This window comes from Rhinatrema bivittatum, chromosome 2 (genome assembly GCF_901001135.1).
Source record: "Rhinatrema bivittatum chromosome 2, aRhiBiv1.1, whole genome shotgun sequence".
NCBI lineage: Eukaryota > Metazoa > Chordata > Amphibia > Gymnophiona > Rhinatrematidae > Rhinatrema > Rhinatrema bivittatum.
In genome coordinates this window covers 665,520,614-665,592,702 of record NC_042616.1, presented here as the reverse complement: position 1 = coordinate 665,592,702, position 72,089 = coordinate 665,520,614, and positions in this window count along the sequence as shown.

Below are 72,089 nucleotides of genomic sequence, written 5' to 3'. Positions count from 1 at the left end.
TGACATTTTCTGTTTTATTCACCATTCCCTTTCTAATAATTCCTAGCATTATGTTTGCTTTTTTGATTGCCGCAGCACACTGAACCGACGATTTCAATGTACTATCCACTATGATGCCTAGATCTCTTTCCTGGGTGTTAACTCCTAATATGGAACAGTCATATTTAATGAAAACATTGCAATGAAATTGCCCTCAACTTGCCTTAAAAGAGCAGTCCTTCTGGATGATGCTTTTTTCAAGCAATGGTGGTTCTTCGTTATTATTGCTGTAGATGGAAGAGTTGAATATCTAGGAGGTTATGGTGTCTTTTATTGGCTAAACAGAAAAAGAAAGGACCTTTTAGAAGTCTCTGCATCAGCTACATAATATAATAGATTTTTTTTTTCGAATGAGAAAAAATAAAGGAAGATCGCTTCCAGGTAAAAATGGATACGTTTCCTTGAATTAGAGTAGAAACTGCGAAAGATAGAAGCAGTACATAATGGGCCGGATTTTAAAAGGGTTACGCGCATAAGTTATGCGCGTAACCCTTAAAAAAGCCCCTTGTGTGTGCCGAGCCTATTTTGCATAGGATCGGTGGCGTGCACAAACCCCGGGACGAGCATAAGTCCCGGGGCTTCGGAAAGGGGGCGTGTCGGAGTCGTGTCGGGTGGGCGGCGTGAATTTGGGGGCGGGGCGGGTGGCATGTCGGGGGCGTGATGCCGGCCCGGGGCGTGGTTGAGGCCTCTGGACCAGCCCCTGGGTTGGGTGATGGCGCGCCAGCAGCCCGCTGGCGAGCACAGAGTTACACCTGCTTCGGGCAGGCGTAACTCTGCCAACAACGGTAGGGGGTGGTTTAGATAGGGCCGGGAGGGGAAGGTGTGGGTGGGTGGAAAGAAAGTTCCCTCCGAGGCCACTCCGATTTCGGAGCGGCCTCGGAGGGAACAGGCAGCGCGCGCCGGCCTTGGTGCGCGCAGGTTGCACAAATGTGCACCCCTTTGCACGCGCCGACCCCGGATTTTATAAGATATGCACGGCTACGCGCGTATCTTATAAAATCCAGCGTACTTTTGTTCGCGCGTGGTGCACGAACAAAAGTATGCGCGCGCTGTTTTTGAAAATGTACCCCAATATATTCAATGCCAGTGTTACCCTCCTCCCAGCACTCATGCATATTGTTACACTCAAGATTTGTCCCATTTACCCTTGGCATGTACACACAAGCAAGGCAGTTTTCAAATTATCTTTTCACTGAGTTATACCCAAGTTTAGAAATAACATATTGTTTTCAACAGAAATTATAGCAATGTGCAATTGCTAACATTTTTCACTGATTTTAAATGATATGTATGTAAAGCCCCTCTAGACTGGTCACTTCCTAAAGGAACTCATGTAAAAACCAAAGTTCCAGGAAGTAACTAATTACAAACTGAACTCACGCTGAAGAGCTCTTTATTTTCTGCCTCTTTCAACTGATCAGTGACAGGTATTCACTACCACTCCCATCCTCGACATAAATCCTGGTGTATAACCTTTGTATATAACCTTGTATATAGTCCCCTTGGGATATAACCACTGTATAAAAATTCCACCGTATTTTAAAACCAACACTTGAACTAACTTCCCTCTCCCTCTAAGTAACCAACTAAATATGGCCCTTAGAGACCTTGGGCAAGTCATTTTACCCTTCATTGCCTCAGGTACAAAACTTATTGTAAGCCCTCTGGGGATAGGAAAATACCCACAGTACCTGAATGTAAACCGATGTGATATCTCTGATCGAATGTCGGTATATAAAAATAATAAATAATAATAATAATAAAGGTACCCATTGTTGCGGTTCTGGCCGCGAGCACCGCAGCCAGGCCCTTACCTCCGGGTTCCCGGACCTGCTCCCAGAGGCCTGGTTTGCGCCTGGTTGGTGGCGTCCTCTCTGGGGCTGAGCCGCTGCGAGCTCTCCCATGGACTCCTGGCTCCTAGGCGCGCGGCGCGCCACTTGGGCGCTTTTCTAGGCTGTTTCCCACCAGTGGTGACTCCGCCCAACTCCTGACGTCAGACGCCGCAGCCTTGATAAGCCGGCCGCGGCCATCCAGTCTTTGCCTTGCAACGGGTTAGCCTCCCGGTTTCCTGTTGCGCTGTGCCCCAGAGTGACTCGCTTCGCTTCATTGCTCCGTTCCTGCTACAGTACGTGCCTGGTTCCTGCCTGCTTGCTACAGTACCTGCTGGTCCCTGCCTGCCTGCTACAGTACCTGCTTGGTTCCTGCTCACTTGCTACAGAACCTGGTTGGCCCCGGTCTGCCTGCTACAGTTCCTGCCTGGTTCCAGTACCCGAATCCAGCTACAGTTCCTGCCTGGTCCCAGTACCCGGAGCGTGTTACTGTTCCTGCCTGGTTCCAGTACCCGAGTCTTGCTACAGTTCCTGCCTGGTTCCAGTACCCACATTCTGCTACAGTTCCTGCCTGGTTCCAGTACCCGAATCCTGCTACAGTTCCTGTCTGGTTCCAGTACCCGAGTCTCGCTACAGTTCCTGTCTGGTTCCAGAACCCGAATCCTGCTACAGTTCCTGCCTGGTTCCAGTACCCGAGTCTCGCTACAGTTCCTGTCTGGTTCCAGAACCCGAACCCAGTTACAGTATTGCTACTGTCCTAGTCTGGTTCCAGTTACCTGTCCTGAGCCACAACCTGCCTAAGTCCCAGCGGCCGGGGGCCTACGGGCTCCTCCCGGGGGGGCTTCGGCTTCCAAGGGTGAAGCCACCTAAGTCCCAGCGGTTGGACTCCTCCCGGGGGAGTACCAGCTTCCAGGGTGAAGAGCATCTACGTCCTGCCTGAACATCTGCCTCCCGGCCTGCTATTCACCAGAGACATTGACCACCTTTCCCCGTCTCCAGCAGGTCGGCCCAAGGGTCCACTAAACAGAGACTCCCATAACACCCTTGACAGTAAGGATGCTCTCAGGATAGCATTATGCACTTCAGGTGCTCAGAGGAATTGTGGAGCCCAAAATATTTCTACAATAATAACAAAGCAGAAATGTTTTCAGTAATATAAGATAAAACAGAAATATGCCTGGTTACTTTTATTATTATGATGAAGTACACTGGGCATACTTGGGCAGGAAGGGTTCTAGAAAAACATCATAAGCTTTCTAGTAGAGACTCTCCAGTGGCAGTGACATAAAGACCAGTGCCCTTCGTGCAAACCAAATCACAGATTAAAAATGTCATGCTCTCTGCCTACTGATCACTAAACACAGCCCAGTCTGTACATAAAAGAAAACAGTGGTGAATCAGTGCTATGCATTACACTGTCAAAATAGTCAAGAGTTTGGGTTATCATATCTTTCAATGAGCTGCAATTGTAGCTGAAACATCAAAATGCATGCAGTCTTATAGTACTTCTGACAACTACCCCTTAGGACAAATAAGATTATCTCTTTTTAATGAATAACCTAGAAGATCATAACTTGAAAATACATCCACACAGATGTTCAGTGGCATACAATTAAGATTCTGTAAATGTCAAAATTCATAAGGCATCTGTTACCCACCTCTGTATTTTCTCTTTCTGTTTCTCTTTTGTACCTAAATTAAGTGGACTGTACCTAATGATAACTTGCCTCCTTTGGTCAAATTTATGTTTTGGGTGAAAGTGGGGCAAAATTAGTGCCAAAAGTTTTCAAGTGGATTTCCTTATACAGTTTGAAGGAGCGCATCTTTTGTCCAAAAAAATGGATGAGTCTGTTCATAAATAAGGAGAAACCTTAATGCATGGAAAACAAACCAAATCAAACCTTCTAAGCCAATAGAAATATTACTTTGACTTGTACTGAAATGCAGCTTTCCTTCCTAGATATCAGTAATAGCTAATAGCATACACAGCAATCACTGTATAACAGCATTATCTCAGGATAGATATGTGGCTTGTTGACGGAAAATCTTTGGTGTTATGGCTTCGTGGATGTATTTTGTATTTAGATTGATGTGTTTGTTTGTTATACGGTGTTATGGTCATTCTTTCTATTTGAAAATGTATGTTCTTCACAAATCCTTATATTTACTAAGTGAGATTATCCGTTTTTTGATTGAATTGTCAATAGCATTTACCCCCGTAAGTGCAATTTAAGTGGGTAAACGACTTTTTGAAAATTGCTACAGTAGTAGTTATATGTGTAAATCCTTTTGAAAATTACTTCCTAAGGGCCTGATTTTCAAAAGCATTTACATGCTTAAAAATGCGTTTACATGTGTAAATCCACTTTACCCGTGTAAAATTGCTACAATAGTAGTTACATTTACACATGTAAATCCTTCTGAAAATTCCCTCTACATTTATTGATGAATAATTACTAGACAGCTATTAATTTGGCTTCAGGGCAGCTTATAGCACTGAGACCTTACTTATCTCCCTTTCTGATGTAGTTCATCATGGTTTTCATCAACATAGCAGTTTCTTCTTACTAATACTTGATTTTTCCTCTACTTTCGATACGGTTGGTCATTCTATTCTGTTGCAATGACTACAACAATTTGACCTAGCTATTGTAGTGCTAAAGTGGTTTGATTCTTTCTTGTCTTCTAGTGTCCAAAGAGTTGTTTGTAGAGGTATGAAAGTCTTTGTTTTCCCTTTGGCTACAAGGATCCCAAAGGGATAGGCTTTATTTGCCACATTATTTAGCATTTACATTTTTCCTCTCTGCCAACTGATAGCTAATCTTGATGTTAAATATTACCTTTATGCTGACTATATAAAGTTTTTGGTCCAAGTTTCTTCGTCTGTCTCAGCTATATTAGACAGAATCATTCATTGTCTTGAAGTAGTTAAGAAACTAATGGTTGAGAACCATTTAGTTTCGAATGTTAATAAAACTGAGAAACTGTATTTAACAAGGCTTCGGGTCACCAATATTCTGAATTTTATCTCCTTTCATAGGTTACAGATTTCTATTATTTGACAAATTCTCAGCTTAGGTGTTATTATGGATTCCTCATTATCCTTAAATTCTTGAGTTTAGAAGGTTGTCATCTTTTTTCAAATTAAAGCCTTTTTTATCAGAAACTAATCTTAAAACTGCTGTTCAGGCACTAGTGATGTCTACTATTGATTATTGTAATGGTCTTTATATTGGTCTACCTCGGTTAATCATATGTGTGATGCAAATTATGCAAAATTCAGCAGCACAGGTGGTTTTTGGGACTCAGAATCAATCTGCAATGGCTACCCAATGATCAAACAATTATTTTTTAAATCTTGTTATCTGTATATATTGTCATGCATGGCATGACTCCTTGTTGTTTAAACACTGTTCTTAAGATCTACCAGGCCTATGGATAAGTTGTTATTAGGTGAGCCTGTTCAGGAGATTTTAATATATTGGTTAATCTTCTCAGATGAATCTTATGGTTTTTTTATATTAGGTTTAGATATTTTTATAATGTTTAATTTTTATTTTTATTTTGTTTACATTATTATTTTTTTATATTTAATTATTTGTTATTTTTTTAGTTGCATTATTTTAAAATAAGAATATTGTTTAATGTTTTAATTGTTGTTATGGATGGAAGCATGTACACCACCTAGAAATGGAGATAGAACAGCTTTTGAATTTTAAATATATAAATAAACTTCTATCATGCAACTAGGATCAAATTAATTTTAAATTCATAAATAAACTTTTATCATGCAACTAGGATCAAATGAATACTACAGAACGATACTGAATTTGCAGCACTCTTTGTGGTGGTTGGCCTGGCATGACATTTCTGACACCTGAAGTCCATAAATGAAAAAAAGACCAAAGTTATTATTACAAAATCACTGATACGTCATTTGTTACAGTTTTTATTTTGATGTTGTACACCACTTTGAGCAACCTTCTGAAAGAATGCAGTCTGTCCATATAAAGGTTAATTTCAAAAAGAGTTATGGAGTTACATGCATAAATGTAATATACTATTATAGCAATTTAAAAAAGTCATTTAGGCATATTGGGGTAGATTTTCAAAGGGATCGCGCGTAACCCCCGAAAACCTACCCCTGCGCACGCCGAGCCTATTTTGCATAGGCTCGGCATCACGCGCAAGCCCCGGGATGCGCATATGTCCCGGGGCTTTGAAAAAGTGGCGGGCAGGGGGCGGGCCTGGGGGACATGGTGGCGGGCCTGGGGCAGGGTCGTGGGCCTGGCGCTGATCCGGGGGCAGTCTGGCGGCAGTCCCGAATTCTCCGGCACAGCAGCCGTGCCTTAGGTTCGCCCGCCGGCAGCCGGCCAGCACGCGCAAGATATGCCTGCAAGAGGCAGGCGTAAAAAATGAAATAAGGTAGGGGGGGATTTAGCTAGGGCAGGGGGATGGGTTAGATAAGGGAAGGGAGGGGAAGGTAGGGGGGACCGAAAGAAAAGTTCCCTCCATGGCCGCTCCGATTTCGGAGCGGCCTTGGAGGGAATGGGGAAAGCCATCGGGGCTGCCCGCAGGCTCGGCGAGCACAAGGTGCACAAGTGTGCACCCCCTTGCGCGTGCCAACCCTGGATTTTATAGCATGCGCACGGCAGCGCACGTATGTTATAAAATCAGGTGTACATTTGTGCGCGCCGGGTAGCGCGCACAAATGTACGCCAAATGTACGCCAAATGTAAGATTTAAAATCTGGCCCATAAAGTGCATTTACCCTTGAATGTCATATGAACAGTTCAACGGCATATATTGTAGCAATTTTCAAAAGCCCACTTACATGGGTAAAGTGCATTTAAATGTGTAAAACCCAATTTTAAGCATATAAATGCTTTTTAAAATCAGGCTTATACTAAATAAATAAATAAATTAGGCATAAGAAGATAATGAGAGATATAAAAGTGCATTCCAGATGCTCTCTTGCCTCACTGTGCCATGCTCAGACTACAAGAGCACATCACTTCCCAAATCTGTCCTTCTTCTTTCCTAAACTCTATTTGCTGAAGTAAGAGAAACAAGGTTGCTTACTTAGGAAGTAGGCAGTCATTGGTTTAATTAAACTTACCCAACAACTGCTTATGTGCAGGTCAATAAGTTTAAATAATCAATTTTTGTTCATTATCATTTAAAATATGACCAAATTGACTGAAAAGATATGCCAAGATATGCTCCAAAGAACAGTCCCTATCCTAAAATAACTTCAATCTATAAATAGTAAGGGGAGGAATTTAAACTCAATTTTTATTGAGAATTTTCCAGTGTTGCATAATATTTTTCTGATTTACAACACTTTATAAACAGCATTAATGCTCATGTATTTTAGGCCTGATTGACAAAGTGAAGAGTAGTAAATCACCTGGACTGGATGGTATACACTCCAGGGTTCTGAAAGAACTAAAAAATGAAATTTCAAAACTATTAGTAAAAATTTGTAAACTATCATTAAAATCATCTGATGTACCTGAAGACTGGAAGATGGCCAATGTAACCCCTATATTTAAAAAGGGATCAGTGGTGATCCAGGAAACTGTAGACCGGTGAGCCTGACTTTAGTGCTGGGAAAAATCATGGAAACTGTTATAAAGAATAAAATCACAAATAATTTAGATAGACATGGGGGACACAGCCAACATGGATTTACCCAAGGGAAGTCTTGCCTTACAAATCTCCTACATTTATTTGAAGGGGTGAATAAACATATGGACAAAAGTGAACCGGTAGATGTGGTATATTTGGATTTCCAGAAGATATTCTACAAAGTCCCGCATGAGAGGCTATGGGATAGGAGGTGATGTCCTTTTGTGGATTGCAACTTGGTTAAAAGACAGGAAACTGAGAGTAGGGTTAAATGGTCAGTTTTCACAGTGGAAAAAGGTAAACAGTGGAGTGCCTCAGGGATCTGTACTTGGATCGGAGCTTTTTAATATATTTATAAATGATCTGGAAAGGGGTACACCGAGTGAGGTGATCAAATTTGCAGACAACACAAAATTATGCAGAGTAGTAAAATATCAAGCGAATTATGATGAACTGCAGGAGGACCTTGTGAGACTGGAAGATTGGGCTTCCAAATGGCAGATGAAGTTTAACGTGGACAAGTGCAAAGTGATGCATATAGGGAAAAATAACTCTTGCTGTAGTTACACAATGTTAGGTTCTATCTTAGTAGTTACCACTCAGGAAAGAGATCTAGGCGTCACAGTGGATAATACATTGAAATCATCAGCCCAGTGTACTGTGGCGATCAAAAAAGCAAACAGAATGTTAGGAAATAGGAATTATTAGGAAGGGAATGGAAAATAAACAGAGGCGGTCATAATGCCTCTGTATCGCTCCATGGTGAGACCGTACCTTGAATACTGTGTGCAGTCCTGGTCACCACATGCTCATGCAGGTACCCTACACATTCCTTCCCTGAAGGCTGCGCATCTGTCCCTCACCAGAGAAAGGGCCTTCTCCATAGCCAGCACCTACCTCTGGAACTCCCTCCCCCCCTCCCTCCGAATAGAGCCGTCACTCAACAAATTCAAAAAAGGAGTCAAAACATGGCTCTTTAAGCAGGCATACCCTGACACAATTACTACGTAGACCTCGCCTAAATGGACCTTTTTCTAAGACTTTCCACTGCCAGCCCTCCCCCTCTTCCCCTTTCCTCCTGTGCCCCATACCCCTTCCTCTCCTCCCCTTTCCATCAGTGCCCCTTACCCTCTCCCCCTGGAATAGTCTGCACATTTGTAACCCCTGTATTACGTACTCAATGATAAAGATAAAGTTGTTTAGTTTGTACAAAGTTTTTCTCTTTCTTCCTTTTCCACCCTACCTATCAGTTCTTTTATGTTATTATATATAATCATATAGGGGTAGATTTTAAGAGGCGCGCGAACAGCCTACTTTTGCTTGCGCATCAGACTCAAGCAAAAGTACGCTGGATTTTAGTAGATACGCGCGGAGCCGCGCGTATCCACTAAAATCCTGGATCGGCGCGCGCAAGGCTATCGATTTTGTATAGCCTGCGCGCGCCGAGCCGCGCTGCCTCCCCCCGTTCCCTCCAAGGCCGCTCCGAAATCGGAGCGGCCTCGGAGGGAACTTTCCTTTGCCCTCCCCTCACCTTACCCTCCCTTCCCCTACCTAACCCACCCACCCGGCCCTGTCTACACCCCCCCCTTACCGTTGTCGGGGGATTTACGCCTCCCGGAGGGAGACGTAAATCCCCGCGCGCCAGCGGGCCTGCTGCGCGCCGGGCCGCGACCTGGGGGCGGGTACGGAGGGCGCGGCCACGCCCCCGGGCCGTAGCCACGCCCCATACCCGCCCCCAAAACGCGGCCGACACGCCCCCGAAACGCCGCGTCGACCGGGCCCGCCCCCCCGACACACCCCCGACACGCCCCCCTCCGAAAACCCCGGGACGTACGCGAGTCCCGGGGTCTGCGCGCGCCGGTAGGCCTATGTAAAATAGGCTTACCGGCGCGCAGGGCCCTGCTCGCCTAAATCCGCCCGGTTTTGGGCGGATTTAGGCGAGCAGGGCGCTGAAAATCCGCCCCATAATGTTTTTACCATGCTCATATTTTACACCATTTGCTTTAACTATGACATGTTATTCTGTTCATTGTATTTTCCTCCTTTTAAGTTCAATGTAAGCCGGCATGATGTGCCTTACGAATGTCGGCAAAGAAAAGGCTATAAAATAAATAAATAAATAAATAAATAAATAAATAAAAAGGATATAGCTGCACTGGAGAAAGTGCAGAGAAGGGCGACCAAAATGATAAGGGGCATGGAATGGCTGCCCTATGAGGAAAGGCTAAAGAAGTTAGGGCTGTTCAGTCTGGAGAAGAGACGACTGAGGGGGGAATATAATAGAAGTCTACAAAATCATGAAAGGACTTGAACGAGTTAATGTAAATCGGTTATTTACTCTCTCAGATAATAGAAGGACCAGGGGGTAGTCCATGAAGTTATCAAGTAGCTCATTTAAAACAAATCAAAGAAAATTCTTTTTCATTCAGCGCATAGTTAAACTCTGGAATTCATTGCCAGGGGATGTGGTTTCAGCAGTTAGTGTTACTGGGTTTAAAAAAGGTTTGGATAAGTTCCTAGAGGTTAAATCCATAAACTGCTATTACGGTAATATATATGATGCATCTAATGTTTGGGTGCTTGCCAGGTACATGTGACTTGGATTGGCCACTGTTGGAAACAGGATATTTCTTATGTTCTTATATTATGATTATGAATATGTCTAACAAGAATCTTTAACACTTTAAAACTCAGTGACCCCTCTGCTCTGCCTCCTCCCATGCCACTCTCATGTGACTCCCTTGTTTTATGCATTCTACTGGCTTTCTATTAAGCACAGACGAACTTTTAGCTGCTAACCTTTACCTTTAAATGCACTCATGGTCTCGCTCCTGTCTTTCATCTCTCTCCTTCTTCCCTGTTGTCTTTTCACTCTCTCCATTCCTATTTATATATATATCTTTCCTTTCCTCACATCCAGTTTTTGAGTTTTCTCTCTTCTAAGTTCCTCCCTGAGGAATAAGCCCTCAGAAATCCAGAATGCTACTTCTCTCTCTATCTACAGGGTTAAACTTAAAACTTATCTATTCCACCAGGCCCATGCTGACCTGTATAATCAATCTGACTTTGTTTAATTATCCATTTGGCATGTAATGTTATACCACTTTTTATTTTGTACTAGCATTTCTCTATGGTCCTCTGGTTCAAGTGATATATATACAAACTATTATTATTATTATTGTTATTATTAGTCATATAATAAATAGAAGTATTTCATAAAAGGGAAGCACAAACCAGACTGATTCTTTTTCCTAGCCCCTTATTTAAGAGACCACAGAGGGTTTAGGGTCTTTAGCAAAGATGTTGCTGGAATACGTCATGGTGCGGAAGGGTGAAATATGTCCAGCACAAGCTGGGATAATCCATTCCAGACATATGTGTAATGCAGAGGAAAGCAGGTGCAAACAATTGAGCCGGCTGTCAGTAAGCTTCAGTGAACGCTTTTGATATCTTAATCGTTGGTTGATCCATGTGCAACATTGGCAGCATCACTGTCATAGCTGACCGCCTTCTGCACATCTGTAAGCCTTTTCTTGGTGCTTCTGATGTGTGTGTGAGTCCATGAAGTCCTGACATCATGAGAAGCTAAATTGGGCATGATTGCTGCCATTTCCGTTTTCCTTCCACAGTACCAGGTAGTTGACAAATGTCAAAGATTGCTAATAACCCACTACTGTTTGTCATATGCCACACAAGCCAGACATCAAGAAAGAACTGTGTGTGCCTACAAGCATCAATCATTAAGCTTCTAGCTCAATAGGTGGAAAAGAATTGCTCTGACAGATTAAGAACAGTTATCTCATTATTTCACTTAACCCTATTGATTATTGGTAACCTAATTTTATACTGGATACTTTAATTATTATTATTATGATAATTATAATTTAGTATGTTTAGTTTTAGCAAAGTGCTGCATCATTTCATTAGAGACACAGACATTATAAAATAGTTTCATCTCAATCTAATAATTATTTCCTTTAACCAGAGGACTTATGACCATTTAGCAACCTGGGTTGGAATTTATCCAGCCCTGCTCTTGTGATAAGTGCCATAAAATTATTTAATGTCCACAGATGAGACATGTCAGATTTATTATAGGCACTTACAAACCTAAAAAGCAGTTTTTTGTATATTTATTGGAGTTACTCTTTTGATACATTTCTACCAATTTATAGTTTTTGAATGTATATCTCAGTAATGTATATCTCGGCCTCATATGGAAAGACTGAATGAGCGCACAGACTTAAAACACAACTCACAGATCTCTTGGAAAATGATGCAACCAACCAAAGTGGGGTATTTCTTTCATCAGCTCCATATGCCTGGCTTTCCAATGATGAGGCCAATCAGTATACAAGCAAAAACACAGACGTTCAGCATAAATCCTCCATAAAATGCCTTTCTAATCCTATTTATTCTTACCATATTTTGACCAGTTTGTGGACAGATTCAAGTTTTTAGCAGTGCATGCAAAGTGCCATTATGTATAATGCAATAAGATGTTTCACCAAGCTATTTGGCTTCCTGCGTGATAGATCACATGTAGCCCTTTTTGCTTTCACGTTCCTGAAATAAGCAAAGAGTTCTCTTCCACAGAGGAGAAACACATATTTCAAGGCCATTCTAGTGGGGAAGTGTTCTGCAATCACTCTGCTTCTGCAGAAACCAGTCCACACACAATCTTGAGGTTCCCAAGTTGCATCTTAATTTTAATTTTCAAATTAAAGCAGTGGACACATCCAGACAGGCATCCCTTCTCACTGGTCCTCTAGCGATCCCTGTTCACCATGAACTGGGATCAGGGTCTTCTTCTTCCCTCCATAGGAAGATAGGTCCACAGTGAGAGGTTTACTCCCTTGAATGGGGATATTTTCCACCCTTCTAATAAAAACAACAGAAGGGGTTACTTATAGCTAAATATCAGAAGCACCACCACAGGGAACTGTTTATATGGCCCTCTATACTCAAATGTGAAATGTGGAGTAACAGGAACAGCATCAGGTTTTACTCCTACTGATACAGAGCTATTGAGAGAGTTGACTTTTCTCTATCCCACTCATAAACGTCTGAGAAGAATGGTCTTGGGCTTCTCTGATCAAACCCTGAACTGCATCATTTTGGCAACTCCTAAAAAGGAGTTCCATAGGAAATGGTTTAATCCACTCACTGCTCTAGTAGTCTTAATATGTCCCCCAATGGGAGGAGCATAGATCTAATGAAAGGACCCTTTGCATAAGAAATCCAAATTAATGAAATGAAATGACTGCACATACTATCACTTGCTTCGGGTACAAAGTACATGTATATTTTTGCTTAGAAAATTAGCGCAAAGCCTCTGGGTAAAATGTATGCATGGTCTTTGTCCCAATGCAGACAATTTGAAATTTGCCCTGAGTACGTAGGTCAGAATGGGTAAACACAGGGATTTCAAGATGGTGGCATGATCTAGTTTCTCTCCAGCTAGGCTCTTTTAAATTTTACCTGTGGTGAAGCGCAAGGGATGACCACGAGTTTTCCCCTCTGTCTTGGGAAGGCCCTCTATTTCTGATGTTATTGATCGCTATATAGTCAAGCTGGAGCCATCAGACACTGATCCCAGGAACTGACTTCTGGACTGTGCTGCTGAGGCTGGTGGTCCTGAGTCTCTCCTGGCCCTCAAATAATACTGAGTCCCAAGGATAGGGCAGCATTTCACTATCCATCAGGGGAGGTCCTGCTCAAGGCAATTGCTGCACCATAGTGAAGGGATGATGTCACTGACAGGAGGGCAGCAGGAGGAAGCAAGTTGGAGGCCATTTCTGTTCAATCTTCAGCATCTTCGTCATCTCGAGGTTGAGATTGTGCCAAAGTTGCAATGTTTTCGTCTGCCCAACAGCCAGAGGGTTCTTCAGAGGAAGTGGTGTGTAGCTGGAGGTCAGTGGATCCACTTCAAGATATTCAAGATTTTTCTTTATGTCAAACGTTCTCCCTGCCTCATCCTCAAAAATTTAATATGGAGTCTTTATGGAAGGCTATGGCTTTAATAGGTCAGCCTCTTTCCTCTCAAATCACACAGATTTCTTCAACATTTCATTCCACTATGACTTTAGTGACTGAGCCTGAAGCAGAATTTAAAGTGGTTACATCACGTTTAGAGAAGATGAAGAACTCTATTGGAGAACAGAAGGAACTTACTACTATGCTTTCTAAGGATAATTTGGCTAGTGTTAGAAAACTTTTCTAGGCACTGTAATTTGCACCTTATTAATTTTAAAAAATTTCCCTCAGTTTCATCATTGGAACTGTTCAAAATGGTTCCTTTGGGAATGTTTGAAACTGTTGAATCAGAATATCCCACCTATCTCTCAGATACATTATATTCCACACATGAAAAGAGAAGAAGCCAGGGGCCAGTCTTTGATCCCTGGCCAAGAGACTGATTTTTTTTTTTTTTAGTATAATTGAATTTCTTCAAAGACCTGAAGAGGACTCTTGTTTCTTCTGCTACTCTGTTGATTTCTTTAGTCTTGGACTCTGACAGGGAACTTTTATTATGCTTATTTTTGAAAGAAATAAATATTTCCTTTTTGAATTGTTAAGTAGGATGTTTCCTGATGTATCTAGGTCTACTGTTGCATTCACCGGTTGGGCCCGTGCGTCCCCCGACGCTGCTCCGCTGGCCCGCCGGTTCCTGGGCCCCTCCAGATGCACCACGGACACTCGGTCCTCCTTCCTTCCTGTGCTGGTCCTCCCCGGTGTGCTGGACACCGCCAGCTCCTCAACTGGCCAGCCCCTTCTCTTACGCGCACGTCTGTTGCCGCCTTTTAAAGGGCCAGCAGCAGGAATTTCCGGGGCCTCAGCCAGATGACAACATCAGGCTTGGCCAATTTAGGCCTGCTGCCTCAGTACCTCCATGACTTGGCAACAAGTTCAGTCATGCTGCATTTGCTTGCTAGGATCCTGCTTGGCTCGGCCTGCGTTTCCTGTTCCTGCCTTCCAGTGCCTGTTCCTGCCTTGCAGCGCCTGCTCCTGTCTTCCTCAGACAGACCTCCCTGGCTTTTGACTTCAAACCGGACTTCACGCTTCTGCTCGCCGCCTGCCCTGGACTTCAGATTGGACTTCACACTTCTTGCTCGCTGCCTACCCAGGACTTCGGACCGTCACTCGTCGGAGCTTCGTCACAGGGGTCCACCTAAGTCCATCCAGCCCCTGGCTCCCAAGGGTTCAACCTGCAGGGAACGGGGTTGGTAGTGGTGAAGCCTCAGCCAGCCGGCCCCTGTTGTCCACCAGCCTCGCCTCCTGACGTTGGGAACCTGTGGTTGGGCATCCTCCCAGGTTGCGTCAATCCCAACTCAGGCCAAGGGTGCACAACCTACGTCGAGATCCCAACATCTACTCAAAGCATCGTAAATAATTGCTATTGCTATGTCCTGCAGTTTTGCAGCTTGGGGCTTTATTTTTTCTCAGATATCCTTGCAAGTGTATCGTTAAATTTCAGTCTATTAAGTATGCATTTTTTAATCCTCCCCAGCTTTCCTCAATGTGAAGAAAGATCTCAGACCCCCATTGGCTAAATCATCTGCTACAGAATTAGCTTAACTATGCCCCTTATAAATGTCTGGGTACTGGAACCTGTTTTGTGCTGCTTTCTCTTTTTTACTTCCTAGATAGGTTTTCCCTTTATAGCATTGGAATCCAAGTTGGGGACTTGAGTTACAGTCTTATGCCTGTGTATTTTGAGTTAGATATCTCTTAATTTTTCTTTTGGCATACCTCTGTTATTTTGCTTTCAAGGTTCTTGATTTTTGCATTGTAAATTCATAATAAAAAAAAAAAAGGAAAATTACCCCATAATATCTCAGGAGGGAGACTGTCCCTCTACTGAGGTAAATTTTAAAAAGGATGCGCTGATTTTATATGCGCGTGTCGCCACGCTCATGTTATAAAATACGATACCCGCACACACATGCGCCAATTTAATATTGAGGCGTGCACAAAGGAGGGGCATATTATTTAATAGCACATGGCGACACAATCGGGCCTTTTCCCAGTTCCCTCCCAGTCCACCCCAATAAAGGAGGGAACTTCCCTAAACCCCCAACTATCCTTCCTCCCTTTTTCTCTCTCTGCCCTGACCCCTAAGCCCCCCAACTCACCTAAATTTTTTTGATTTAAAACTTACCTGCTTCCACGAGTAGAAGTAAGTTCTGCGTGCCGGCTGGCAGCCGGCGCACGCTTCACTGGGACAGCACCATTAGGTGCTCAGCCACGCATGTATCTCCAGGTGTTTGCACGTGCTGGGGATTTAAAATCAACCCTTTAGGGTGCCTTTAATAAATATTTAAAGATACAAGCTGTCATATCTACTGGAGGAAGGGACTATAGCAATTCTAAAAGCTTGTATCTTTAAACATTCATTAACCTAGGGGTTAGAGCAGCAGGCTGTAAACCAGGGTTCATATCCCATTGCTGCTTCTAGTAATCCTAGGCAAGTTATTTCACCCTCCCTTGCCTCAGGTATAAATTTAGAACGTAAGCCCTCTGAGGTCAGGAAAATACCTACTGCACTTGTATGCAACTCACTTTGAGTTACCAATGAAAAGATATGAGCTAGATATATATATATATAAACATTATATAAATATCACCTACATCCAACTACTTTAGAGCTTAAATTTAAAGCCATTTATGAGCATAAAACATGTTTTATGTATGTAACTTGCTTGCTGTTATAAAATCTCCAAGGACTCGGTTCATATAAAAGTATGCATGTAATTTGATTATGTACATAATTTTATATGAACTTGGAAGAGGCATTCCAGATGTAATGGCCCTTTGGGTATATTACCAGAAAAGTCCTATTTAACTACTTGAGCTAGGAAAGGCAGTGCTAATGAGTTAGGAGAAGCATGTTAAACTGTCCCCTAAAACCCAACTCACCACACAAACTTCATAATGCCCCCTCTTACAGTGGTATAAAAAGTTCAAAAATTAGTGGGCCTCCACAGAGGCGCTCTCTTTCTCCCAAAATGCACAGCTATCGCAGGCATAATGCCCAGAAAAAAGGTGTAGTTATTTCTGGTGTTAAATCCCGTGATAGTGCGCATTACATTAACCAGCCCTCATTTCCATTTTCTCCTCCCACTTGAATAAAATTTGCATATTCATTTTGCGATACAGTGTTTATCGTGTGCATTACGGCGTTATCACGGGTGTTAGGGCCCTAATGTCCTAATTCATTTTGATAAATGACCCCCTAAGTTTTTAATTCTTGTTCTGAAGGGGAACTTGGCATTGGAAAATAAAGTACATGCATTGAAGGGCTTCAAAGAAGTTACAGAGGAACATTTGGCTGAAATTATAACCAGAAAGGATCAAGTATTTATTTATTTGTTTGTTTGTTTATTTAAAGATTCTTGTATACCGTCATTCATAATATTCATCACATCGGTTTACATGTTACAAAATCATAAAATCAAACTAAAATATCTAGAAGGTACAGTAAAATATGATAAAAAATAAAATTGTTAATCAATTATTAATAAATGAACATAAAACAAAGATAAAAATGTTTCTTTAAACCAATTAGTCCTTTTTTTCAAGATAGTCAATATAAGCCTGTTCAAAAAGCCATGTTTTTAGAGCTTTTTTAAAAGCTTTAAACTGACTCTAAACGCAATGCCACAGGCATAGTGTTCCAAATGCATGGACCGGCAATTGAAATGGATCTCTCTCGGATTAATATAAGATGGGCAGAGTTTACAGATGGAATTTGAAGCAGTCCTTTATTCGCCGATCTTAAGGATCTCTGCGGGACATGTAACCGGATTAGAAAATTCAGCCAGTCTGTTTTTTGTCCATAAATCGCTTTGTGTAGTATACAACAAGTTTTGTACTGTATTCTTTGTGTTATTGGCAGCCAATGCAGATTGATTAAAACAGGGGTGATATGTTCACGTTTTTTACAATTTGTTAAAACCCTTGCTGCAGAGTTCTGAAGCACCTGTAAAGGGCGCAAAGTAGATTGTGGAAGACCTAAGAGAAGGGAATTACAATAGTCTAAGGATGAAAATATCAAAGCTTGCAGCACCAATCGGAAATCATTAACATCTAAAAGCAGTTTCAACTTTCGCAACACCAACAATTTATAATATCCTTCTCGTAATTTAAGAGAAATATGTTTTTTAAAATTTAGCTGACAATCGATGGTAATTCCTAAGTCTTTGACTGATTCAGATAATACTAGTTTAATATTATTGGGTAATAAAAGGGTATTGTTTGTACTAGCGAAGCTATCTTTTACTTTTCTGTCAAGGAGAATCATTTCCATAATTACACTGCAGCAAACGTTTATGAAAGACAGTACCTATTTTTCTTCAAAGATGGAAAATTTAGAGAATTCTGTGAGACAGAGGAATTTACATATTAATTTTACAAGATTACCCTTGATATCACCAAGAGATACGTTTAAAAGGTTGATTTATTTAACCGAGATGGTTAAAATTCCAGCGCAAGCAGTTCCACCAATTTCAAGGATCTTTTATCTTACTTCATCTAAGAATAAAGAGATGAAGGTGTATAGAAATAATGGTTCTGGGTTACTTGAAGACAGCCTGGATTTCACAACAGCACTTCAGACATCTAATAAAGTATTAGCTAAGGCCCAGGGCTAGTGCTTCCATTGGGCAAACTAGATGGTTGCCTAGAGTGCCAAGATTTTTTGGGAGGGGGGCAAAATCCTGCCAGCGTGAGGTCCAGAGGGGCGCTGAATCAGAGCCAATACAGCCAAAGAAGGGGGCACTGTGCTGAAGCCCCTGCCACTAGTAGTTAAGTTGTGGGATGGGAATGAATAACCAAAGGTTTGCCAACTATGCTTGCACCAGACCTGATAAGCCCTCTATGCATATCATTACACTTATGTTAGGTCCTGCTAGGGATTGGCTTTTTAAATTGTCTTTCAAACATTGGGGCCGATGCAAAAAAAAAAAAAAAAAATGGCGAAAGCAGGCGTTGAGTGTTCAGCATTCGCTTTTCTAATGCGTCCCTAGGCACCTCCCCTGGAGGCACCATGCAGTATGTAACTTAGGGGTTTCGTTGTCAAGGAGGCGCTAGGGTTGATTGCGCACCCCTGGCGCCTCCATGACAGCGGGAGCCAGCGAGTGGTTAGCTGTCAGTGGCCATCCGCCAGTTAAGAAAACGAACGCTTAAATTATCGGCGTTTTTTCGTGGCACAAAACTGGGGAGAAAAATCTCTCCCATAGACTAAAATCGCAGCTAAAAATGTATTATGAATTAGCCAATGATTCTATCATACCCATTTCAGATCTTCATCTAAGCACAAAAGATGTGCTTACTTGCTATGAAAGACAAGAAAGAATCATGCAGCTTTTCATACATGCAAAAAAAAAAAAAAAAGATTAAAAAAAATAGCATTTCTACTTGGATTTCACACCTGGGACATAAACTGCCCCGTAATGGACAGCTGTCATCTGTCAGAAACAGATTTGGCAGGCATGGTGCCTGCTCGCGGGGAAACTCTGAAGATTTTCTTTGACTCTCCCTCTCCTCTGTTCCTTTTCAGCACAGTACAGTTGAAGACAGCCAGCTACTCATCCTTGCCATCAGCTTCAGTTGTAAGCAACTCTTGCTGCTGTCAGGAAGTTTTACTCTAGCATTTTACATTTGTGGAAGATTAAAGTTAAGAGGAATTTAAAACCACTCCTTTCATCTGTGTGTCTTGTCTTTGTGATTCATCGCTGACTTGGTTGAGTGGCATAAAATGAATCAAAGAATTCAGTTGCTTTATTTTTTTTTCATGCCCCTTCCAGATAAAATTCCTTCTTCTGCTTATAAGACAAATCAGTAGAATTTCAAATACATATTTACACAAAGCTGGGCTACGGTGAGGGAAAAAAAGGCCCCAGTCCTGGTTTTCCCTTTTTATTTTATTTATTTATTTAAATTTCTTATATACCGGCATTCGCGATGGGAGTCGCATCATGCCGGTTTACAAATAACAAGGTGTGACAACAGAATACTTAATAACTTAAAAACATTAACATGTGATAGAAGAATAAGGTAGCAGTTACAATAAAACAGGGATAAAATGCAACTTGGAATGTAGAGAAGGCAAAAGAGAGATTAACAATGAGATAACAAAAGAATAACCAAGGTAAATAAAACCTGCCAAATTAAAAAAGAAAGAACATTATTGAGTTGTCAAAGGTTGTTGAGTGTATTTTTTTGTGAGTGTATTTATAAAGAAACACTGCCAACTAGTATTTTCACTTAGATTGTCTTGTTTCTATATTGTGTACATTGAAATGACAGAGATAAAAAGTGCAATTTTTGTTAGGAATGATCTGAAAAGGAATGAAAAATAAAACAGAAAATACTGTATATTGCCTCTGTATAGATCCATGGTGCAAAGGCACCTTGAGTACTGTGTGCAGTTCTGGTTGCCCCATCTCAAGAAAGACATAATGGAACTAGAAAAGGTACAGAGGAGAGCAACAAAAATGATAAAGGGGATGGAATGGCTCCTCTGTAATGAGAACCTACAAAGGTTAGGGCTCTTCAGTTTGGAAAAGAGATGGCTGAGAGGGGACAAGATAAATTGTTACAAAATCATGACTAGAGTGGAATGGGTAAATAGAGGAGAGTTATTTACCTTTCCAAATACTGAAACAAGGCGACATGCCATGAAACTATGTTCTTATGTGAAAATTATTTTTCAGCCAATACATAATTAAGCTCTGGAATTCATTGCCAGAGGATGTGGTTATGGCAGTTAGGGTAACTGAGTTTAAAAAAGGTTTGGATAAGTTCCTGGAGGAAAAGTCCATAAACTGCTATTAATCAATAAAGAAAAGTAGCTTGGGATCTATTTAGTGTTTGGGTACATGCCAGGTACTGTGTTGGACACAGGATGTTGGGCTTGATGGACCCTTGGTCTGACCCAGTAGGGCATGTCTTATGTTCTTACGTTATGCTCTTAATAACTAGCAGATTTTAAATAAATCATAAGAAGAACTTTTTCACTCAGGGCACATTCAAGCTGTGAAATCTGTTGCCAGAGGATATGGTCAGGGCGATCAGCATAGTGAGGTTTAAAAGAGGTTTGGACAAGTTCATGGAGGAAAAGTCCATAAACAATTATTATACAGGCAGATTGAAGAAAGCTATTGCTATCCCTGGAAGTGAGTAATAAGACATAGATCTACTTTATGGGATCTGTCGGGTACTTGCAACTCAGACTGGCCACTATCGGAGACAAGATGCTGATCTCAATGGACCTCGGCCTGACCCAGCACTGCATTTCTTATGTCCTTATGGTCCACTAATAACCAGGAAAAGTTACACTTGTAACATTCTCTGGATACTTTTGCCACTTGCCGGCTAAAACTGTAACTTTCAAACCAGAGCGCATCTGCACATTTGCGAGCATATGTCAGCCGGCGTCCAGGGACGCGGCCATTTTATAACATACATGTGTATGGTATAAAATAGCCTGGCCGCGCGCACATGTGTATTAAATTCTGTGGGTGAACACATGTGCTTTCAAATGCTACTTCTATCACGTAAATCAGGAGATTTTAAAAGGGGCGTGTGCTGACGCTATTCCCAGTTTCACCACTTCATCCCCAGTTAGCCCAGTTAAGAGGTAGGTCCTCCAAACCCCCCCAAGTTAGCCCCGACCCTTAAAACCTCCCAGATCTGCCTAGTTTTCTTTCTTTTTTAAGTTATACATCATCTAAGGCAGAAGTTAAGTTACGTGGCAGGGGCCTGAGCACACGTGGGGTCGCATCAGTATTATGTGCACATTTTAGGTTATTGCCTGGAAACGCCCAGACCACGCACCGCCCCGCCCCATTTTGAAAACTTTCGAGATGTGCGCGCTGCGGGAGATACGCACGTATCTCAGCAGCTTTTAAAATCCGCTCGGCATGCACAAGCCCGACTTCTTTGTATATCCCCTAATTAATGCGCGCATCAGCTTTTAAAATTTACCTCTTACTGAATATTGACCTCATTGGGGTTAAAAGTAAATCAGACAGAGACAAGCTTGATTCCCATTACAGATGTAATAGTGAAGTATGTGCTTCCATAGACACATAGCACTGATGACAGAGAGGAGGTATAATAGACTTCAGATACACCCTATTGAGAGGGGTCTACAATTAAGTGGATTTAATAAAGTGAAGAGGACCAGAGGTTTCTGTGCTCTCTCCATGGAGGCAGTATAAGACTCAAGGTCAGAGTCCTTGGAGCCACAGAAGAGAAAGAAAGAGTGCTTGGAAGAGACTCTGAGCTGGAATGCGATTCCTTTGGAGGGGAAACCCATCCCACTTTTTTGCTCCTTTGGGACTCACCCATATCTGTGAATTTGTGTAGAAGTGGAAATAGGGCTAGCAATAAGAAAAGCTCCACTGGGTGTGTGTTTGCAGCTGAGGAAGTTCTGCACCCAGGGACTATGGCAGCAGAGACTTCCACCCATGGGAAGTGGAAGAGAAAACCTCAATGGAGAGACACTTGAGTGAGGGGCATCTCAGTCTTGTGCAGGGGATCTACGCTGGGGTTTCAGAGGATTTCAGGGAAAAAGGAAGAAACTAGAAGCTTGATCAAAGTACCAAAAAGGGAGTCCTGCAATCTGAGAAATTCCAAGGGAATATCTTGCAAGGGGTTTTGGAGAGTCAGAGGAAGCCCTTATTTGCTGATGTGACTTTTTTGCTCCAGAACCAAACAAACTGGGCCACCATATTGGAAAAGTGACTAATGTGAAAGAGCCCTTCTTTTTTCCGTCTCCTCCTGCTCTGTAGAGAGATATAGCATACAGTAAGTTATGGTAGCATATCTGAATCCAGATGAGTCACTCCATGCTTCTTGTCCCTTTTGCAATAGCCTCTCTTAATTGGGAAAATACAATTTTGGCAGTTTGTATTCCTAAAGTGTGGAGCTTGCTATACTAGAGATGACCCTTGTGGATGCACTGCATACTATCAAAAAGTTGAAGTTATATGTTGTTATTTGTTCATTGCCTGACTGAAACCTAGTATGAGTATTCCTCTTTGTATATCTCTCCATGGTGGCTTAATGTTTAATAATAATAATTGATGTACCACCACAAAACTGTAGCATTTAAGTGGTTTACAATAAAGTCATCAAAACCATACAATATAATATATTGTATGGTTTTGTATATAGCCCAATGCTCTAACCAGCCTACCCAAAGGCAGGCGCTAATTTCTTCGGGCACCGAGAAAGTGCACAGAAAAGCAGTAAAAACTGCTTTTCTGTGTACCCTCCAACTTAATATCATGGCGATATTAAGTCAGAGGTCCTGAAGGGTAAAAAAAGTAAAAAGAAAAAGAAAATTTGAAGTTGGCCTGCAGCTGTCGGGTCGAAAACCGGATGCTCAATTTTGCCGGCGTCCGGTTTCTGAGGCCATGGTTTTCAGCGGGCTCAAGAACCGACGCCGGCAAAATTGAGTGTCGGCTGTCAAACCCACTGACAGCCGCCGCTCCAGTCCAAAAGAAGGCGCTAGGGACTCGCTAGTGTCCCTAGCGCCTCCTTTTGCCTGTTTCTACCGCCGGGTCTAATTAGCATACAGAATCGCCGCGGACTTTACTGAATCGGCCCGTTTGTGAGCAACATCGCGGAAGAGATAGAAGGTAAAGTTTGTTTATTTGCGGATGATACTAAGATCTGCAACAGAGTGGACACGCTGGAAGGAGTAGAGAGAATGAGACATGATTTAAGGAAGCTTGAATAGTGGGTGAAGATATGGCAGCTGGGTGTGGTAATCTAAAAGAGCTGAATGTGAAGGGGGGTGAAGGGCTGTTGTGCACGGAACAAAAGAGAGACCTTGGAGTGATAGTGTCTAGCGATTTGAAGATGGCAAAGCAATGTGACAAGGCAATAGAAAAAGCCAGAAGAATGTTGGGCTGCATTGAGAGAGGAATAACCAGTAAGAAAAAAGGAGGTTCTTCGTGAGGCCTCACCTGGAGTACTGTGTTTGTTCTGGAGACTGTATCTCAAAAGGGACAGAGACAGGATGGAGGAGGTCCAGAGAAGGGTGACCAAAATGGTGGTGGGTCTCCATCAAATGACTTATGAGGAGAGGTTGAAGGTCCTAAAAATGTATATCCTGGAGAATAGGAGATGCAGGAGAGATATGATACAAACCTTCAGATACCTGAAAGGTTTTAATGATGCGCAATCAAAAACAAACTTTTTCTATTGGAAAGAAATCAGTAGAACTAGGGGTCACGAAATGAAACTCCAGGGAGGACGACTCAGAACAAATGTCAGGAAATATTTATTCACAGAAAAGATGGTGGATGCTTGGAATGCCCTTCCAGAAGAGGTGGTGAAGACAAAAATAGTAAAAGATGTCAAAGGGGCATGGAATAAACAGTGTGGATCCCTTAAGGCTAGAGGATGTGAATGAAGAAAAGAGTGCATGGGGTAACTTGCTGGTATGGCGGTTATTACTCTTAACCAATAAGCCTTTATGCTGTTGATGCAATTCCAACATTGCTGTCTGCTTCAATGGCAAGAGGTAATGGGGAATTGGACTCAAACAGCAATCAACAAGGGCCCTGAATTGACAGTCTGGGAAACTGATAATTAAAAAGGTGACTTGTATGGCCAGTAGTTACTACTATAAGCTTGTTGGACAGACTGGATGGACCATTTGGTTCTTTTCTGCAGTCGTTTCTATGTTTCTTTGACCCAGTGTAATATTTACCTATGCTTTTTCACAGGTCAGATTATTGTTGTTTCAGTCCTTGGTGTTACTACTGTTACATTACGATAGGTTTGCTGTATAAATTTTGTGTGTCTTTTTTGCAGGGTTTTGTGTTAGTTCACAATGTGTCTGGCAGTTGAAGGTATTTGTGCTGCTATCACTGTGAGGTGACACCAGAATTTGAAAATATCTTTTTGTATAATAAGCAGTAAGGGAGATATCCAAGCTCCATTGTTGGGTGAATTTCTGTGGATGCACAGTGTGTTACAGAACTGGAGGTGCGGGTTTTATTGACATTATTTTCCTTCCTGTGTACATTCCAGACTTAACTCTCATAGCCATAGAGAATTAGTTGAATGAGGCTATCAAATAATTTTAATAGTAGTTTTACTAGAAGTTTGAAATTAGCCAGCTTTTTAAAATTATGCAGAAGACCCTTTGGACTTTCTTAAGACTTTTTTTATAGCCAATTTTAAAGCAGGGGGCCATGCTATGGAGGTGTGTGTGATGAGGAAATGTCATTTTTGCTCCCCCCCCCCCCCAAAAAACAATATTCTTCTGTCTAGAGACGCCACTCAATTTCCGTGGCCTTAAGCATTAGTACAAGAAGGATGGGGGGGGGGTTGCTGGAGAGGCATACACATGCATTGGCCCCTGGGCTCTGGAGACCCTTGGTACGCCACTGCCTAACTCACTGAGGTGGATTCTCCAATTGGCAGGGGGAGGATATATCTTCAGAACCCAAGATGCTAGCTGATTCTTTAATCTTTTTAGGCTAGTCTTTATTATAGTACTTCATCATCAGAAATAATTTGGCACATTATTCATTTCTTTCTCATGACATCCATATTACATAATAAAACATAAATCCATGAATCTGTGCTTCCTGTGATCTCTCTCTGAGATTCCCTCTATTCCTTTCTAGATTTTAGGGCTGCTTCCTGGACAGGATAATAAGGTTTTCCCTATCTGACAAAGATTCTCCACTGAACTTGGGATCCACTGCCTGGTCTTATTTGGTCTTATTATCTCCTTTCCTCGTCTCTGAACCATGCGGCCACCTCCTCTGACTCCACTGGGTGAGCATAAAATATATAGCTGGGTCTTCCTCTCCACCCAAGTAATGCCAACTGAGCAATCACTCTACCAAAAGATTTCTGCTGTGTTGGCACCGAGTCCCTCAGGCTGAGTGACACGGGGGTAAAATTCAAGGTTCCCAAAAAAACACAGAACACCCTCCAGTCACAAAAAATACTACCACTTTTCAGCAAGAGACAAGAACCTTGAAGAACTGAGGCATTCATTCAGTTCTTGGGTAATCTCTTTCCACTTTTTCTATGAAGGAATGGTGAAATAAAATTCCTTCCAGAAACAAAATACAAATATAGCCTCTGCCCCAACTTCTTCTGGGGTGCAGAGGCTCACATGGGAAGTCATGGTTCATGGCTCTATCCATTCTCCTGCATTCTTTCCACAAAGGGAAGAGAATCATTTTTTCAAGGTTCTAATATTTGGTTTTTTCCCTGGATCTCCTCTGCAAATTGTCCAATAAACAGGACATACACCACATAGTAGTTGTTATTCAAAAATAAAATCCTTTACCAGCATCTTGATTCTAGGAAACAAAAATCACAGTTGATAAACTACAGTCTGATATACAATCAATAAAGAAAAATAAAGTTCATTAAATCACAGTCTCTGTCAATAGCAAGTCTGCACACTCTGGCAGATAAGTAATCTAGGTCAAGCGTAAAAGCTATACAAAGAAAGCTCTTTTATGTTATAGTAATTGTTTTAATGTTTAAGAAGTTTCATAAAATTTGGTAATTTCACCATGGTGCCCTGCACTCAACATAGTTTATGTTGGTCCCCAAGACCTTCCTCCATTTTGTCCAGACTGCAGTATGCTAAGAGAGGCTCCCATTAACAAGAAATCATTATTCCCTATAATTGTTTCATTACAGGAACTTTGGAACTTTCCTTATCATCATAATGTCAATTCTGTTCTGATATGTTGAACTCTGAACCGAAAGATTATTGCTCTATTTTGTCCGGACTGTTGTTTGTTAGGACGGACCCATCAATAAGATCATTGTCTTGAATAAAATCTCAATGGAAACACAGAGTTGGTATTCAGTTTTTAAAAGAACTAAGAGAACCAGCTGTATGTTAGAAGGGGAGAGGTCCAGTCACAGAAATCTGTGTGAACATGGAAGGAGTGAATCTCTCTCAGGGGAAGATGGAAAAATGAAGCTGGTTATATGGGCACACCCTCCCTAGGTATTTCCCCTGGCACCTGCTCCTCTGCATGCAATTCTCCCTCTATTCTAGTAGTAATCTATATACTTTTTATTAGACAAAGACAGATGAGTCTCTGGCTGATTCCTTTTTTCAGACAGCCATCTTTGGGACTTTTCCTCTGTTAAGCAGTCTTCCTTCTGACACCCACAAAGCACAATCCTTTTTCTCCAACATCTGAAGAAATCCATCTCAGAATGAGAGGTATAAAATTAACTCCACACTGCTTAGAGACCTTTTTCTTGGATCCTCAGGAAATCTCAGGAATTCCTACTCTTGGATCCCAAAACAAGAATTTCATAGTGCTGAAAGTCTGGGCACGCCGACCTTGAGCCCAAAGCATCTTCCCAGGACAGGAGGCAAGACTGTCAGTCCTCTCTCCTTGGAGAAACCATACTCCAGCACATCTCTTAGCCAGAGAGACTCCCCGAAGAACTCTATCCTTGGAGGATCAGACCAGAAGAACCATGAACCCCAAGGGCACATGAGTTTTGTCAAACTACTGATACCTTCCACGAGAAAAGTCAAACTTCTTCTACCATTCCTTCTGTACACTGACATCTCACTTTGTAGTGTCTTTGGAGATTCTGAGGCTTAGTGAAGGACAGGTTAAGAATCTCCTTACACAAAAGAGAGACCTAGTTCGCCCACCCACAAAAGAGACACCTAGCTCACCCATGGACTAGCAGTTATTCTCTAAAAGAACACCAAACATCAAACACTAAGGGGCGGATTTTCAGAGCCCTGCTCGCCTAAATCCGCCCAAAACCGGGCGGATTTAGGCGAACAGGGCCCTGCGCGCCGGTGAGCCTATTTTACATAGGCCTACCGGCGCGCGCAGAGCCCCAGGACTCGCGTAAGTCCCGGGGTTCTCCAAGGGGGGCGTGTCGGGGGCGTGTTGGGGGCGGTCCCGGTCGTCGCGGCGTTTTCGGGGCGTGTCGGCAGCATTTTGGGGGCGGGTATGGGGGCGGGGCTACGGCCCGGGGCGTTCCGGGGGCGTGGCCGCGCCCTCCATACCCGCCCCCAGGTCGCGGCCTGGCGCACAAGAGGCCCGGAGGGAGGCATAAATCCCCTGACAAAGGTAAGGTGGGGGCTTAGACAGGGCCGGGTGGGTGGGTTAGGTAGGGGAAGGGAGGGGAAGGGAGGGAAAGGTGAGGGGAGGGCAAAAGGAAGTTCCCTCCGAGGCCGCTCCGATTTCGGAGCGGCCTCGGAGGGAACGGGGGTAGGCTGCGCGGCTCGGAGCGCGCCGGCTATACAAAATCGATAGCCTTGCGTGCGCCGATCCAGGTTTTTAGCAGATACGCGCGGCTCCGCGCGTATCTACTAAAATCCAGCGTACTTTTGTTTGCGCCTGGAGCGCAAACAAAAGTAAGCCTATTCGCGGAGTCTGAAAATCCGCCCCTAAGGGGCGGATTTTCAGAGACCTGCTCGCCTAAATCCGCCCAAAACCGGGCGGATTTAGGCGAGCAGGGCCCTGCGCGCCGGTGAGCCTATTTTACATAGGCCTACCGGCGCGCGCAGAGCCCCGGGACTCGGCGTTTCGGGGGCGTGTCGGCAGCGTTTTGGGGGCGGGTACGGGGGCGGTCCGGGGGCATGAAAGCAGTGCTGAACAGTTTAGAATTGTAACCAGATCCTGCCAGTGTTTACTATTGTTTCAGCATCGTAGAATGCAAGACCTTAGAAAGGCATAAGGCATGTGGTATGTAAAGATGTAAAATGAGACTGCAATCCCAAGTACCACTGCCTATAAGCAAAATCATGATTTAACAGCCAATGCCTTAGATAATTATGAATCTGTAAAGGGTGGCTACTCAGATGCAGCTGCTCATTCTCCCCATGCTCTGCCAGTATTATGTCCAAGCTGGGGAATATCCCCATGAGCACCAGGTCTTCCGTTTCTCTCCAAACTGGAGTTGGCCCCTTTGGCTTCTCCACCTTGGCCGGTCTGGGCTCCCTTGATGCTTCACCAGGCTTCACTGTAGCATCCCCTTTTAGTCATTGTCACACTTGCCAAACTCATTGGGGACCCCCGTGGCCCATTTCTCCGGAGTCTCTACAGCCCCTCTCTCCAGGCTTTCCATGGTATCTGTTCCTTGGCTCCCAGCAGTGTCTCTACCTGCACTAGTGCTAGTCAGTTCCTCAAGCGTGCACTGCAACAAATTGAGCTCTTGATCCAACTCTTTGGACAACACCCATATTTCAGCTACCATCTGTGGCCATTCCTCTCCCCAGTTCTCTATGGCTAGCCTTTCCTGTCTTAGCCATTCTTCTCTCTGGGCATCTATGGCATTTTGGAGTGGTTTCAAACTCTCCCTCAGGGCTGTCTCTTGGGCCTGGAGAACATTCGAACATCGTACTCCATGACTGTCCACTTCTCTAAAACTCTCTGGCTCCTCTTTCTTCTTATTCCCCAGCAAATAAACACCTGCACATATCTCTAAAAGGATTTAAAAAAAATTTTAAAAACCTGCTGGCTGCTCCGGCCCTTATTCACTGCCTGACCCCTGACTATACCATAGAGAACTGGGGAGAGGAATGGCCACAGATGGTAGCTGAAATATGGGTGTTGTCCAAAGAGTTGGATCAAGAGCTCAATTTGTTGCAGTGCACACTTGAGGAACCGACTAACACTTGATGGGAGCCAAGAACCTTTACAAGGTTTTTTTTTCTGTATGCTTTAACTGGTGTTTCTCTGCGTACTGCTTAGAGTAAACACTTTCTCAAAATTCTTTCTTCCTTCAGTGTGCATTTGAACTAGTGTTTCTCTGGCAGTGTTTACAGCAAATACTTCACCCAAAAAATTCTCTCTTCCTTCAGTGAAACAGAGTTCCTTCAGTGAAGCAGACACTAACTACAGTCCTGCCAGTGCAGACACTTCTACAAATTCCTCTGTTTTCAGACACTTCTAGGAGGCATGGACTTCTGCTGTGCAATTGCTTAATGCAGAAAATCCCCAACCTGACACCATTTGTCACAGAGCTTGAGTGGTCTATGGCTGGCTGGAAGACAGAATCACAGTCCGGATTCCAGTTTTTCCTCTTGCACAACTTTATTCTTCACCCAACAAATAGAATTCAAACTGCTTACCTTGCAGTACTTCAACAAAACAATTTCAGTAGGTCAGTTATGTTTAAGGAGTTGCCTTCTCCTTCTCTCCGAGGCTTAAGAACATAAGAAATTGCCATCCTGTTTTCAACAGAGACCAAACCAGGCCACAAGAACCTGGCAAGTACCCAAACACCAAGAAGATCCCATGCTACTGTTGCAATTAATAGCAGTGGCTATTACCTAAGTAAACTTGATGAATAGCAGTAATGGACTTCTCCTCCAAGAACTTATCCAAACTTTTACACTAACTGTACTAACCACATCCTCTGGCAACAAATTCCAGAGCTTAATTGTGCATTGAGTGAAAAAGAATTTTCTCCGATTAGTCTTAAATGTGCTACTTGCTAACTTCATGGAATGTTCCCTGGTCCTTCTATTATCCGAAAGTGTAAATAACCGATTCACATCTTCTCTTGCTCTCCTCTGAGCCTACGAGTTATTCCTGCTCAGAGGAGACACCCTATACTCACTATGCCCTGAGTTAAGGTGGACCGGGCCCAGACTGCTTGGACCAGTCTTTTAAGGTGTTCGGAGGGTTTCTATAGGGCACTCTGTCACAGGGACTTTCTCAGGGACATTGATCTAGAACATGACAATCTATTGCAGGACACTATTGCACAAACAAAGCAAAAAACTGAGAGTTTAAAGAAACTGTGTCCCAGTACTCCAACCTTTCCTCAAGGTCTTCAAGGTCATTGAAATCATTCTCCTTAAACCTGTCCTCAGCAAATGTGGCTGTCGCCAGGGCACACACAGAAGCAGAAGCTGTACAAGTATATGTTTCCTTTAGTAAACAAGAAGCTGCTGTAAAACTAACCAGAGCTAGAAAGCCTCCACACCTGCCATAGTTGCCACTACAGCAGCCACACATAGGAAGACTGAATTAGAAATATTCATCAAGAGAGGAAAGCAGCTACTGCAGAATCCCAAACTAAGAAGCTTGAAGCAGCTGTGGGGATCTCTTAGGATCCTGTTCAATGTTGCAGAGACTATGCCCTACCACTTGCTGAGCATGGCCACTCACTCTCACACCCACAGCTAGGAGAGATAACAGATGCTGAGACAATGCAGCCTGTCCATGAGGAAGACTCTACACCTAACAGAGAGCAACCTAATGTGTGCTGTACCATAGATGTTAATTGCCACCACAGTGATCCACACACTGGTATGCATACGGATGCACTAGAACCAGCTCACAATCCAGATACACATGTTCAAATAGATACTCAGTTTCTCCATACCCTAGCATCCTACATGTATTGGATTGAAGACATGACTGAGAGTGTGTCATTAGCAAGAACAAATGTCACATGTCTCCCACAAGATTCAACTGCATGTGATCAACCTCGCACTACCTCAATGGCTAGAACTGATTGCGTGGGAAAGAAATCTAATGAGATGTCATGCAACAGCATTCTGCAAGCATTTCATCACCTGAAAACTGAAGTATCAGACAAGTTAGATCTGACCAAACACATGGCCCATCATGAGCTTGTCAACTCTAGCATGGCGATCAACATTCAGAAGTGTCATCAGAGAACTGAATATCACCGCAAGTGAAGAAATGGAACTGTTAGTGAAATGGCTGGGGAACAAGTCCTCAAAACTTATGAAGAGGTTAAGGTCAGTGAACGTAGATAATTCCTTAGTAGGTCTAATGATGATGTGGCAAAGAATTGAACAGTACTATGGCAGCCCTGAAGTTATTGAAAATGGTCTCAGGAGAATTGAGAACTTTCCAAAAATCTCATTGACAACCATAAGCTACAGAACTGGAAGGGGACAAGCTGACCCATATTTCCCAGGCCTCAGTTTTCTGGACGTTGCTTGTGAAGTGAATTTAATTGTGCAAAATGCTGCTGCACAGCTTGCTGGAAAAATGTGTTTTCTTAGGCTCAAGATATAATGTAGAGAATACCATTGTTTTTCCTCCATTCACAGTTTTCTCCTTGTTCATCCAGGACCAAGCAGTGACAAGAAATGAACCGAGTTTCAAATTTGGTGCATCAGATGATATCTCGAATGTGACCCTGAAGTGGAAGATCAGCTAAAATATATAAAAACACAACCCCCCCCCCCCCCCGCCCCCCATATCTGTGCACAAAATGGAGATGTCATCTACTACATTTATACCTCCTGCTCCCCCTACCACAACAAAAAGGAGAGTTGAAGACTCAGACAGATAATGTCCTATACATAAGAAACCTCAGCCTTTAAAGAAATGTCGTGGCTTTAGGGAAAAGACTCTAACAGAGTGAAAAAACTAGGGATGTGATTCGGCCAAACCTTGAAGCAGCTGTGTGGTTCAGCCTTCGTTATCGGCCCACCGCAGGAGATTTCATTTCCCACAGTTCAGGCCAATTTTTTTTCGGCTTTCCTGAACCGAAAAACCCCCCCCAAATACCCCAAGCCTTCAGATTTAATTAATTACACCCCACCCCCCCCACACACACACACACACACACATCCTTCCGACTCCCTCAAAACTTACCGAAAGTCCCTGGTGGTCCAGTGGGGGTCCCGGGAGCGATCTCCCTCTCTCGGGCCATCAGCTGCCAGTAAACAAAATGGCGCCAGTGGCCCTTTGCCCTTACCATGTGAAAGGGGCTATCGGTGCCATTGGCTGGCCTCTGTCACATGGTAGGAGCAATGGATGGCCGGCACCATCTTAAAAAATGGGCAAAGGGCCATCGGCGCCATTTTGATTAGTGGCAGCTGATGGCTCGAGAGGGAGAGATCGCTCCCGGGCCCCCGCTGGACCAGCAGGGACTTTCGGTAAGTCTTGGGGGGGTCGGGCAAGTCTTGGGGGGGGTCGGGAGGCTGGGGGTTGCAATTAATTAAATTTGAAGGGTTGGGGGTGGGTTTGGTTTTTTTTTTATGTGCCCTTTCTCCCCCCCCCCAAAATAAAACGATAAGAAAACCACCCGAAATTATGTGGGGTTTCCTATCGTTTCATCGACCCCCCCCCCAAACTACGATGAAATAGGAAATATCGTCTATATTTCCTATTTCATCCCTAGTTCATCCCTAGTTTTTACTAGGGATGAATGCTCATCCCTAGTAAAAACTTACACAAAGAGCATGGAATCTATTACAGATTGCTCCTCAGCAACAAGTCACTTCTTTAAAGACTGTAAGGCAGCCATTAAGTGTGCAGAATGTAACAGTGACAGAAATGACACAGCCCTCCACCAAGATGCTGCAAGCCTAAACTCCCAGAATGCTGTTATCGTGATTTTGAAGCAGAGCAGGGATAACAGCGTATCAGAGAGACAGTGGTCCTGTTCCAAGATTTGCCTAGCTACAGTATATCCAAGAGACAACCTGAGAGGTCAGTAAAGATGTTTGTTATCATAGAAACATAGAAACATAGAAGTGATGGCAGAAAAAGACCAAACGGCCTATCCAGTCTGCCCAGCAAGCTTTCACACCTATTTGTTTTCATACTTATCTGTTACTCTGATCGCTGAGGTCAGGGCCCTTATTTGTAACTTTTTGGTTCCAATTCCCTTCCACCCCCACCATCGATGCAGACAACAGTGCTGGAGCTGCATCTAAGTGAAGTATCTAGCTAATTGGTTTGGGGTAGTAACCGCCGTAATAAGCAAGCTACTCCCACGCTTGTTTACCCTGCCTGTGTAATTCAGTCCTTGTTGGTTGTCTGAATATAAATTCTCTTTACTTCATTCACCCCTGCCGTTGAAGCAGTGAGCTGCACTGGATATTTATTCCAAGTGAAGTATCAGGCTTAATTGATTCGGAGTAGTAACCGCCGTAACAAGCAAGCTACACCCATGCTTATTTGCTTATTTGTTTACTCAGACTATGTAATTCATTCCTTGTTGGTTGAATATAAATCATCTTTTCTTCATTCTCCCCACCGTTGAAGCACAGAGCTATGCTGGATATGCATTGACAGTGAAGTATCAGGCTTATTTGGTTTGGGGTAGTAACCGCCGTAACTGCCGTAACAAGCAAGCTACTCCCCTGTTTTTGTGGATGCAAATCCTTTTTCCACATTTCCTCTTGCCGTTGAAGCATAGAGCAATGCTGGAGTCGCATTAACTGTGTGTATGTTTATTGAATAAGGATATTAATCTCCAGGTAGTAGCCGTCATTTCCGCAAGCAAGCAACCCACGTGCCTGTTTTTGGTCGCCCTTCTCTGGACCGCCTCCATCCTGTCTCTATCCCTTCGGAGATACGGTCTCCAGAACTGAACACAGTACTCCAGGTGAGGCCTCACCAAGGACCAAGGCCTCACCAAGGACGATCAAAGCAACAGATCTCTAATAAATTCAGAGTTCTTTGATTTGTTTAACAGACAAGACTATTCCCCATAAATATTCAAAACATGTTCAGGAAAGATATTCAAGAAGCAAATTAAGCCAGTTTATTTAAGGAAGCATTTGGATAGCCTGATTTTATGTTTGTGTATGGTATATCTGATTTGTTCTGTTTTTTTCTGTTATGATTATTTTATGATTATTTAATATGTACTCCACACTGAACTTTGATTGCTTGGAAGCTGTGGGATATAAGATTTTAAATAAATAGATAGAGATAACAGGGAGAAGAGCAAAGGGATTTTTTTGAAGTGTTCAGCATTGAGACAAGCATTGAGACAAGCATTGAGACAAGCTATGGAAAATCTCATCTATCTCGTGCTCCCTTTTCATCAGACTCTGGACATTACATCAAATGTTTACCTCTACTTGGCTTCTCAGCACAGTTGATGAAAACTCTCAGTCAGAGAATGCCATCCTGCATTGTATTCAGCATAAGGCTTATACTAAAGAAATCAAGTGTATCACCAAGAGAGAAAGCATTCCCAAAGATAGCCCTCATTGGGAGTTGAACCCTTTCATTGATGAAAATGGCCTAGTCAGAGTCAGTGGTTTGCTGTATCATGCCAAACTGGAAGTCTTTAAAAAAACAACAAAAAAAACCCAACTTGATTGTTCCTAGCTGACATCAAGCTGCTATCCTGCTTGTATTCCACCACCGTGATCAGGTTAAACACCAAGGCTGAAGCATCACAGAAGAAGCAGTCAGAGCTGCAGACATCTGGATCATCAGTTCTAAATGATGCATCACTGTAGCCATTCATAAGTGTAACAAATGCCGCAAATTATGAGGCCAAGAGCAAGAACAGATGGCAGAACTGTTCAGCAAGGAACCACCTTTCACTTTTGAAGGGTTAGATGTCTTTGAACCTGATGAAGAGAGAAGAACTCGCAAACAGCAAATGATGCGCTGCAATGTTCACATGTATGAGCATTTGTGCTGTTGACATTGAAGTCATAGAGTCCATGGATACCTCCAGGTTCATAAAAGCCCTCCAAAGATTATTCTCCATCAGAGGACCTGCCAAACAGCTCCATTCTGATTGTGGAATCAATTTTGTTGGAGACTGCAAAGAATTGAGAATCAGCTCAAAAGATTTTAACAGTTCTGGCTGTGTGTTAGGTGTCTACAGAGCTGCCCTCTATGAGCCAAGGGCTGAGGGTTTGATCCTGGCTTGGAGGAATAAGGGGAGATACAAAAAAGTATGTACTATGCAAACTTTTCCAGGTACTTGTGACACAGGATACTGGGCTTAATGAACCCTTGGTCTGACCCAATATGGCAAGCTTTATGTTCTTATTCAATTCCCTTCATTTTTTGCAAATGGGTGGAGTCTGGGCACATATGATTGAGATCACTCAGCACATTCTGGACACTATGCTGGCGGAGACTGGACCCACTCACCTGAAACATTAACATTTAACAATGCTTCTGGTCAAGTGCTGCTATCAGGGCTGCCATCAGGGCAGTATTCTTGGGCCTGCAGTATGGGGCCCCAGGATCTACTGCCACATATGGGGGCCCGCCGCAGCCGCCAGGCGGCAGGTGCGCTTGGGGGATGTATTAGTTCATGGCAAAGAGGCCCACTGAGGCTCTCTCCGACAGTCTGTCGCCCAGGGGCCTACTGAAACCTGGAGCCGGCCCTGGGTGCGGGCCCCAGAGAAGGGAGAGAATCAATGCTATGCGTGTCTTTTAGACACACATAGCATTGATTTACAGAGCACCGCAGACAGAGACTCGTCCGCGCGCTCTGTCCTGCCAGCGTTCACTGTCTGACGCGGCTGTGACGTCACCGCCGCGTCAGACAGTATGCGCCGGCAAAGCGCGCGGGCCGTCGCTGTCTGCTTGCTGTATGGGGCCTCAAAATTCCTGATGGCGGCCCTGGCTGCTATCATCAACAAAAGACCTTTAATCCCAGTTTCCCCTGATCTAAATGCACCTGTCATCCTGACCCTTGCTATACTTCTCACCCAAAAAGCTGGTATGAATTTAGTACCATTTGGGAACTTTTATATCAAGGATCTCTACAAGAGATATGCACAAAGTCTCATCCATACCTTCTGGAAGCATGAACACCTCACTTATTTAGAATTCTGCTTTTTCAGGCACTTCAATGAAATTACATTCAGGTATTTCCCTATCACCCAGAGGTTTGATTTGTCCAAGGTCACAAGGAGTGGCAGTGAGTTTTGAACCCTTGATTCCCTGATGCACAGGCTACTAGGTTACTCCTCCACTTCACTACACACATCTGCAGAGACATTGCAAATGGCAATCTAGCAAACTATACAGCCAAGAAAATGACCTTGTACTACTGAAAAATAGGCAAGCTCAATGGAATGAAGGGATAATGGGACTTATTGTGAAATCCTTTTCCAGTAGCTATAGAAAGGTCCATAAGATTGAAATCAAAACAGCAAAACAAGGAATAGTAAAGACATTCTTCAGACCTGTCATTGAGACAGTGCTACTTATGTCTCATGAAAATACTTGACCATTATGGACCACTGCATATTTTGATATTTCTTTGATGTTATATGTTTCATATGATACCAAACAGGGAGTGTTCTGTCTCCATAGTTTATTATGCTGTCACCTAGTGTTACCTTATCATATTGCACTGCTTACATTCTCTGCAGGGTTTTAAGTTCCCTGCCCTGGTTGGTCATTGCTAGTTGCTGTTTGAATGTTTCTGAACTTCCTATTGAGTCTGATCCTGTTTGCTCTCACTCTCTCTATTCTTTTCTCCACTTCCTATTAGTCCCTTGATTCCAGGAATGCCTGGCATGGTTTACTTCCTGCTGAAACTTTCAGTTGGAAGAAGGCTGTTGGCAGGCTAACAGCTTGTTCTCGGTCTCTTTCAAACTCTGAGAAGCCTCATCTTTTCACTTCTTATTTACTATTAACCCACAGCTACTGTCAGCTTTCAGAGAAAAATTATTACAGCTGTATCAGTCTCTTCAATCTGTGAGGCTACTCTTGGGATTTTCTCAACAGCTATGAGTGTTGAATTGTTCATCATTCAAATAAACGTTTTTTGGTAACCAAGAACTAAGTTTATCTGATATCTGCAGCTAGGGAAAAGGTTTAGGGGCGGATTTTCAGAGCCCTGCTCGCGTAAATCCGCCCAAAACCGGGCGGATTTACGCGAGCAGGGCCCTGCGCGCCGGTGAGCCTATTTTACATAGGCTCACCGGTGCGCGCAGAACCCCGGGACTCGCGTAAGTCCCGGGGTTTTCGGAGTGGGCGTGTCGGGAGGCGTGTCGGGGGCGGGGCCGGAGCGCGCGGCGTTGCGGGGGCGTGTCGGCAGCGTTTTGGGGGCGGGTACGGGGCGTGGCTACGGCCCGGGGGCGTGGCCGCGCCCTCCGTACCCGCCCCCAGGTCGCGGCCCGGCGCGCAGGAGGCCCGCTGGCGCGCGGGGATTTACGCCTCCCTCCGGGAGGCGTAAATCCCCCGACAAAGGTAGGATGGGGGTTTAGACAGGGCCGGGCGGGTGGGTTAGGTAGGGGAAGGGAGGGGAAGGTGAGGGGAGGGCAAAGGAAAGTTCCCTTCTAGGCCGCTCCGATTTCGGAGCGGCCTAGGAGGGAACGGGGGTAGGCTGCGCGGCTCGGCGCGCGCAGGCTATACGAAATCGATAGCCTTGCGCGCGCCGATCCAGGATTTTAGCCGATACGCGCGACTACGCGCGTATCTACTAAAATCCAGCGTACTTTTGTTTGCGCCTGGAGCGCAAACAAAAGTAGGCTGTTCGCGCTCGTCTGAAATCTACCCCTTAGCTGATTGTCGAGAGCCGAAGGCAGTACATTCCTCTTGCCTACACTACCTAAAATGACCCTTCTACAGAGACACATGTCTTATTAAGGTTCCCAATGAGTCCTTATTTATAAAATGCAGACAAAAGCTCCAGATAGTTGTAAATGTAAGCTCCAGTTGCTTGCTGGCAGTCAAGTGTATTCTAGCTAAGAGTATACTGTATTTCTACCTGCATCAGTCTAGTCATTCTATGCAGGCAACACATGTAGCCTCTACAGCTAAATAAACCTGTCTTAGTTAGACCTCTGGATTTTCTCAATCTGCATGATGACAACTCAGCAGATCATAAAGGGAGAAGGGGATTCCTATTTTGTAGCAATGGTAAAAATGTGTAATAAATAATCTGGTGGGGGGGGGGGCCTGTCTCTGCAAATTGGTGACACCTAGTGGCTAGATTCAAGGTGCATTTGTACAGGGTTTTGGAGGGAGCCACAGTCTAGTTGGGCTAAATGGGAGGAGGAAAGGGTTAAATGAGAAGGAAAAACCCTGGACAGCTGCAAATGAAAAGCCTCATGGCCAGTTCTGAGTGAACTGGAAGAGCAAAGGAAAGCTGCCAGGCTAAAAAAAAACAAAAACTTTTGGAAATCCTAAATAAAATCTGGCCTATTACCTACAACTTCAGGAACCTTGGGGGTAGATTTTCAGACGAGCGCGAACAGCCTACTTTTGTTTGCGCTCCAGGCGCAAACAAAAGTACGCTGGATTTTAGTAGATACGCGCGGAGCCGCGCGTATCCACTGAGGGGTAGATTTTCAGACAAGCGCGAACAGCCTACTTTTGTTTGCGCTCCAGGCGCAAACAAAAGTACGCTGGATTTTAGTAGATACGCGCGTAGTCGCGCGTATCGGCTAAAATCCTGGATCGGCGCGCGCAAGGCTATCGATTTTGTATAGCCTGCGCGCGCCGAGCCGCGCTGCCTCCCCCCGTTCCCTCCAAGGCCGCTCCGAAATCGGAGCGGCCTTAGAGGGAACTTTCCTTTGCCCTCCCCTCACCTTCCCCTCCCTTCCCCTACCTAACCCACCCGCCCGGCCCTGTCTACACCCCCCCCTTACCTTTGTCGGGGGATTTACGCCTCCCGGAGGGAGACGTAAATCCCCGCGCGCCAGCAGGCCTGCTGCGCGCCGGGCCGCGACCTGGGGGCGGGTACGGAGGGCGCGGCCACGCCCCCGGGCCGTAGCCACGCCCCGTACCCGCCCCCAAAACGCTGCCGACACGCCCCCGGAACGCCGCGACGACCGGGCCCGCCCCCCGACACGCCCCCCCTCCGAGAACCCCGGGACTTACGCGAGTCCCGGGGCTCTGCGCGCGCCGGGAGGCCTATGTAAAATAGGCTTCCCGGCGCGCAGGGCCCTGCTCGCCTAAATCCGCCCGGTTTTGGGCGGATTTAGGCGAGCAGGGCTCTGAAAATCTACCCCTAAAATCCTGGATCGGCGCGCGCAAGGCTATCGATTTTGTATAGCCTGCGCGCGCCAAGCCGCGCTGCCTCCCCCCGTTCCCTCCAAGGCCGCTCCGAAATCGGGCGGCCTCGGAGGGAACTTTCCTTTGCCCTCCCCTCACCTTACCCTCCCTTCCCCTACCTAACCCACCCACCCGGCCCTGTCTACACCCCCCCCTTACCTTTGTCGGGGGATTTACGCCTCCCGGAGGGAGACGTAAATCCCCGCGCGCCAGCGGGCCTGCTGCGCGCCGGGCCGCGACCTGGGGGCGGGTACGGAGGGCGCGGCCACGCCCCCGGGCCGTAGCCACGCCCCGTACCCGCCCCCAAAACGCTGCCGACACGCCCCCGGAACGCCGCGACGACCGGGCCCGCCCCCCGACACGCCCCCGACACGCCCCCCTCCGAGAACCCCGGGACTTACGCGAGTCCCGGGGCTCTGCGCGCGCCGGGAGGCCTATGTAAAATAGGCTTCCCGGCGCGCAGGGCCCTGCTCGCGTAAATCCGCCCGGTTTTGGGCGGATTTACGCGAGCAGGGCTCTGAAAATCCGCCCCTATGAGTAGTAAAAGAGATAAAAATTTGGAAATCTCTTTACTTTCTCATAACATAAAATTTTGAAAAAAAAAAAAAAAAAGATTGGATTTTCAGATGCGAACTTGAGAGCCACATGACTGAGATTTCTTGGAGACCTTTGTGGCAGGGGCAAAAAGATGGAAATAAAATCCAGTTTATTCTTGCTAGCTCATATACAACAGGAGAGAGAAAAAAAATCTAAAACTATTTAGAAATCCAGATACAGTGAGTGAGACAGCATTGTCCAGCGTATCGGACCTTACAGTGCCCATTTACAGCCCAGTCCAGCACCCTTGCCACTCACCCAAGCAAACAGGCATAGGCAGGTGTAAACAACGCCAACCCTTTCATCCACAAGGGTTTATGCCTGACCCATGTTTCCTTGGCACTTCATTAACCAGAGATAATCATTTGGACAGCTCTCTTTCCTCCTTGCTTTGCCATGGTGAGTAATAGGAAGGAAGACTCTTGCATTTTTTAACATGAGGCAACTGATAACAAAATACAGGTGTTTTCATTAACTTTATTTCTGTTCTTTATCACAGAGAAAAAGAAAGAAATGAGATTTTATTGTGTCCTCTGGGACTGTTTTTAAGATAAGGTCCCTATTTCTTTCATTTATATATACACATTACAAAGAACCTCAGTACATTTTAGGAGTGTGCAACGTTTTGTTTTGTTTTTTGTATTATTTTCATTTCATGTCATTTTTTGCTTGATTTCATTTTTAAAATGCTTTGTTTGGAGGGGAGGGTCATTTTTCCCTAATTTTGTGGTTAGTTCGCACTAAGTTCTATTAGTATGCACTAACTGGACTTAGGGGTAGATTTTTTTAAAAAGCGTGTTCGCGTACTTTTGTTTGCGCACCAGGCGCAAACAAAAGTACGCTGGATTTTATAAGATACGCACGTAGCTGCGCGTATCTTCTAAAATCCTGGATCGGCGCGCACAAGGCTGCCGATTTTGGGCAGCCGGCGCACGCCGAGCCGCGCAGCCTGTCTCCGTTCCCTCCGAGGCCGCTCCGAAATCGGAGCGGCCTCGGAGGGAACTTTCTTTCGCCCTCCCCTCACCTTCCCCTCCCTTCCCCTACCTAACCCACCCCCCCCACCGGCCCTATCAAACCCCCCCCCCACCTTTATCCACGGATTTACGCCTCCCAGAGAGAGGTAAATCCACGCGCGCCAGCGGGCTGCTGGCGCGCCGAGACTCGACCCGGGGGCGGTTCTGGAGGGCGCGGCCTCGCCCCCGGAACGCCCCGGGCTGAAACCACGCCCCCGGGCCCGCCCCCAAAACGCCACATCCCGCCCCCAAAACGCCGCGTCGTTCGGCCCCGCCCCGACACGCCCCCGACACACCCCCTAAAAAAAACCGCGGGACTTACACACGTCCCGGGGCTCTGCGCGCGCCGGTGGCCTATGCAAAATAGGCGCGCCGGCGCGCGAGGGCCCTGCTCGCGTAAATCCGGGCGGATTTACGCGAGCAGGGCTTTTAAAATCCGCCCGTTAGTGCGCTCTAAGTCTAGTTCATGCGCTAATAAAATTAGGGAAAAATGGGAAAAAAAACAAACAATGAAACATTTTAAAAATGAAATCAAGCAAAAAATGACACAAATGTTGTGATCCATACTAAGAGAAACCATCCAGGAAAAAGATCTGTGGACAATACATTGAAATCCTCAGCTCAGTGCGCGGCAGCAGTCAAAAAAGTAAATAGCATGTTAGGAATTATTCAGAAAGAAATGAAGAAGAAAACTGACACTATCATAATATCTAGATCCTTGGTGTGACTGCACCTTGAGCACTATGTGCAGTTCTAGTCACTCCTTTTCAAGAAAAATATAGCAGAGCTAGAAAAGGTACAGAGAACAGCAACAAAAATGATACAGGGGATAGAGTAGCTCCCTTATGAAGAAAGGTTAAACAGGTTAGAGCTCTTCATCTTGGACAAGAGATGATTAAGTCATTTTAAGTTGTTTTATGTTTTCTGCATTTGTTAAACTTTAATATTGTCATGATTACTTAAGTATTATTTACTGTTTTAGTTTATATAGTTGCTTATTTTATGACTATTTGTATTGCATGTCTTGGAATCCGCCTAGAACAGGGCCTGGTAATAGGTGGAATATAAATAATTATAAATAAATAAATATTGTGGTCGATATTCAAAAGCCATTTAGATGGATAACTGAAAATAGGAAACAGTTATTTACCCTTTCAAAGAGTACTAGGGCTAGAGGGCACACAAAGAAACTAGCAGGCAACAGATTTAAAACAGAGAAAGTACAGGGTGGCCCATGGAAAAGTAGCCTGTCTCCAATATCAGTGCATTGGAGGCAGGCTACTTTTCCATGGGCCACCCTGTATTTTTTCGCTTAATGCACTGACCAAAATGGTGTAAGGCCTGTATGGAAAGACTTATGAAGAGAAGCTGAAGGATCTGAATATGTATACCTTGGAAGAGAGGAGGTGCAGGCGAGATATGTCACTTTCCCTTCCTGTGCTTCTGAGACCCAGTTAAAAATAAAATGTGCATCCTTCATGTGGCTGTAGTAAGAAGAAAAAGGGGGGAGAGTGTATGTTTCAATTTCACTTTAAATTTCTGCAATATAATTTATGTGATATAAACATAATATAATACATTAATAAGCACTTGTCCTTAGCACCTTGACATGTTAAGATTTGATATCATGAAGACTAACCAAAATATTGCATTTATAATGAAGACAAATATTAAATATTTCATTTAAAAAAAGAATCAGAAGACCATTATATATTTATCTTTCCATTACTCTGGAAAAAATTCAGTCAGTGTGACTATTAAGGTACATGCAAAAAAAAAAAACACGTTAACTACCATCAAGGTCATTGCTGAGAGTTTATGGTAAACCCAAAACAGCCTTTCTCTAACAATAAAGCTGACGTAATTCACCCAAACTTCTAAAACATGAAAGAAGCTATGAAGACGCACTCTTGTAGCAATTCTTGACCTTTAGGATAGCGTAGTTCCCATATAAAATGCTGAGTTAGAAAAACTGTCAGATAAAATATAGAGATGAGATAATGGCTGGGAGATAATGTTAAATGGGCTCCTAGTAGGCTGAAGGTATCTGGTTTCTCTGAAATGGCATGTGATCTCACTCCAGTATCGGTTTCCTTTGTGTTCCACGCAGGTATACTGCCATCTACTGCTGCTTCATCACAGGGTGAATCCTAATCAGGAATTCAGTGCATATTGATTTCAGTTGACCATGGCACTCATTTGATCTTAGCCAGAAAGCACCTTTTGCCATTCCATGCCTAAGGAAAACATAAGGCCAACTAAGCTTTAATGTATGCTGCCATGCAATGTTGTAAAACATCAGTATATTTTAAATAATTTTTTTTTTTTTTTTAAATGTGGTGTCATCGGCCATTCAAGTAGTTCTGCAATAAGTGGAATGCAAACATGCGGACAGGGGTTAAAGATTTTAGGGCACTAAAGTTATGAACTGAACCAGGACCTGGTAGAGCTGTGTGATTTAAAAGCTGAATCTATCAGATATTGGCATATTTACAACAAAATAACAATCAAAGATTATTAGGAAAATCAAGAAAGAAATTCAAATGAAGTATTCATATAGCTGCAGTGTATCTAAAGTTATATCATTTCTTCTGCTGAGAAGAGGAAGATACAAAATATTACCATTCTGAGGTACATTTTTGCTCTATTATGGATTTCCAGTAAGAAATATCTAACAAAACTGCATATTATATTTTATCATATTTCAGAAAGAAGGACGTGATAGTCACATAAGAGGACAGCTGCCATGTTCAACCATGCCTGCATGCCTGAGTGTGACTATCGCCTTCTTGTAGGATGTTTTTACCTTGTTGATGTAGTAGTGGATGTAATTTTTTTTTTTATTATTTTATTTTATTCTTTTACTTGCCAGCTTCCTCCAACCCTTTGGGGCACAACCTATTCAAAATCCTCATTACCAGGTATCCAGGGTTTTTCTATTATCTGTGAGTCCCTCAATCCTGGCAAACGTTGGCTGTTTAACCAACCAATAAGTGTTGCTGTTAACAATAATTGGGACTCCGTCCCTTTCAGTCACTCCTGGTGCAAGTAGCAAGAGCTGAATGGACAACCTGATTTGGAAAGTAAACCAGAATTGGCTCTATGTGGTTTCTTTTTTTTTTTTCTTTATCAATTTTCACAATTACATACACAAGAACATCTTGGTATATCAAACATCATATGGTTTACAATAGAATCAATTATTAATTCACATTATATTTATGAGGAGACTATTTTTTCAAAAACCATATTTTCCAAAGTCCTCAAATAGAAAGGGTTTATCTTTAAACACTTTAAGGGTTACAATATAATACCAATATATAGTAAGAAATAGAATACAGTCCTGACTGAGGAGATACTATTATTATTGAGAACAAACCGTAGCTCTCTAGGGGGTTGCTGTGTCCAAACCTTCCTCCTTAGTTCTATCTGTAATAAATTTTGTAAGTTGTGAAGGTTGATAGAAACAATACCTAACATTTTGATAAAGTATGCAACATCTACATGGGAATCTTAATTTAAACAAAGCTCCCATCTGTAGTAATTTAGGTCTCATTAAGAGAAACTGCTTTCTTCTCGATTTCTTTTGTAACATCAGGAAATACCCTTTACATTTAATTGATAGAATTTCTCTTTAACGTTTCTAAAATATAGCCTTAGGATCCAATCTCTATCTGTATTTAACAGAAAAGAGATAATCATAGTAGCTGGTTGAACTTCTCCTAGACTGGAAGATGTTGCGCGCCATGTCCGCGTCAGGCCCGCGCACGGGCCTGCTCACCTCTCTGGCTCCTCTGCAGGTCCCGGGTCGGCCTCCCCAGCAGCAGCCGCAAGCTCTTCCAGACCTCGGCGTCCCGCGGCGGTGGTTGCCGGGTCTTCCACTGTGCACCAAGCCTCACGCCGGAGTTCGCAGTCTCCCATGGCATTGGCCACACCCCTACACGCGCGCGGAAAGCCCGGCCTCTTGTAGACCCAGGGGCAGGTCCTAGCTCCGCGGGCACACCCTGATTGAAGGAACTACTTAAGGAAGTTCCTGCCTGCACTTCCTTGGCAATCGGGTCGGCATTGTATTGTGTGCTAGATTGTCACTGCACTTCTAAGCCTTGTTCCAGTCTCGTTCCAGTCTCATTCCAGTCTTGTTCCAGCCTTGTCCTGCATCCTACTGTTTCAGCGTCCTTTTGTTCCAGTGTTCGTCTGTCCATCTCCCCAGGTAGTACCCTTGGACTGTCTCTCTGGTACTGACCTCGGCCTGTTCCTTGACCTCTCTGCCTGCTGCCTGCCTTCTGACCTCTGCCTGCCTGCGCAACAGAAGATTCTAGGAGTTCAGAAACATTTAATGGGAAAATCTCTTTAGGAACCTGGTCTTTTATCTCTTTTTTAGAGATGATTCAATGGGGGCAAAGCTTACTGAGGAATTTTTAAAAATTCCAAGGCAAACTTATTCCACATTTCCTTCGCCGACATTTCTGAAATTCTAGGAACATTTACCAGCCTCAAATGTTTATTATGGATCTGGTTTTCCAGGTTTTCCATTTTCCTAGTAATACATTGATTCTCTTTTATTAGTGGATGCCATGCAAGTAACTTTGTTCAAACAAATGGTAATTGAACCCACTAGAGAAGGAACTATACTCGACTTAGTGCTCACTAATGGAGATAATGTCTCTGATGTCCAGGTGGGCACCCACCTCAGCACCAGTGATCATCAAACGGTATGGTTTAATATCACTAAAGGAATATGGAAAAGAAGCACAAAGACCCGAGTTTTACAGTTCAAAAACACGGACTTTGAAGAAATGGGGAAATACCTAGAGGAAGAACTAAAAGGCTGGGAGAACGAGAGAGATGTGGATCAGCAGTGGACCAATCTAAAAGGAGCAATTACCAAGGCAACTACTCTATATGTTAGAAGTGTAAAGAAAAGCAAAAGAAAAATGAAACCTATCTGGTTCTCAAAGGAGGTAGCTGACAAAATTAAGGCTAAAAGAACAGCATTCAAGAAATATAAAAGATCCCAAAGGGAGGAGCACAAAGAACAATATTTGATTCAACTGAGGGAGACAAAGAAATTAATCAAGTCGGAAAAAAGCCAAGCGGAAGAGAGGATTGCCAAGGAGATAAAGAATGGTAACAAAACATTTTTCAGATACATCAGTGAAAAGAGAAAAGTTCAAAGCGGTATAGTGAAATTGAAAGGTGGAAATGATCAATGCGTGGAGAGAGATGAAGAAATGGCAGATATATTAAACAAATACTTCAGTTCTGTGTTCACTAAAGAAGACCCTGGAGAAGGACCATCTCTACACAACAAGAAACTGGAAGGAAGTGGAATAGACGAAAACCCTTTTACAGTAGAAAATGTATGGGAAGAGCTAAAGAATCTAAAAGTGGACAAAGCCATGGGACCTGATGGGATTCATCCAAGGATACTGAGAGAGCTCAGAGATGTGCTGGCGGGTTCGCTGTGTGACCTGTTCAATAGATCCCTAGAAACGGGAGTGGTGCCGAGTGATTGGAGAAGAGCGGTGGTGGTCCCGCTTCACAAGAGTGGGAACAGAGAGGAGGCTGGTAACTACAGACTGGTTAGCCTCACTTCGGTGGTGGGAAAAGTAATGGAATCACTGTTGAAAGTGAGAATAGTGAACTATCTACAGTCCGGAGAATTACTGGACCTGAGGCAGCATGGATTCACCAGGGGAAGATCCTGTCAGACAAATCTGATTGACTTTTTTGACTGGGTAACCAAGGAATTGGATCGAGGAAGAGCGCTCGATGTCATCTACTTAGATTTCAGCAAAGCTTTTGATACGGTTCCGCATAGGAGACTGGTGAATAAAACGAGAAGCTTAGGAGTGAGTGCCGAGTTGGTGACCTGGATTGCAAACTGGTTGGCGGACAGAAGACAATGTGTGATGGTAAATGGAACTTTCTCTGAAGAGAGAGCGGTTTTAAGTGTTGTACTGCAAGGATCGGTGTTGGGTCCGGTCCTGTTCAATATCTTTGTGAGCGACATTGCAGACGGGATAGAAGGTAAGATTTATCTTTTTGCGGATGACACTAAGATCTGCAACAGAGTGGCCACGCCGGAAGGAGTGGAGAGAATGAGACAGGATTTAAGGAAACTGGAAGAGTGGTTGAAGATATGGCAGCCGAGATTCAATGCCAAGAAGTGCAAAGTCATGCATATAGGGAGTGGATATCCGAATGAACTGTATTCGATGGGGGGAGAAAGGCTGATGTGCACGGAGCAGGAGAGAGACCTTGGGGTTATAGTGTCTAATGATATGAAGTCTGCGAAACAATGCGACAAGGCGATAGCAAAAGCCAGAAGAATGCTGGGCTGCATAGAGAGAGGAATATCGAGTAAGAAAAGTGAAGTGATTATCCCCTTGTACAGGTCCTTGGTGAGGCCTCACCTGGAGTACTGTGTTCAGTTCTGGAGACCATATCTACAAAGAGATAGAGACAAGATTGAAGCGGTACAGAGAAGGGCGACCAGAAAGGTGGAGGGTCTTCATCGGATGTCATACGAGGAGAGATTGAAGAATCTAAATATGTACACCCTGGAGGAAAGGAGGAGCAGGGGTGATATGATTCAGACTTTCAGATACTTGAAAAACTTTAACGATCCAAAGACAACGACAAACCTTTTCAGTCAGAAAAAAATCAGCAGAACCAGAGGTCACGAGCTGAGGCTCCAAGGAGGAAGACTAAGAACCAATGTCAGGAAGTATTTCTTCACGGAGAGAATGGTGGATGCCTGGAATGCCCTTCCGGAGGAAGTGGTGAAGTCCAAAACTGTGAAGGACTTCAAAGGGGCGTGGGATAAACACTGTGGATCCATCAGGTCTAGAGGACGCGTATAAAGAGGAGGCAGCAAAATACTGCACGGAGCAGCAGTAGCCACAGAGGCATTCACGGAGTGGGATGCCAGTGGCCAGTGGTTGGTGTTCCACCTTCACGGAGCGGAAGGATGGAGGGCTGCCATCTCCAAATTAAAAAAATATAAAAAACAAAAAACAGGGATGGGTTCATGGGCTATAGGTATTACCAATTATTAGGCTTATTCAATTACTAATTATTAGGCTTTTCAATATTTGATGATAGTTAATGTGACTTTCAAGGCATACTTCACTTTCAATGCATATCCAGCATAGCTCCCTGCTTCAACGGCAGGGGAGAAGAAAAACTAATACTTCACGCATATCCAGCATTGCTCTCTGCTTCAACGGTAGAGAGCTATGCTGCCGCTTACCCAACTAATCAAACTTAATATTTTACTTGGAAGCAGCTCCATCACTGCTCTCTACATTAATAGTGGGGGTGAAAGGCAAATAGAACCTAAGGTTACTAAGAGCCAAGAGAAACAGATAAGTATGAGAAAAAAGAAGTGTGAAGCTTGCTGGGCAGACTGGATGGACCGATTGGTCTTCTTCTGCCATCATTTCTATGTTTCTATGTTTCATTACATTTTGTTCAGCTACTTTTTTTAGGTCAACCTTGGTTGACTCTATAATTTGATCTCTTAATATTATCAGCAATTACATTATTGACTTTAACATCAACATTTATTTATTTATTTATTTATTTCTGTAAGTATTTTTGTATACCGCGGCACTTTCGGAACATCACCTCGGTAAGATACGCGTGTAACCCCCGAAAACCTACCCCTGCGAGTGCCAAGCCTATTTTGCATAGGGGAAAGCCATTGGGGCTCCCCTTGGGTTCGGCGCATGCAAGGTGCACAAGTGTGCACCCCCTTGTGCGTGCCGACCCCGGATTTTATAACATGCGCGCGGCAGCGCACGCATGTTATAAAATCGGGTGTACATTTGTGCGTGCCGGGTAGCACGCACAAATGTACCCCACGTGCATAAAATTTAAAATCAGCCCCTTAATGTACCATCATTCCACCACTAGAAGGCAAGAAACAAAGTCTAGAGCCTGTTTAATTGCAGAACCTACCATTTGGAATGTATTGACTGCTGGGTTGAGGGGAGAATTGGATATTTTGTTCTGTGTGTTTGTAAGTTTTTATCTTATGTTTGTTACATTGTATGCTGCATTGATCATTTTGTATTTGTAGATTATAGGAATGTATAAGAAAGCAAGTTAATAAGTAAATAAATAGAATACCATATTAGCCCATTTATAAGAAGACCCTGAAATATAAGACGATCTTATATTCATATCAACACATATTGTAGAAGAAAATTTGAGTTACCTATTCCAGCATCATTGCTTCTTCCTCTGCTCCTGGGAATCCCTCCAACCCATCACTGCTGCTGAGACTTGCTTCACTACAGAGCCACCTCAGATGGCAAACAAGTACAGCTCTGGGTCCCATCCCCCTACTCACAGTCAGTCAAGCTCCACTGTGTGAGTGTAAGAAGCCACAGCCAGGCTCCATGCTTCTCTGCGCTCACTGTCGTGCTATGGCCTCCATGTCTGCACCTCACCCATATATTCTGGACAGCAGTTTTACCCTCACATCAGCTTCAACTAAGCACAACCCCCAGCCCCAGCTTTCATTTTCTCTTTGCCAGGATGGGAGGGAAGGTGGGTATGACGGTGAGAAGCAAGCCCAAGGATCAAGCAGATAGAGTGGGTATGGCCAGAAGCGGCATGTCTCACCGCAGTCACAGGGCTAGCAGACTAGCGATTTGCCTCTGTTTTCTCTACTTGGAACCAATGTTGTCTGCTCCTCTTACAGACCTGATAGGATGCAGTGTCCTCCTCCTCCGTCTGAGCCTAGGTTCCTTCTTCCTTTGCCCGTCTTCTTCTGCTGGGCCTGCAGTGGCAGTATTCAGTCTTCAACCCTACTGGATGGATTCCACAAGGTTGCTCCAGTATCATTCTTTGGCTTGGCTGTGATTTTAAGACTAGGTGGGGTTTGAGACCTATAAAAAGTCCAAAAATACCATGTCTTATAATTGGGCCAATATGATAATTCTCCAATCTATGTCAAACATGTTTTCTTGTTTTATTACTGTTTTCTCAGTTTTTCTTGTCAGGTTTTGCTTCCTGCACTTCCCTTCATCTTTTTTGTGTCCTCATTCTTTCACTGCGGTCTTTCTCCTTGTCTCAGTGTTCCTCTTTACGTCTCAACTGCCTCTAATCTCCCACTTGCTCCTTTTCCCCCTTTCTTTGTCATGCATCTGTCCTTCCCCTCTGATCTCACACATCCCTCCCCATTCTCTTCTTTTCTTCCCTTCCAGTCTTTTTTTTATTAATGCTATTTTTATTAAATTTTTTATGGGTTACATAACAGTAAAGCCACCAATAAAGCTTTTTTCAAAAATATGTGGTCATAGTCTACCATTTTTTCCAATGGTCCCTTGAGAAGACGCAATAGACAAAGCTCCGGTGTTCTGGGCACTGTAGTTTTTAGAATATGTCCCAGTTCTTTGTGAGCTTATCACACTGCCAAAGGGTATGTATCAGGGAGCCTTTTTCAGTATTACATTTCAGACATTTATCAGTGGTACGAGTTTGGCAATAAACATTCTAGTTCTAGACAGGTACATACAACATAAGACTTTATAAACGATCTCTCACAAGTTTACATTTTCAGTAATTGATATACCATCCAACAAAATCTGGGAGATGTCTTTCTTGGTCAATTTTATCCCCGCCTGAGACTCCCATTTCTCTTGTATTTCTATAAGGATATTCTCTAAATGCATATCTCTGAGGGTTCAGGAGAATACCGAGCAGGAGTTCTGTTTCTTGCCCACTGGTGTAAATAGATCCCGCAACACCACCCACTTTTGTTTTTGAAATAGCCCATTTGCTTTTATCAAGGCGTTAATATAGTGCCTGGCTTGAAGGTAGGCGTAAAAGTCTTTCGCATCTATCCCATATGTCTCTTGAAAATCACTGAAGCTCCGTACGTGAGCGTTGCTCTTGTCCCAGACCTGAGACACCCGTGTTAACCCGATCCTTTCCCATTTTTGGAATACTGGGCCAGAAATGCCTGCTACAAATTGCGGGTTTTCTCTAAAAGTAAGGTAGGGTGAGATAATCCCCTCTACCCCAAGCTTGTCTTTACAGAGACATTTCCAGGCTCGTCTACATGATTGGATTAACTTGCGTTGTCTGTAGGGTGATGGAACTTCCTTCTCCGGTATCTGAAGCAGATTTTCCAGTCTATATGGAGCCACCCAGACCTTTACGAAAGCATACGGGGTATATAAGCTAGTACCCTGTAACCAATCGTGTACATGTTGCAGTAAACAGGCCAAATTATAGTCTCTCCAGTTGGGACACGAGAGCCCTCCTTGTGTATAAGGGCGCATCAGAGATCTTAAGGATACCCTCGCCCTTCAGCCCCCTCAAATATATCAGCTTAGTATCCTGTTTATCTGTTGGATCTCTCTCTTTGTCAGCCAAAATGGAATGTGCTGTAAAACATAGAGCCAGGGCAGTAGTTCCATCATCCTAAGTAGGCCGATTTTACCCACTAACGACAAAGACAGTGTAGTCCAGCCCCGTAATCTGTGCTCCATATTTCTAAGGAGCTGTCCTATATTAGCCACCTTAAGTTGTTCCACCTCCCTGGTAAGCTGTATGCCAAGGTATCGCATGGACCTGTCTACCCACCATAAGGGAAACGCCTCTACCCAGGATTCTTTGACCCCTTGCCCAATATCCATTGCCTCAGATTTCTCTTCATTTATCTTTAGGCCAGCAAACATGCCAAATAACTTCTGATGGCTCAATACTTTTTGTAATGTTTGTGGGGAGGTCAAAAACATGAGAACATCATTAGCAAAAGCAGAGACTTTAAACTCCTGCGACCTCCCTTTATAGCCTGTAATAGATGTATCCATTTCCAATTTTTGGAGGAGGGAATCTATTGACAAAATATATAGCAACGGGGATAGGGGGCAGCCCTAGTGTGTCCACCTATGCAACTGAAAATCTTCTGATATGTGACCATTAGCTATAATTGCTGACTTTGGGGTGTTATATAACATCTCTATGTTTCGTATTATATCTCCCTGAAAGCCATATTTTCCTAACACTGAAAATAAATATGGTCACGACACCCTATTGAAAGCCTTTTCGGAATCAAATCCTACTATCAAGGCCGGGGTGCTTTTAGCTTTACATTCCTCCATGGCTATGAGCAATTTGGTAATATTCGTGCTGACCGATCTTCCCCTTATAAAGCCCACTTGATTCTTCGTAATAATTGTTGGAAATACGAGGCTTAATCGGTCTGCCATAATTTTGGCGAATAATTTTGCCTTGAAATTTAGCAGGGAGATCGGTCGGTACGACACTGTAAAAGCCGGATCCTTTCCCGGCTTCTCCAGGACTGTAATGTAGGCCCGTGTTAGTTCAGTAGGGAATGTTTGCCTCTTTTGAGCTGTTTTGTAGAATTGCAATAAGTCCGTGGCAATTTGGTAGAGAAGGGTCCATCAGGTCCCGGTGCTTTACCCCGTTTGCTGGTTTTATTAACACTGATAATCTCTACTAGACTAAGTGGTTGATTGAGTTGTGCTAATTGTTCAGGGGAGATCTGTGGGATCAGAAAATCTCTAAAAAAAACTCAGCTTCCTGTCCTCACCCCCCACTATGGTCATCTGTATATAACTTCATATAAAATTCCCTGAAAGCTGCACATATGGCAGAGTTGCTCTGAATGGGATTACCTTGTCTATCTCTTAATTTTGCAATATAAGATTTCCCCCTTGCTATTCATGTCATATTAGCTAGTATACGTCCTGTTTTGTTACCATAGTGGAATGGTTTATGCTCTCCATAAAACATCAACTGCTTCGCTTTCTTATGTAGCCAGTTATTTAAGGAGTGCAGTATCGCATTGTATTCCTCTCATGTCTGTGTATTATTTTGCTCTGCCATACGTTGTTTGGCTTGTTTAAGCCTACCCTCCAGCTGTTTTGTTTGTGCATATTTTTTGATCGAGCTATCATATATGCCAAAATTTCACCTCTCATTACCGCCTTACCGGCTTCCCAATAGAGGACGGGGTCTACTTTATGCTGCTGATTGTGTTGGAAATACATTCTCTCCATTTGTCCCTCTCCATTTGTCCCTCAAGAATTCCTGAAATGTTTGATTATCTACCAAGTGCCCTGGGAACTTCCACATTTTTGTTCCTAATTCCTTCCCTTTCACCATGATATCTATCCACAAGTTCGCGTGGTCAGATATTTCAATGGGACCTATGTTCGCTTTTTTCTATCTTAGGGAAAAGGTTCTCAGCCATCAATATGTAATCTATCAGCGACATCGTGGCGTGAGCTCCTTTCCAGTCTTTTAATCCTTGATCCATTCCCCCATTTCACTCTATCCCCACTCATACCACTCTATCCTTTACCCTTGCCTACTCATACTTCCTTCACTCTTCCCCATCCTCTCTTGCCTATTCCTCTTATCCTCCTCCATCTCTTTCCCCCTTTCCCCCTTTTCCCCCCTCTTCCCTCTCATCCCCTTTTCCCAATTCATACCTTCCTTCAGCAGATGCTGCCTACTCCCTGCAGCCACCCTAGGGCTAAATCTCCCCTGAGCAGCACAGTGCTGACATGAACCAGTGTCACATTTAGGCACAAGCTACCTAAACTACAGCATGAGGGCTTTTAAATTACAAACAAATAATTATACTGGATTAAGATTTATGGTCTCAGCAAGTCTTAATCCAGCCCTGACAAGAAAGTTACTGTTGACACCACATGGCACATTCAGATAGAAAAAACAAAGCAGCAGCCAGGCTTGGGGATGAGTGTAAACAGAGAAATGATCCAGCTCCTGGTGGATTAAAAAAAAAAAAACAGTAATGCAGCTCAATGGGCAGCAGCTGCTGGATTAAAAAAAAAAAAAAAAAAAAAAAGCTTTTACCTAGATGGGGAACAGAGTAAAAAATGCACCAAGCCAGTTTGGAGTGGTAAATTGTGTTTTTGGTTTTTTTGTTTGTTTTTTTTTGTTTTGTTTTGTTTTTTTTAAGTAGTAGCCTTTCTGTGCAGGAAGACTGAAAAAAGGCAGCAGCATCCATTTCAAGGGCTGATTTCCTGCGATTTCTGCAGGAGAAGACAAATTATAAGGCCACTGAATCATGAGAACTGAGGGGTCTTGATTATAGCCACCAGCCAATAAGGAGTTAATAGATTATCATGTGAATTTAATAAAAGCCGTTTCTGCTCCCAATCAATAATGCTACTCTAGTGTACAAAGCAGGAGAATCCAGGGAGCTGGCCTCCAACATCACCTGCCTGTATCCGGCAATTTGACCTTCTACAGCACCTGCTCAATATCTAGGCCATGCTTCTGCCAAAGCAGCCTGGTTCTGTATGTTCTATCCCAGTGAAAGCAGTTTGCAATATGCAAGTCAGCAGGGCCAAAGGGCTGTAATTAATTGTGGCTTTTTCTTTCCTTAGGCACTGTTGGCGCTGGTGCCACACCCCCACATCCTTCCCTTCCCCCGAAGACTTCCAATCTGAATCCCTATCCTCCCCCAAACATTTCCCCTCAATGGAACTCTGATCCAATCTGATCCAGCCAATACAGACTTACAATCTCCAATCCAATCCTCACCTGCCCTGCAGACTTCTAATCCCTTTGCTCCCATTTTTTCCCACCCAGCGCAGACTTCAGGGATCCATTTCTAGCAGTGTTGTAAGCAGAAAGGACAGGCAATGAGTTAGCATGAGTTCATATGCTCTGCCTCTCACATGGCACACAGAGGGAGTGAAGCCATTCTAGTGCTTTTGAGTGCAAGCTGATTCAATCACTGCCTTCTGATAATGCCACTGGCACCCTAAGGTCTGTAGGAAATAGAGAATGGGAATGGAGGTCTGTGGTAGGGATAGGACCAGTGATCCAGCATGGGGACATGGTCAGGAATTTTGTTACCCTAGACACAGGCCTAATAGATCTGTGCACAAATCCAGGCCTGCCTTAGGGAAGTCCCTATCCGCAGAATTATTACTGCCAGAAGCAGACATTTCTCTCTTTTTAGTGACCTAGCACAGCTTGCATAAGTGAACTATAATCTTGGGTGATTAGAAATGCCTGCTCTCAGCCATTTTTAAACCACTGTTGGGAGGAAGTGTGGATCATTTGAGCCCAAAGCATTCCTGTTTGGGCAATTCAGTGATTTCTATCAAACTCGAGAGTAAATTTGCTGAGACACTTGTACAAACTCTTTGAAAGTTAAGACTTTCTTCCTGATTGAAGCTAATCATCAGTTTACATAAATTTTATTTATATGATTTTATAGTCTGATTTTCTGGAATTAACTTGCTTATGTGTAATTTATGTTTTAATCTGAATATAGCTCTCCTCCCATGCCTTCAAGAAGCAGAAGGGCATATTAAGCGACTAGATGAGGCCTGACATACTCACTGCACTTACAGCTAGTCAACCCCAAGTTAATTTTGAATTGGGGGGGGAGGATAATCTTTAGGGTCTTTAGGCATTTTACTGGTAGTCTCTTCAATGAATCACAATTCAGACTTTTAAGTGGTGTTTCAACAAATAAAACTTTTACTTAAAAGTCAAACTCTTGATATGATCAAACATATTACCATTATGATACTAAACTTGTTACAGGCACTAGCACACTCTTTCAGGGTCCCCTTTAAGAGGCTTTTACTTTAGGACTCCTTTTAGAATGGCTCTATGGGATTCTTAGCTCTGGGACACCCCAGGTACCCAAAATCCAATGCTGTTTCTCCTCACTGCTCCTCTTTTTCCTTAGTGTACCTGATGGCCATGCTCTTCCCTGATCTTCCCTTTGAGATATTGTTTGGGCATTCTTCTTCTCTTTTCCAAAAGGTTTGCCTTTTGTCTCCTGTTGTCTCCACAGTGTATGTATATGTTTCTTTATTATGCTGCCACCCTGTGTTATCTTTTGAGATTGTCTAGCTTAGATCTTCTGCAAAGTGTGATGCCCTTTTTCCTAAGTGGTTATTGCTAATTACTGTTTGAATGTTTCTGAACTTCCTATTGGGTCTGTTCCTATTTACTCTATCTCTCTGTCTCTCTTTTTCCTCTTCCTATTGGTCCCTTGACCTGAGGCATGCTGGGACTGTTTTTCTGCCTGGAGGGATTTTCAGTTGGAAAAAGGCTCTTGGCAAACCAGCAGCTCTTCTGAATCTTCTCCAAGCCCCTAAGAAACATCACTCTTTCAGCTATCTCCTATCTGCTACTATTCCCTACTATTCACTAGTAGCCACAACATCTACTTCAGCTGCAGTTGTGTTTGTCTGATTACTGGGCTTCCAGAGACTTATATCGGCTGAATCAGGCTGCTATTTTTGGTGCCTTGTTTCAGTGAGTGTTGAATTGTTCATCATTCTAATAAATGTTATTTGATACTCAAGAACTGAGTTCTCTGATATTTGAAATTGGGAAAAAGAAGGTTTAACTGACTATCTAGGCGTTCAAGCTAAAGACTGAGGGCTAAGGTCAATACAGGTACTGCTGGTTGAGAAAACTCAAAAGGTGAAGCTGAAAGCTCCCAGTTTCCTCCTAGCAAAATTCTAATGGCACCAAAAGTTCTCAAAGATAACAAATAGACAGGGCTTTTTGCTGCAAGGTATAAGAAGACTGAAAGAAAAAGGTTACCTTCTGTAAGAGCAGGGATGGCAAACTCCAATCGTCAAGTGCTACAAACAGGCCAGGTTTTCAGGATATCTACAATGAATATGCATGAGAAAGATTTGCATGCACTGCCTCCATTGTATACAAATCTATCTCCTGCACATTCATTGTGGATATCCTGAAAACCTGGCCTGTTTGTGACATTTGAGGACTGGAGTTTGCCATCCCTGGCCTAGGGGAACCTTTAATCTTTAACCAAAACACAGATACAAAACTGTTGACTCACAAATCAAGGGGTTAAAAAGTGTAGGACCCATCTCCTTAGAATGGTGGTCAAAAATAAAACTTATTGGAGCCCTTTCCTTTTAGTCAGTACTTTGTACCTTCAAGGAAATTCAACAAAAGAATCCTAATCAAAATTAAAGCAATATTTACCAGCAAATAAGTATATAAATAGAGGAAAAAGAGCTCAGTTCACAGCTAGAAAGCCTGTGTAACTCCTTGACAGGATACGCAAAACAATGGAAGAGAAATTCTCTATTGTTTAAGGGTCATCCCTTTCATCTTTTTTGTGGATTCTTCAAAGTTGGTCATGCAGGGACAGCATGCTCCACACACCACTCTCTTTTGCTTTTAGCTGTATGGACAGGAAGGACATCCCCTCACTCCCTTCTCTGATCTCTGACTACAGCCATAAAATCAGGCTGGCTCAATGATGGACACTGACACACTATTCAAATTCCTAGCAAAAACTTGTAACTTTATTTCAGCCAGCCCCAAATTATTCATTGAAAGCAATGATTTTGTCAATAAATGATATTCCATTCTTAATAAATGTTCCCTTGACCTGTTGGTCTCATAGAAATTATAAAAACCCTTGATAATAATTTGAGATAACAATTAATTCAATTGAAAGTGGTACAACTTATACAATAGATGTATTTCTTCACACCCTGAAGGCTATTTTGTCAACCACATCTGACAAAGGACTTGTACCAGCAAACTTTTGGTAAAGCTTGTTCTGGACCAGACAGCAGGGTTAAAGAATGGGATACTTGTTAGCAAACCTCAGTGCCACTCAATGATTTCTCTGCCACTGCAAACAGTGATGATGATGATGATGATGATGATGATGATGATGATGATGAAAACTGCACTCAAAGACCATGTGTCCTCATTGCTGGTGGTCAGGGCCGCCATCAGGGCAGTATTCTTGGGCCTGCAGTATGGGGCCCCAGGATCTACTGCCACATATGGGGGCCCGCAGCCGCCAGGCGGCAGGTGCGCTTGGGGGATGTATTAGTTCATGGCAAAGAGGCCCACTGAGGCTCTCTCCGACAGTCTGTCGCCCAGGGGCCTACTGAAACCTGGAGCCGGCCCTGGGTGCGGGCCCCAGAGAAGGGAGAGAATCAATGCTATGCGTGTCTTTTAGACACACATAGCATTGATTTACAGAGCACCGCAGACAGAGACTCGTCCGCGCGCTCTGTCCTGCCAGCGTTCACTGTCTGACGCGGCTGTGACGTCACCGCCGCGTCAGACAGTATGCGCCGGCAAAGCGCGCGGGCCGTCGCTGTCTGCTTGCTAGCTGGAGGCCGAGGAGCCGCGGAGTCCCCGGAGCGCAAAGGGTAAGTAACAAGTTTGTTTTGCCGGTGCATTATCTATTTATTACTGGGGGGACGTCCTATGGTGGAGTTTACACATAGGTATAAACATTGTTGCATATACTTTATCCACTGAATGCTTGTGGCCCAGACATTTTGGCTGTATGGGGCCTCAAAATTCCTGATGGCGGCCCTGCTGGTGGTAACACTAGTAGCAGAAAATAATGTTAGGTGCACAATGCACTTGAACTCACAGGATGTCAGGGTACACTGATAGCTAAGTAATGGTACATTAGGAAGAGGCATACTTGAAAAAATTAGATAGCTAGATAGCTAGATGAAGGTTAAGCCAAGTGATAAAACCAGGCATTTTGTATGTAAGGTGTCTTGGAGGCATACAACTGTATGGAATCTGGAACAACATGCCGTTGGACCTGCGTCTTGAATCCTGTCACAAAACCTTCAAACAAAACCTTAAAACATGGTTGTTTGAACAAGCATTCACTCTATGAATCTCATCTAACCTAAAAATTCAGCTATCTCTTATTATTCCTCACTGGCTCCAAGTTCTTTTCCTCGCATTTTGTATTTACATTCTGCTATTCCATACCCCCCCCCACTGTTACTCAATTTAGGCTATTGTATTCAATGTGACATTGGTCTCACTGCTGACAGTTAATTTGCTCCTGCGAATACATGGTTATTTATATTTTATTGTTTGATATTTAATGATGTATGCATATTATCTTTAAAACCCTTGTTTCTGTAAAGCCTGTTGCTGTTAAATGTTTTACTGTTTTTTTTAAACTGTTACATGTAAAGCCTGTTGCTAATTTATTGTTTCACTGTAAACCGAGGTGATGTATGTCTATACGTACCGCGGTATAAAAGAATCTATAAATAAATAAATAAATAAATAAATAAACTGTAACACTGGAGCAGGCTCAGAATCAGGAATCCAGAGAACAAGAATGGAGCAGGAACACTGTAGCAGGATTACAGAGCTGGATGCAAAGCAGGAATAAGGCCAAACAAGCAGAAGTTCAGAAGGGTGTATTCAGGAATCTGTTGGAACATGAACGGCATGCTTCTGAAGACATGTTATATTATTAAAGGGTTGGTTTTGGGAAATCATTGTATGCTTACATAGGGATGAATTTTAACAGTATTGCTCTTGTTAAAAGGCCCATATATGCAAGTATATGGGTCGTGGATAAGCAACGTATATTTAAAAGCTGCAAATTATGTGCATATATGCACGTGTATGAGTTTATAAAAAGGGTTAGAGCTGGGGCATGTCAGGGGCATTCCAGGACAGGGCCAAGAGTTATGAGTAAAAATCCCTATTTTAAATTCAGTGATCGCAGTGCACAGCGGGCTATTAGCTGTGCATGTTCACTTCTGCTCTTGATGAAGTGTAAGTCTGCATAAACCTCTATTTAGGCTTAAATCAAATGGGTAAGTGTCTGGGTCAACTGGGAGGAGTGCAGGCTGCAGAACCAGAGGGGTCTGGATGACGTCGAGACGGACTGGGCAAACTGATGGACAATTTCCCTCTCCCCTTCTCTCCAGCAAATATTTTTTTTCTTCTCACAATTAAATTGTATATGCTATTCGCTCCGATGTGTACAGATTTATCACATAGATAACTGTTTTGTTTATTACTTTTATGAATGTTTTTAATGTACCCACCCTGAACTTTGTCGAGGCAGGTAATAAATGCTTTTAAATAAATAAATAAATAAATAAATAATTGGGATAACTGGGAATGGCCTTCACATGCACATGTTTTAAAATCTGCTTACCTGCGCATATTAAAGCCTGCAAAGTCCTGAGGAAGAAATGCAAAATATGTTTGCTCGAGTGACCGCTTAAAATAAGGAGCACAAATACGCACAGTAGGTGTATTTTAAATCATACTATCTTGCATGATTTAAAATCTCACTTTATGTGAGCTCACAAACCCATGTGTGTGGGTTTGTGGGCACCTGCATGCTCATTTCAAAGTTACCATCTTAATAATCATCCATAACCAATATGTTTGCATTGCAGCTTATTTTATGTGTTCTATTATGTTTGTGTGTATTTTTATTATGAATGTGCCTCTGGTTATTATTATCTTGCCTACAGCATTATTATGGGGCGGATTTTCAGAGCCCTGCTCGCGTAAATCCGCCCAAAACCGGGCGGATTTACGCGAGCAGGGCCCTGCGCGCCGGGAAGCCTATTTTACATAGGCCTCCCGGCGCGCGCAGAGCCCCGGGACTCGCGTAAGTCCCGGGGTTCTCCGAGGGGGGCGTGTCGGGGGCGTGTCTGGGGGCGGGCCCGGTCATCGCGGCGTTTCGGGGGCGTGTTGGCAGCGTTTTGGGGGCGGGTACGAGGGCGTGGCTACGGCCCGGGGCGCTCCGGGGGCGTGGCCGCGCCCTCCGTACCCACCCCCAGGTCGCGGCCCGGCGCGCAGGAGGCCCGCTGGCGCGCGGGGATTTACGCCTCCCTCCGGGAGGCGTAAATCGCCCGACAAAGGTAAGGGGGGGGTTTAGACAGGGCCGGGCGGGTGGCTTAGGTAGGGGAAGGGAGGGGAAGGTGAGGGGAGGGCAAAGGAAAGTTCCCTCCGAGGCCGCTCCGATTTCGGAGCGGCCTTGGAGGGAACGGGAGTAGGCTGCGCGGCTCGGCGCGCGCCGGCTATACAAAATCCATAGCCTTGCGCGCGCCGATCCAGGTTTTTAGCAGATACGCGCGGCTCCGCGCGTATCTACTAAAATCCAGCGTACTTTTGTTTGCGCCTGGAGCGCAAACAAAAGTAGGCTACTTGCGCGCCTTTTAAAATCCGCCCCTATATGAACAGTTGGGCTACAAATCAAAATAAAGTAAAAATAAAAGGTGGTATGTCTGAAGCCACCTTGTAAAATAAGTCCTGAACTTCTGATTATTTTTCAGATAACTGTCCCACCTCTGCATTAGTTACCATATAACACCTGAATACTGCACTCTTCTGGCTCCTTGTCCTTCTGTTCTAAATTGGAAAGACAATTCTGTTGACAGATAGTAGAGGTGAAGGCCATCTGGTTCATCTTCCACTGAAGAGACATTGGCCTTTGAATCCAAAGATGGGAAGGGGTGTGACTTTACCCAGCTCATTTAGGGTTAATCCCCGGCTGAACTTTTTCCTGTTTGGGATTCCATCATCTTGCAGCGGTCTGTGTGGATATGCAGCCAATCTCAGGAATAGATAAGACAATTTTGCAATGATTCTAATCCAATCAGAAGTGAGTTCCTATCTGAGGAGAGTGACCATGATGCAATTCTACTGTGGGAAGGCAAAGAGAGAGCTGCAGAGAGACAAGAGCAGGTGTATACAGCTGCAGTCCAAGCAGTTGAGGAGTTAGATAAAGGACAAAAGATATTGAAATCTAAGAGTCTGAAGTAGACTGCTGAAATCACTCCACCTGTGGATTTCCTTTGTGAGACTGAGACCAGTGTAAAGTGGGAGTCAGAGAGTTCAATAGTGGATTGAAGGACATGTTCCCCTGCAAGGAAGACAGGACCAAGCTCCCACCCCCTGAATTTTCTTTTGTTGAATCAAGAGTTTCCAGCATGTAGGACTCCAGATGACTGGACAACTGTGAGATGGTGGTTCCACCAGAAGCCTGTGGCTTAACTGTCTTAAAAAATAAAGATAACTTCTACATCAGATAACTTTCATTAGAACTGACAGTTGTCTAAAGAAAGGAAAAGCAGAGTTCACCAACCTGCAATATTTAATTTTGTTTTTCTTGAATTGCAATTAAATGAAGTCCCAAAAATTAGTGTATTACATGTTTATACTACCAAGACTTTTGAGCTGCAAACAGAGATAACACTTTGCTTATACTTCTTTGCCTATATAGATGTGATCTCTAAGTTCATCAAATTCCTTCAGTAAAAGTTATATTTATTTCCTATCATCTTAAGGAAGGAGGGGAAGTTTCAGAATCTATCTAAAGGAAGCACAGGCCTATGCATTTAACTTGCACCCTTATTAGATGTTTAATGATTAGTTTGTGTGTAAAGTGATTACAAAGTATTGGGACAGACTACCATGAAACTGTATTTTGTTTCCAATACCAAAAGATCCTACAGTGGTCCTAATGACGCAGGTCATTCCTTTAGTGATCCCCTCTCCATAACCGACCTACATATCTGAATAGGGGTTACATAATTATACATGATGAGTTAAGTGGTTTATTACAAGCATGGATATAATGTCAAAATGCATTAATAGCACGTAAAGGATAAAGGGACAAACTAAAAGATCTAAAGATGTATGCCCTAAAGGGAAAGCAGGATAGGGGAGATATGATAGAGACATTTAAATAATTCAAAGGTATCAATGAACAAGATATGGACCTCTTAACATAAAGGAGACTCTGAAATAAGGGGTTATAAGATAAGGATGAAAGGGGGTAGACTCAGAAGTAATCTAAGGAAGTACCCTTGGCCCAAGGTGGATTTGACGCTACCTGTGGAGAAACCCCCACGGGTCCCCACCACTGGGAGGCGGAGCAGACCTGGAAGCGGAGGCTGACTGGAGCTTCGCCAATGCCAGCCATCGTTCCCCGCAAGTTGAGCCCTTGGGTACAAAGGCCGGCTGGTCTTAGGCAGGCCTTTGTACGTGGTTGATCCCGAGGAACATGTTCAGGACAGGGAGCCAGGAAGCAGCAGAGACACAGAGTCCAAAGGAGCTGAGTTCAGGACAAGGCCTGGATCCAGAAGTCCGGACAGGCTGAGGCAGGCTAGAGCACAGGAACAAGTTAAGTCCGGGCTTATAGGTAGGCAAGAGCCTAAGAGGCCAAGTCCAAGTAAACAGCTAGAGGCAGAGTCCAGTTCAAGCTGGAGTCAGGACAGGTGGCTGAAAACAAAGTTGAGTACAGGCTGAAGTCAGGGCAGGCAGCTGGAGACAAGGTCAAGTACAGGCTGAAGTCAGGGCAGGCGGCTGGAGACAAGGTCAAGGTACGAGCACAGGTCAAAGCCGGGAATCCATCCAAAGTGTGGTCATGAGCGAGCAAGGGTCAAAGCCAGGAATCCTTCCAAAAGTGTAGTCAGGAGAAGCAAGCGTCAAAGCCAGGAATCCGTCCAAGGTAATCAGGAACAGGTATCAGATACTGGAACTCAGGAACTGGAAATAGGAACACAGGACTGGAACAAAAGAGCACAGGAACAGGAACAGGAATGAAGGAGTAGCAACTAAGCACCTGACAAACGTGGAGATCTGTTGCCAAGGCAAAGACCAAGTGGCGCAGCCTGCCTTAAATAGCAGGGGAGGGTAACAGAGAGCAGGAGGGTGTGAGAGAGCATGGGAGGTAAGGGGGGGGGGGGGGCTGGGGGGATGCTTGAGTGTGGGTTTCAGAGAGAGGGAGACTATATGAGGAGATTGTAAAGGAGTGTGTATGTGTGTGAGAGATTGGGAGCTTGTGTGTATGAAAAAGGGATTGTGTGTATGTGAGGGTGTTAGCCTATGTGAAGGGATTGTATATGTGTGAGACAGAGCCTGTGTGAAGGGCTGTGTGAGAGAGAGACATAGGTAGCCTGTGTGAGGATGTATGTGTGAAAGAGAAAGGGAGCTTGTGTGGGTGTGTATGCAAGAGAGAGGGCCCTGGATGAGGGGATGTGTGTCTGCGAGAGAATGAGGGAGCCTGTATGAGGGTGTGTGTATGTGGAAGGGACACTCTTACAGTGAATTTCTAGGGAAATTCTGCTCAAAATATTTAGAATTCTGCAACTTTAAGTAATAACTTTTTTCTGTAATAATTTAAAATGTAATTACTTAAAGACTGTCATGTAAATTGTGTTATTCTGACCAATATAAAGTTTGCAGAATTTTGCAGAATTTTCAGTTTTTGTGCGCAGAATTCCCCCAGGAGTAATATCTTCTTCAAGCTCCTAGAAAGCCATCATCCTTTCACCTCTCTATATCTATTTCTCATCTTCCCTATTTACTAGTAGCCACAACTTCTACTTCAGCTGCAGTGGTCTTCATCTAATTGCTGAGCTCCAGAAATTCATAGCAGCTAAGCAAGCTGCTATCTGTATAGCTATTCTTCTCCCCCTTGTAAATCACTGTGAGTGGCTGAACTGTTTTCTTCATTCTAATAAACATTGTTTGTCATTTAAGAACAGAGTTCTCTGATATTTGGAAGTTTTAGCTGACTGTCTAGGAATTCAAACTAGAGAGCGAACTCCAAGGGAAGGACAGACAGGTTTTATTCCTTCCCAAGCTCAGCACTCTGAAAAATGAGAGACTGGGGTTTTTTTTTTCTCCCAACTCTTTACTTCCTCCGTCCCCTTCCTCCTAACCTTCTAAATAGAATCTTTTTGGGTTGCTGTAACCCAATCCAGGATAGCACCACCGTGGGCACTCCTTGATGCAAGTGCCATAGCAAATGTTTCAGACCAAGATGCTACTCTGCCACTCTCAATATGTCCTCTTCTGGGAGAAGCACAGACCTAGTGAAGGGAACATATGCCCCTTTACACACGTAGTTTGGGGAAGAAGCTGCTTTTACATTGAAGTTTGTTTAAAAATAGATTGAGAAACTCTCACCCAAGAATGTTTAGACGCTTTCTTGCTGATGGCAACAAAGAAAGATGCACTCATGAATCTTGATGAAATAGCAGAAAAGATTAAGAATGAACTGTTATTCAGATTGACTTACTTGTTTCTAAATGTAGAGACCCCTGGTTTCCAGTAGGTAGCCTGAGAAACCTGCCTTTAGATAGACAGCAGTGAGGAAGATACCATCCTAGCAGCACCTCCCCCAGTTAGGCCTGGAAAGCCAAGGAGTTCTAAGGTTTAAAAATAACTGTTAGCTTTCCCTCCAAGGGAGGGTGGACTGTTTCACAGAGGATGCTTCCATCAACATGAGAACCTAGCCATCAAGAAGCTTGGAAGACCAGAAAGTCCTCCTAATTGTCTGCATGGACAATATTAGCCCTTAAGGGAAGAGTGGTATACACTACAGAAATGGATTATGTTCCTGATATCTATATATCTAGATTGTTGGAAAAAAGTTTAGTGTTCTGTTTAAATCAAAAATATATTACAAAAAAATCCTCCTAAAAAAAAAATCCAAAAAAGTGGTATTCCCTTGATTCTTTATTGCCAATTAATTGCGGAATTATTTATTTCTCCTTTAGGTTGAAGTCCTTCTCATTGACCTGTACCACTTGGTGTACATCTGAGTGTGCTCCTGTGTCCTGACTTGAGAGTGACTTTTCCTTTCACAGGTCTTATGGAGGAGTCTGGAGAGAAGGAGAAATGCATTAGGGTAAATCTCACAACCAACACTCTTATTTTGATAAGTGGTTGCAATTCAGTGGTAAAGTGTTAAAGTGTTTTGTAAGATGGACATGGGAATACATGTTAGTTGGGGGCCAGCAAACCCCCCAATTGGCTATGTCATTTCCTTATGCAGGTACAGTGTTTAAAAGCGTGGGTTCAGGCTAGCACACCCACTACTGGTTTAGGATGCCCCCCTTGGTACCCAAGAGAGAAAAAGAAATGTATTTTGATTTCAAGAGATGGTGAGTAGCAACCCACTAGATAGTGTTCTTTCCCCCAACCCCCAGGAGAATGGGAGAATGGAAGTAGTGGTATATGGTAAATGTTGTTATGATAATGTTATTTGATTGTTAAGTGTTTAAGTGAAGAGTCTGAGTTTCAAGTTTGCATTGGTCAAAGGCTTCTCCTGCGAGCTACCCCCTCATGGTAAGACCAGGTTTTAGATGACTTATTTACTATGTTGTATGTTTATTATGTCTAGCAATTGAAAACATTATATTGGTGTATGTGTCCCATTCACTTAAACAATTTTTTGGAAGGAGGGGCGAGTAAGTATAGAGAGCACCTGGAGATACTATCCCTACAGCACCTCCCCCAGAGGATGGCTTAGGCGGTTGAATCCCAGTCCAGAAGGGGGAGTATGGAGTGCAGAGAGCGTGGTCTTTTTGGTTTGGCTTTTGGTGTGTGAGGAGCTGTTTTTGCTACCACGGTGTTGAGTTAGGTCACGGTGTTTTGAAAGGAGATTCCTGCAGTGCACTCTTTGCCTGTCAGAAGCTACCTCTAGTTTTGTGACATAGAGACCTTTGTTGCAGTTGGTATTTTTTTGGAATTTTTGCCTGTGGTGAGACTCTGGATCAGTCTGGTGTGGGACAAGTCCCAGATCCGGAGGCCAGGGATTAGAAGATCTCCCTATTAGTGAATGGGTTGTTGCAGTTCTGGCCGCGAGCACCGCGGCCAGGCCCTTACCTCCAGGTTCCCGGACCTGCTCCCGCTTCCAGAGGCCTGGGTTGCGGCCTGTTAGGCAGCGTTCCCGCTGGGGCTGCGCCGCTGCGAGCTCTCCCTTGGATGCCCGGCTCCTAGGCGCATGCGCGTGTGCCACTTGGGCGCTTTTCTAGGCCGTTTCCCGCCAGTGGTGACTCCGCCCAACTCCTGACGTCAAACTCCGTGGCCTTCATAAGCCGGCCACGGCCATCCAGTCTTTGTCTTGCAATGGGTTAGCCTCCCGGTTTCCTGTTGCTCTGTGCCCCGGAGTGACTCACCTTGCTTCGTCGCTCCGTTCCTGCTACAGTACCTGCCTGGTTCCTGCCTGCCTGCTACAGTACCTGCTTTCCTGTTTGCTTGCTACAGTACCTGCTTGGTTCCAGCCTGTCTGCTACAGTTCCTGCCTGGTTCCAGTACCCGAGTCTCGCTTCAGTTCCTGCCTGGTTCCAGAATCTGAACCCAGTTACAGTATTGCTACTGTCTTAGTCTGGTTCCAGTTACCTGTCCTGATCCACAACCCGCCTAAGTCCCAGCGGCCGGGAGCCTACGGGCTCCTCCCGGGGGGGCTTCGGCTTCCAGGGTGAAGCCACCTAAGTCCCAGTGGTTGGGCTCCTACGGGCTCCTCCTGGGGGAGTACCAGCTTCCAGGGTGAAGAGCATCTACGTCCTGCCTGAACATCTGCCTCCCGGCCTGCTATTCATTAGAGACATTGACCACCTTTCCCAGCCTCCAGCAGGTCAGCCCAAGGGTCCACTAAACAGAGACTCCCATAACAGGGGTTACAATGACTTATCACCACAGAGGGAAGCTTGGACTTTGAAAGTATTTTCTCCTTTTGGTTTGTAAGGAGGTTTGGTGTCACCCCACCTCACATAGAAGCTGGGCTGTAATAACTTGGGTTTTTCCAGCAATAGACCTTTTCCAATAAGAGGTCACATCCGGAGGAGTCCAAAATAAGGACAAAGAGAAGAGGCAAGATCTTTGGAGACCCAACCCTGGGACTTTCAGCCATTTGGGTCACAGGACACAAGCTGGGGTTTGACAGAACTGGACTCTCATGGGCCTCGGGTTCGATTTTGAGACTAAGGGGGTCATCCTCACACATAGGGATTTCCCTGCCTATTCTCTCACTCCCTGAGGGATAAGCTCTAGCCCAGGATTCTGAATTAAGGACACATACACAGAGAGGGGAAAGGTGTTCAATGAAAGAAACCTGCTTGAACACAGATGTACTTTGGACCAGTTATTTCTAAATGATTGGATTTTATTCAGAATAAAATCACAGTAAACTTTAATTTGAACACCCAAACTGTATCCTGTCTGATCCAGGCAGCACCATCAGAAAGAAAGCACAGTTAACACACAGGAGAAAAGAGGGGATCCCACTAAACTGCCTGGGCCATCCTTCCCCCCCCCCCCCCCCCCCCCAGTAAAGAGAACCCAGAATTGTAATCAGGTTAATATTCCATTAAACCCATTATGATTTATAGTCAGAACATGAAAAATCTATTCCAGATATTTTTATAAATGACTTATGACGTTCTATTTATGAACTGTTTCAAAATAGATTTTGAATGGTCAATTGAAAAGGGAAATAGAGACACAGAATATGATGGTAAATCAGGACAGTCTTCCCAATTTAGTTCCTGTTACAATACCGTAGACCTCAGTTGATTTCTCGCTTTTTCTTCACAGCTAAAGCTCTTCCCTGGCATCCTTCAGTTCTGTTACTGTTTTTGCTTTCATCACCACTATTGGGAAGTTAATCGCTGCGTCTATCACCCTTTCTGTGAAGAAATATTTTTAATGCTACTCCTGAGTTTACCTGCTTTGACATTCAGGCCCTATCTAGAAATTCCTTTCTTCTAGAGCATTATTTTTACTTTTGAGGTAATTGGAAGTCTTTATCATATTCTCTGCTCTTTCTTATCCTTTCTAGGCTCTACATTTTTAGGTTCTTAAGTTTTCATTTCATGGAGTGTTTTGTGCATTCTCTATACCATTTCAGTACCATTTCTTTGGATTGCCTCGCCTCTGTCTATTTAATTTTATAATGAATGCCTTCTGAATTAGGCAGTACTCCAAATGAGTTCTCACCAATGACTTTTGCATAGGCATTATTACCTCCTTTTTTCTACAAGTAATACCTTTCTCTTTGAACCCTAGCATTTTCTGCCTCTGGTCACTAGTTGCACAATTTTGCAACCTTGAGATCATCATATATATGATCTCCCCAAGATCTCTCTCATTTGATGCACAACAGTATCTACCCCTCTTCCCTTCATTGTCTACTGGTCTCTTGGATTTCTGTACCCCAAATACATGACTTTAAGACTTTAATTGCAATGATCTTAGCTGCTGAGCATTTGAACATTCCTCAAGCTTTCTTAGATCACTCCTCATTTTAGGGCAGATTTTAAAAGGTACGCGCATGGCGTACATTTGTGCGCGCAACCCGGTGCGCACAAATGTGCGCCCGATTTTATAACATTCGCGTGCAGCCGCGCACATGTTATAAAATCAGGGGTCGGCGTGCGCAAGGGGATGCACACTAGTGCACCTTGCACGCGCCGAGCCCTCGGCTTTCCCCTCCCCCACCTTCCCCTCCCTTCTCCTACCTGTCCTGCCCCCTAGCCTGAAAAAAAAATACCCCGTACCTTTATCTCACAAGTTACACCTGCCAGAGGCAGGTGTAACTTGCGCGCGCCGGACGACTGCCGACGAGTGATCCCCCGGCCCAGTGGCCTTGCAAAGGCCTCTAGCCACGCCCCTGCCCTGGACCGCCCATTCTTTCAAGCCCCAGGACTTAAACGTGTCCCGGGGCTTTACACACGCCGCCGGGCCTTTTGAAAATAGGCCCGGCGCGTGTAACCCTCTTACGCGCGTAAATCCTCCTGGGTTCTTTTTACTGGGGGGAATCCTCCTGGATTTATGCACGTAACCCTTTGAAAATCTGCCCCTTTGTCTACTCCATCAGGAACATTCTCTGTGTTGCAGATTGAAGTGTCATCTTCAAAAAGTCAAACTTCTCATATTAACTCCTCTATAATCTCATTTTTTAAAATATTAAACAGAACCAGCCCTGGGATTTAGCCCCAATGCACTCCACTAATCACCCTCCTTTGACGTGAACTCCATTGACCATTGTCCTTTGTTGTCTATCACTCAACTAACCCACTCAAGCACCTTGGGGCTCAACACCCCAGGAGCTTTCTTCATTTATGAGCCTTCTGAATAAACAGTATCAAAAGCCTTACCAAAATCTAACTATGCTACATCCAGTACTCGCTCTGATCTAATTATTTGGTTACCCAAAGAAATTGATCAAATGTATTTGATATGATTGCTCTTTGCTAAAAAAAACATGCAACCTTGGATCCTGCAAATCACAGGATTAAAAATACTCCACTATCCTTTCCTTCAGCAGTGACTCCATGAATTTACCCATCACTAAGGTCAAACTTTTTCACAAACAATCTGCAAAATTCATGTTTCTGCTAGTCCTTGTGTTTCATAGTTTTTAAATTTAGTATTAGAACAAATAAAGGAATGCTTTAAAATCAGTAATGATTACTGAGTGCTGTTGATGGTAGCATCCATAAATTTTACCATCATTTAGCCAGATCAAAAAATGATTATTTATATTTAATGATTTGAGGAATGATCTTGACCATGATGCCAGGACTGTTTTTCAGTCCCACTCTCCCCGGCCCCATTATAAAATGAAATTACAATAATACAGACTACAGTTTTCAATTTTTCCTCATCTATATCTTTGGCACTGTAAAAATTATAAAAATATTTACTATTTTTATTTTTCATCTCCTAAATGTTCCTGTTTCCAATATATTCTAATAAGCAAGTAAAGCATCTCACTTTTTCTTGCCAAAATCAGCCCTGAAAAGGTTTCACATGTCAGCATGTACACAGCTCTAAAGGAAGGCTGTAATTTGCCACGTTTAAATTCTGGCTGGAAGAGCAGGGAATGAGGTAGGATGCAGTTAGTTTGGTTGTCTCTATATATATGAGATGCATTTGTTTTTCATGTTGCCTTGATGAAAGTCCAGTAGGGTGTAGCATATGTTTAGTTTAATAATGAATATGTTTATGCTGTTATATTTAGGTGAGCTTGTTCACTTATTTTTGTTAGCATGGACAGAATAATAATGATTCTGATTTTGTGCTCATAAAGCACCAACAAGTCATGTAACACTTGCAAATGTGTCACAAGATCAATGCCCATTAGGAAGATCAAGAGTGACAAGTACGGCTAACTGTCTTAATTGGAAAGAAAAATGTCAGCTCTAGTTGTATTAACCTCTGAACATTAGAAAAAAATATATATATTGGCAAATTGATGGCGCCTCACTAGTAAACAGAATTACAGAGACCATGGAGTCTTCATAAGTAGATCCCACACATAAAAAAAAATCCTAATTTGCAGATTTAGGAACCTTTTTGTGTTGTTCAATTGCCCTTAATGATCTCTGTTACCCTTTCCCTTTACCAGTTCATCATGTCCAGGCAGCCATTTACCCCTTATTGGCCCCCGGATTGGAGGATATCTCCTCCAAGCCATACTCTCCGTGCTGCTGGTAGAGAAGTAAAGACCACCAATACTGAAGCAGCCATCCTCCCTCCCTGGCCCTAAGCACACCATTTCCATGGGATACCCTGCATCACAGTGCAGATCCCTGCAGCCTCCGTCGTAGGGCCATTCCCTTCAGGAGCCATTTTTGAAAAAAACATACAGTAGAATTGCATCTTTATTCCACAAGGTTACAGAACTCTGGGACAGCAGATTGTCCTGCCCAAGGAATGTACTGGTTTATTTGGTCTTGAAAACTAATAACCATCTGATATACGATCCTGTGGGGACACAGTCAATAGTCTGTGGTAATTCCCTGTCATACATGGAAAAGAAAAATTACTGGCACACTTATCCTATATGGCTTATTTTTAATCACCCTTGAGAGATTGCTATCAAACTAAAGTAAGCCTCTTAAAAGTGTAATTTTTCCATATAGCAGCATTATATGGTGCTACATGGAATTACCCTGGGAAGGAATGAAGTTTATGAGACTATAACAGAGTTGTTTTAGTTATATGTGTTTAGAAATGTAAAAAGAGCACTTCACAGATTATACAGGAGATGGAAAACTCACCATCATCACTGAAACCCAACTAACACAAAAAATTGGAATGTTTGATTTGTAGATCAGAGTCAATGCTAGCTCACAGATGAAAAATAAAAATGCATATCTAAAAAGTCCCAATATTTTTAACATTAGCATAGTAAAGCTAAATATGCTAAGTGACAAGATGTAGGTTATGCATCCTCACACCATATAGAACTTAGTATATAAGAGCCAGGATTATTTGTAGATTTTGTTGACTTTTGACCCAGCATAAGAATTTCTTTATTTAAAAATTCCACCTATGTCAGACCAGACATGCTAGGTGGATTACATATCAACATATCCAAATAAAATCTAATTCAATCATATACATACAGAAAAACACAAACATTCTTGTTATCCCAGCAATACAGTTACTGCTGTACTATCCATTTCTCATCTCCTTGAGCTACTGCTCACTGAATTATCCTAAGATTCTGTATATAAACTTTTGAGAAGAACCAATGCATTGACAAAAGTTCAGATACAACAACATTTATAGATCATCCTTGCCTTGGTGCAATAAAACGTATCATAACCTGGAAAAGATCCAATTTCCAATTTATAGGAGGCAAGAGT